The sequence below is a fragment of the Humulus lupulus genome, chromosome 2, assembly GCF_963169125.1.
Source record: "Humulus lupulus chromosome 2, drHumLupu1.1, whole genome shotgun sequence".
Lineage (NCBI taxonomy): Eukaryota > Viridiplantae > Streptophyta > Magnoliopsida > Rosales > Cannabaceae > Humulus > Humulus lupulus.
The window spans coordinates 288,071,044-288,126,979 of NC_084794.1; the positions used below are offsets into that span (position 1 = coordinate 288,071,044).

The following is a 55,936-nucleotide window of genomic DNA, read 5'->3' on the forward strand; positions in this document are numbered from 1 at the left end:
GTCCTTTTCTTTTGCTACCATCGGGCTGGCTATTCTGCGCGACGTCGGGAGTCGCCACTACGATCTCCGTCTTCGTCCCAGCGGTCTTCTCGGGGACCTGGCTGGTCCCGGCGGCCGAAGCTTCAGCTTCTTCCAAGTTTATCCACTCTTGGGCTCTGTTAAGGAATTCGCTAACCGAGCTGACTCCCCTCCTTTGAATATCTTTCCACAGGTCTCCGCCGACTAGGATCCCGGTCCTCATGGCCATTAGTTTGGAGCTATCGTCAGCATCCCTTGCTCGAGCAGCGACATTTGCAAATCTGCTCAAGTAGGCTTTCAACGTCTCACCGGGCTTCTACCTCACGTTAGCTAAAGAATCGGCCTGGACCCGGGCGGCCTGAGAGGCGCGGAATGCCCTCTTGAAGTCCGCCGAGAAGGTCTTCCAGGAGCTGATTGACTGCCTTTTACTCTGCTTGAACCACTGCCTGGCAGGTCCAATCAGGGTGGAGGGAAAGATCAAGCAACGCAGCTCCGGGCCGATGTTATGGGCCATCATTAGGGTGTTGAACATCCCTAAGTGGTCAGACGGGTCTCCATCCCCGTTGAACTTTGACAGGTGGGGCATACGAAAACCAGAAGGGTATGCCGTTGCTGCTATATTGGGAGCGAAGAGTTCCATCTCGTCCCCTGAATCATATTCGTCTTTTTCTTTTTCCGATAGGAGCTTCTTCATCAGCTCCTCCATCTGAGTTAGGCGCTCTAGGGTTTTGTCCAGAGATCAAGGGTTATTCCGGGGCTGTTCAACAGCTCCGGTCCCGTTGTACATATTAGGTGGGTTGTTGCCCCTCCTATCTTGAGATAGGTTATTTGGGGCATTTCCACCGTTACGTACTTCGGATCGGACCCCCACTGAGCGGGCCTGGCTACCATCCCTAACTCGATCCTCTCTGTGAGAATTGAGGCGATCTCGAAGGTCGCCTCCCTGGGTAGTATGGTGACTTTGTGCCGAACTTAGTCGCTGGCGCAGGTCTCCTCCCGAGAGATCACTCCGTCCACTACCGGTCCAGTGACTCCTGTTGGACAGGCTCGGGGTGTGTTTTGGCGGTTATGACCTGATCCTTCCTCCGGCACCCTGCCGCGCCAGGAGAATCCAGCTGACGGCGGGTCTCTCCTGCTATTTCCGTAAGTCGGGATGTCTCGGACGGGCTGAGGATACGGATATCTGATGGGAGAAGGAGGATGCCTGACCGGGGAGGCGATCCTAGTGCCGTCCGGACGGACTAAATTTGGTGGGGGCCTCTCGGCCCTGCCAGCTTGCTGGTCCTGCGCTGGGCGAGCTGGATGAGGAACTGGACGTCCTTCGGGGACGGGCTGACGTCTCTGGCCTTCCTCGGCCCTTCTTCGGGAATTTCCTCAATCTCTTCTGGGCGTTCTCGAGGAAGGCTGAGAGCTAGGGGTTGACGTCCTAACCGAATGGCTGTACTGCTGCTGTCCGGTCCGAGGCATTTCCCTGAGGTTTGCCTCCTGATGGTGTGATGAAGGGGTGGAGTTGGCTGCAGGAAGTCTACCCGAACGGCTATGCCTGGACCGATTACTCCGGCGAGACTTAGGAGCCTCGCCTTGCCTCTCTCCAACGTTACCGTTGGTTGTGAGAGGGGGTAGTCGGCTCAGAATATCCTGGATTTGCTGACCAGCTGCTGCTAACTGGCTCCTCAGCTGAACATTCTCCATCTCCACCGCAGAATAATAACATGGATTCGGATTAGGCGGCCGAGGCGCTGAACTACCAGTGTCGTCTTGGCCCGCCGGCTGCTTTCCCGGCCTCTGCTGGACTTCAGGAGCTTGCTCATCAGGGATGGCAACCTGGTGGGCCTCCTGCCCATCATGCTGTTCTGTCTCGTTGCCATGCCTGGATCAAGTGGTCACCATAGTTGGATGTCTGTGGTAGTACTAATCGAACTTGCTCTCAATGAAAGCACCAAACTGTTGACGCGGTTCTTCGGCAACAGGTAATTAAGAGAAGAAGAGAAAGAGATTAGCACTCAAGGTAGAACCGTCACAGATATGAAATCTTATATAATGAACTAGGTGACTCAAGACACGTTTTTAAGTGGTTCAAAGGTTAAAATCCTTCTACTCCACTAGTCAATATTATTCATCCTCTCTGGGTATTTGATTTACAAAGTATATAGTCCTTCAAAGACTATTTTTTCCAACCCCTATCAACTCCCAGGGTCTCCCTATTTATAGGAGAAGGCACCTGGAAGTTAGTAGGGAGGTCATCCCGTGACCTTACCATTTGTCATATCCACTCTGTGGCATTCATGATTAATTCCTAAACCTGACACATAAGTGTGGTCTAATCAGCATGGAAGGATATAATGGGCCGCACGGCCCAACCCATCCGTGGGTGTCTGACACGCACGTTCCTACTGCGTGTCCGAGAAGCCAAGGGGATATCAGACACGTGATGTCAGATATATGCACGTTTATCTTGCGTGCGTTGACTTCATAAAGGCTCAGAGCTTCCTGGGCTCCTCGCGACACGAACAGCTCGTATTCCGAGCTGTTCTCCTGGCGTGGCCTTCAGAGGCCCCTCTCGAGCTAAGAAGATCTGCCCTGGAAATAGGATCTTCGTCCTGTGGGCACCTCGGACTAAACCTGATTAGTCCGAGGCTCGTCCTGCTAATCAGCCCGTGGGAAAATCAGGGCGTACAGACCCCATAATCATTTATTTAAACTTATTTGCATGCATGATGAAAGTTATTATCGCTAGGCATGCATATTATGTTTCGATGACTTGTTATTACTGTTCATGAGCATGTTGAGTTTTCTTGCTGGGCTTCGGCTCACGAGTGCTATGTGGTGCAGGTAAAGGCAAAAGAAAGCTATACCATCCTTGAGTTGGAGAGCTTAGGTGACGACGTGTACATATGCGGCTGCTCGACCGCCACGGCCGAGGGTTGAAAGAGGAACTAGGGTTAAACCCTATTTGCCGCTTAGATCGGCCTGTTGTAAATATTTTCTTGTAATAGACCTTCAAATTATATTTTTGGGATCCCAACGTATACAGTAAATGTTCTAATGAAACGTTACATCTTAACCAAAATTTTTAATCCCTAAACTGCTAATCATACTTAGTTACACGATTTTGGCCAAATGACTCGATTAGTGAGTTTAGCACTGTTTACAAGGCACACTGTAACGGTCCCTGGAGTTTAGGGTGTTACACTAAACGTATACTTATTTATAATGGCAGTTCAGCTAACATTTTTATTTTTAAGTGCTCTCGGGTAAATGGGGATAGATGAATCAAAGATCATAAAGAAGAAGACTACAATCCTCATCGGTTTTAGTGGAGAGCAAAATAACACACTAAGAGAGATCGAGCTACCTGTCTATGCCGAAGGAGTCAATCTGTGCACAAGATTCCTGGTAGTAGACCCTCCATCTGCTTACAACGTGATACTAGGTCGACCATGGATACATGAAATGGAGGAAGTCCCTTCAACATACCACCAAGTTCTAAGGTTCCCAACTAAATGGGGAGTAAATCAAAGGCCAACGGAAAGACTAAGAGCATGTTACCAGACTACCATGAAGGCCAAACCCGCTCAGTTATAACAATTACAAGAAAACAAACTGACTGACTCCTAGATGAACCAACCAGACATGGAGGAGTTGGACGAAGTTCAGATACATCCAGACTTCCTAGATCACAAAATCCAAATCGGATCACGATTGGACCCTAACATCAGAACTAAACTCATTGATTTTCTATCTGTCCATTATGATTGTTTTGCTTGGTCCCATGCGGACATGACTGGAATTGACCCCGAAGTAATTTTCCATAAATTGTAGGTTGATCCAGACTACCCACCAAGGAAGCAAAAAAGAAGAAAATTTTCCCTTGAAAGGAACAAAGCCATTAACGAAGAAGTTCAAAAGCTCATTGATAATGGGTTCGTGAGGGAGGTGCATTATCCTGACTGGTTGGCCAATGTAGTCATTGTGAAGAAGAAGAATGGCAAACGACGAGTCTGCATCGACTTCACAGACCTCAATAAGGCGTGTCCAAAGGACTCATTCCCATTACCACACATAGACATGCTAGTAGACGCCACAGCCGGTCATGAACTCCTAAGCTTCATGGATGCATACTCAGTATACAACCAGATCTTGATGCATCCAGACGACCAGGAAAAGATAGCCTTCATGACCAACTTGGGCATATTCTGCTACAAGGTCATGCCATTCGGATTGAAGAACTCAAGAGCAACTTACCAGAGATTAGTCAACAAGATGTTTGTCTACTTGCTGGGGAAGACGATGGAAGTCTACATTGACGACATGCTCGTCAAATCCCTCATTTCAGAGGACCATATCAGCCATTTAAAACAATCTTTTGACATTCTTAGGAAATATAACATGAAACTAAACCAACTAAATGTTCTTTTGGTGTGACAATTCCTTTTCCAATGACCGTCAACTCCATAATGAAAGCATGCTCCTTTCAATGCCTTCTTTTTTTTATTTTTTTGTAGAATTATTCTTCTTGGAAGACTTGTTGGTCTTCTCTGGTTGTTTGTCATTTTTCTTGTCCTTTGCATGGCCACCCTTCCTCTTCTTTGAATTACCATTTGAAGTGGACGGCTTGGATTCAACAACATTTGCCTCCTCAACTTTAGAGGAATTTTTGTTTAGAGATTCAAAAGTTTGCAACTCATTCAACAGTTGGGTCATGTTGTACTCCAACTTGTTTATAACATAGTTGGTAGGAAATGCTACAAAAGCTAGTGTGAAAGATTCAAGTATCACACTTACTTAAGTTCTCTCATCAATGGTCGCACCATGAATTTCTGCATCGTGCAATATGTTGATCATGTCTAGGACATGTTCTCTGACAGAAACATTTTTCTTCATTTTCATATTCATGAAGCTTCTAGTAGCATCATGTTTGCACTTATCAGATTGCTGGCCAAACATGTCTTGTAGAGATTCCCAAATCTCATAGGCTGTTTCAACAGTTTCAAACTTCTTTCTGAGCACATCGCTCCTACTAGCAAGCATATAACATTTGTCCTTATAGTTAGATAAGATCTAATTGTCATACTTCTCTCTAGCATTTTTGGCAATAGTGAGAGCAGGAACCTCATGATATTCCTCATTAACGACAAACATGTGGTTTTTACATATCAAAACAATGTTCATGTTTGATTTCCATTTTATATAGTTATCACCAATCAATTTTTCATTAGCAAGTAAAGCAGTACATGGTTTGGATTGGACATATTGTTGAAAATTAAATAAATAAAATATAATGAATTAATGCATATAATAAATATCAGTTTTTATTTGGAATAGTAAATATGATGAATGAATGCAACACATAAAATAACACACACAAAATAGTTACTAGTCCACGATAGATTAATTTGAAAATTATTGGACCGCCTTAGGGTAGGTCAGACTAATCACAAATTAATCTTGAGACAAGATCTCAACTCCATAAGTGAAAACTTAAAAACTCATTTTTCTCTTTTGACTTATGAATTACCGTTAGTTTGGTCAAGATGCACTAGTCGTGCTCAAAAGCCTATTGTTGACGCGGTTCTTCGGCAACAGGTAATTAAGAGAAGAAGAGAAAGAGATTAGTACTTAAGAGTAGAACCGCCGCAGATATGAAATCTTTGTGAAAAGAACTAGGTGACCTTAAACACGTTTTTAAGTGGTTCGAAGGTTAAAATCCTTCTACTCCACTAGTCAATATTATTGATCTTTTCTGGGTAATTGGTTTACAAAATATATAGTTCTTACAAGACTATTTTTTCCAACCCCTATCAATTCCCAGGGTCTCCATATTTATAGGAGAAGGCACCTGGAAATTGGTAGGGAGGTCATCCCGTGACCTTTCCATTTGTCATATCAAGTCTGTGATATTCATGATTAATTCCTAAACCTGACACACAAGTGTGGTCTAATCAGTATGGAAGGAAACAATGGGCCGCACGGCCCAACCCGTCCGTGGGTGTCTGAATACGCACGTTCCTGCTGCGTGTCCGAGAAGTCAGGGGGATATCGGACACGTGATGGCAGGATTATGCACGTTTATCTTGCGTGTTGACTTCCCATAGGGTCAGAGCTTCCTGAGAAGCTCGCTGCCGGAACAATCCATAACCCGAGCTGATCCGTCAGTGGTCGCCGGATGTTGTTCCCAGCTCCTGGAACAACAAGAGGGAGCAGGCAACTCCATCCCCTCGAGCTAGAAAGGGCCCGTCCTGAAGATAAAGCCTCTGGCCTGTGGGAGCCTCGGGCTAAATCATGTTTAGTCCGAGGATCGTCCTGCTAAATAGCCCGTGGGAAAGCCAGGGCGTACATCTGCCCCCCAAGCTCCTGCTCGTGGTCCATGACGTCAGATATGGGAGACCACAGTAGGAGCTTTTAGACTTCTCCCACAACCCTTCGCATTCCATGCTTTTCGCATGCGTCTGATACGTGGAACGCCGTGGGTGGCGACGGTACACTCTACGAGAACCGCATTAAATGGCCTAGCCTACTGTCCAGCCGTCGTTTCACATTTCGAGTGGAGGGTCTCCCAGGAGCCTTTTACACGTGATCCCCCCTTGTATAAAAAGGGGGTGGTCATCCCACGCACGGGCCACCTTACCATTCAGAACCTCTCAAATTTCCTTCTTTTCTCTCTGACCTTCCGAAGAACAAAACCCTCATTTCCACTACTTTCATCTTCTCCGTTCACGAAGCTTAAGCGTGCGAGTTCCTTCAAGGCCTTGGAGACTACTGTGCCAACGAAGCTCCTACCAGCACAGCAACCTCGCTCACCATCCAACCATATACTGTAAGTCTTCTGTCCCTGTTTATTTTTGACAGCATGCCACTGTAGCCTAGGTAAATTTTTTTACTGTAGCCACATGCAGAGGTTTTCTGGGTCGCGCGGATATGGAGGGTGATGGCCCTTCTTAGATTAGGGCACACTTGCCATGGGACATCGCCTTAGAACATGGGTTCCATGATTCTCTCTTAGGAACAATTTCTGGGCAGGATCCTTAAGAATTTTGGGTGCAAAAACCGGGTAGCTTAGGGAATACGCCTTAAAAGCGGTTTTGCCACGCCTTGCCTGTTGAAACTTTCCCCCCAAGGCAATTTTTTTACTCTGAGCCTTCTGACACACGAATTCCAAGTAATCTGGGATCTGTTGAGGGCATAGGCGCGTGTTCCTTGGAACGCGTGGCACCACTCTCCACGGGGTGGGCTTACCCCAGCTCGTGTACTTAATACTTGCTTCACTCTCCTGCTTGGGTCGCCTTTTCTAAAGTGTTTTCTTTTGTTCGATAGGCGACCAGATGGTTCCAAAGAGAAATCTGCCACAGAAGAATGTGGGAAGTTCGGCCTCCCAGAAGGATAAAGGAAAGGCGGTGGTGACCAGCTCGCCAATTCCTCACTTTGGGCCGGCGGTGGAGAAGCAGGCCGAGGTGGCTCCTGACGTGTTTTTCGAGGCGGAGAGAATCGTCTCGAAGATAACCAGCCAGGCAAAGATCACCAAAATCTTCCTTAACCACAACATTCCTCTGGGGAAGACCTCCGTGATCGCCCGACCTGCTGCGGATGGGGAGAGGAGCTGCACGCCGCTCGACGAGTCGTTCGCGGCCTGGAGCGGGGAACACTTCAAGGCAGGGGCCTTCCTCCCCCTGGACCAGTATTTTGCTGATTTTCTGAACTATGTGGGGTTGGCCCCATTTCAGCTCCCCCCCAATTCCTACCGTCTGCTGGCGGGACTGAGGTATTTGTTCCAAAAGCATGAGTGGGAGGTCCCCACTCCTGCTGATATCCTATATTTCTTCTGCCTCAAAGCCAGCCCGGACCAACGGGGGCGAGGCGACAGGTTCTATTACTTAACCCGCTTCCCTAACACAGCAGCAGTGATCGAGCTGCCGAGCCATCCAAACGACTTCAAAGACCAGTTTTTTATGTCTACTGGGTTCCGAAACTGCAATCATCATTATTTCAACCGCCCTCGTAAGTAATACTCCATTTAGCTCGCCTTTTAACGGTTATCTTATTTTAGCTCGTCCCTTATTCCAATTCTGATTTCAACCAACTTTGCAGCCATCTACTCGAGGACCGAAAAGTCCGTGACCCTCGGGGGTCAATACGATACACTGGCGAACCTGCCCCCCAGTGAGAAAGACTACCGCGTGCTCGTGACGGACGAGGCGATGGTATTCTGCAAGCTGATTTTCCCAAATCAGACTTTGAATTTGAAAAGGCCCCGGGGTCCTCCCCCAGCCCGCGACAACAGGCCGATCGTCGCGGAGGAGGTCGCAGATGACGAAGGCGAGGAAGAAGGTGAGGAAGTTCCTCTGGTGAGGAACAGGAAGAGGAGCTTGGAGGTTGCCCAAGGGATGAGCGAGGAGAGGGCCCAATCCGGAGCAGCCGCGGGTCCTTCCGGTCAAGGTAACTCTTACTTATTTAAGAACGTAGATAGGGCCACTGCAGACCCCCGGCTGGTTAGGTTCAACCCTAGGCAGCTCGTCCATCGTCACCCAAGGAATCCGAACCTGGACACGCTTCTGCTCCACTGCGTTGACCAGCTCGTGCTGGACAACCAAGAGAGTCGGCCCAAGGGTACCGTAGTAGTAGATAATACCCTAGCCTTTAGGTCGGCCATTTTTGAGGAGTACGGGACCAATTTACGCACGTGGCCTGCGCTCCAGAGGGGCGTCTATGCTCCGGGGATTAGGCAGTACGTAGAAGAGTCCAGCCTCGATTCAGAACCGGACCTAGGACCTTCGCCAGTTCGTGAGATAATCGTCCTAGGCTCTTCCAGCTCGGGGGGTAGGGCTCCCTTAGTATTTGCTTTCTTATTGCCTTTATTTCTGTATGATTGCTAATAACCGTGTTTTTTGCTCTTTGGCAGAAGAGATGTCTCAGCCCGGGAATAGTCTGCGGGGCGTTGTGTTCGGTGGGAATCCCCCAGCGGGGCCGAGGTTAAAGAGGCTTCGCGAGTCCAAGAGCTCGACCGGGGTCTCCACCAAATCCCCAGCTACGGAGAAGGAGAGAGACCCGCCATCCCAGGTCGCGGGGGCGAACCTCCCTATCGCCAGGACAGGACTCATGCATCCGCCACCCCAACAATCTCCACTGGCCGCCCAGGACGGGGTAATAGAGGTCGGGAATCTGGCCGCGGCAGCCCCGGACGTGCGTATCCCGGTCGACCCCCGGGCTCTGGAGAAGATGCCCGAAGCATTCCGGGGTACGGTGTACGAGTCGGCCAGCTACGCCGTCAGCCACTATTACAATATCAGGGAGAAGGAGCTCCGGGCCATCGAAACAACGAGCCCGATCCGAGTTATAGAATCTGCTATGGACATGACTTTAACGGTAAAGTGCCCCCTTCTTCTAAGGCTTTGACACTCACGCGCCGCCTTTCTCCTTCCAGTTTGCTAATTTATCATTCTTTTCTTGCAGGGCATGGCTGCCGCCTATAGAGGCATCGTTAGGACCAAGGCCCAGCTCGAGGGTTTGGAAGCAGATCGCCAGACTGCCCTCCAGGAGTCTCAGGAGGCGAGAGACGCCCTGGCGGCCTCCAAAGCCGAGCTAGAGAAGGTCTGCTCGGAGAACCAAGAGCTTAAATGCTCCCTGGCCGCATCCGAGCTAGAGAAGCTTCGCGCCGAGAACCTAGAGCTTAAAAACTCCCTGGCCGCATCGCGGGCAGACCTTGAGGTGGCGAAGGCCGAAGTCCAGACCTCCCAGGCCGCCCTGAAAGATGAGCGGGTCGTGTCGGAGCAGTCCTTACAGGACCTATTCTATCACTGCTGGTCCCACAATCCGGACGCGGACTTCTCCTTCATGCCGCCGGACCTCTGGGCATTCCTGTTGCCGCGGCTTCAAGCCCGCCTGAATAAGGAGGCTCCTCCGTCGGAGACTGGAGAGGCCTCTGCCGCGGCGGAGCAGGGTGAGACCGCGACCTCCAAAGGGCCAGCTGATGGGGCTTAGGACGCTTCTCGTTTACGTATTTTGAACACTCTTCTTTATTGTAATTCTCTTTTTTATGTGAGGCGTTTCCGCCTCGAGACAATTTGCTCAACCAGTTTTACATATATATTTTTATGCATTTGGTCACAATTTATCTCTTTATTTTTATGAACGTAGTTCGAGTTAACTTTATCCGTATCCCGGGCTCTTTAAATAAGATCCGCGTTCAACAAATTTTAGTTCACTCCTAAGTTTTCTGACCTGGTTAAGACCAGGAACTTATTTTGAAAAAACTTAGTTCGCGTCAACTTTTATTCGTATCCCGGGCTCTCTAAAGAAGAACCTCGGTCAACAAATTTTAGCTAACTTCTAAGTTTTATGACCTGGTTAAGACCAGGAACTTATTTTGAAAAAACTCAGATCGCGTCAACTTTTATCCGTATCCCGGGCTCTTTAAAGAAGAACCACGGTCAACAAATTTTAGCTAACTTCTAAGTTTTATGACCTGGTTAAGACCAGGAACTTATTTTGAAAAAACTCAGATCGGGTCAACTTTTATCCGTATCCCGGGCTCTTTAAAGAAGAACCACGGTCAACAAATTTTAGCTAACTTCTAAGTTTTATGACCTGGTTAAGACCAGGAACTTATTTTGAAAAAAACTCAGATCGGGTCAACTTTTATCCGTATCCCGGGCTCTTTAAAGAAGAACCACGGTCAACAAATTTTAGCTAACTTCTAAGTTTTATGACCCGGTTAAGACCAGGAACTTATTTTGAAAAAACTCAGATCGGGTCAACTTTTATCCGTATCCCGGGCTCTTTAAAGAAGAACCTCGGTCAACAAATTTTAGCTAACTTCTAAGTTTTATGACCCGGTTAAGGCCAGGAACTTATTTTGAAAAAACTCAGATCGCGTCAACTTTTATCCGTATCCCGGGCTCTTTAAAGAAGAACCTCGGTCAACAAATTTTAGCTAACTTCTAAGTTTTATGACCCGGTTAAGACCAGGATAGGACTTAGTTTGTGATAACTCTTATCCATAGATAAAAATTAACACCTAAGTCGTTAAGGAGACCTGGATATATCCAGGTACCATATGCCCCCCAAGTAACTGGGAAAGGGTCTTTCGTTGTTACTTTAAAATTACCCTTGCAAATAACGAGAAACATTTGATTTTTATTTATACATGGAAGGTGACCTTCTAGGTCTTAAAAATGTTTATTGATAATATTTCTTTAGGTGGATTGCATTCCAAGTCCGCGGGACCGCCCCTCCACCAAGTCGAGCTAATTTATACGTCCCTTCTTTGATGACTTCGATGACCTGGTATGGTCCTTCCCAGCTTGGTCCCAAAACCCCATCTTTGGGATCTTTCTCGGCCAGGAAAACTCTCCTCAAGACCAAATCACCGACGCTAAAGGCACGTCTTTTGACCTTAGTGTTGAAGTAGCGAGTGATTTTCTGTTGATAATGGGCGAGCTGGAGTTGTGAATCCTCTCGCCTCTCATCCATCAAGTCTAAGGAGTGGCATAAGAGCTCGTGGTTCTTGTCTTGTTCGTAGGACCGGACCCTGTGCGACAGGACCTTCACCTCCACGGGGAGGACCGCTTCACTTCCAAAGGTTAGGGAGAAAGGAGTGTGACCCGTGGGAGTCCGATGTGAGGTCCTATAGGCCCACAGAACTTGGGGGAGCTGTTCTGGCCAGATCCCCTTTGTCTCATCTAACCTCTTCTTGAGGCTTGCCTTCAGAGTTTTATTGACAGCTTCGACCTGGCCGTTCGCCTGGGGATAGACCACGGATGAGAAACTTTTCACAATTCCGTGCTTTTCGCAAAATTCGGTGAACAGGTCGCTGTCAAATTGAGTGCCATTGTCGGAAACGATCTTTTTGGGTAGGCCGAATCGACAAACGATGCTTTTAACCACGAAGTCTAGCACCTTTTTCGATGTTATTGTCGCCAACGGCTCTGCTTCGGCCCACTTTGTGAAGTAGTCAATGGCTACCACGGCGTAACGGACCCCGCCCTTTCCGGTGGGCAGGGCGCCTATTAGATCTATGCCCCAAATGGCGAAGGGCCAGGGAGACGATATCATTTTTAGCTCGGTCGGGGGTGCTCGTGCAACCGCGGCGAACCGCTGACATTTGTCGCACTTTTTTACATATGAGATCGAGTCTTTGGACAGAGTCGGCCAGTAAAAACCCTGCCGAAGGATCTTCAAGGCCAGGCTTTGCCCCCCAGTGTGATCTCCGCAGAATCCGTCATGAACTTCCTGCAGGATGGCCTTCGCTTCACTTGGAAGAACACACCGGAGGAGAGGTAATGAATGCCCACGTCGGTACAACACCCCCTCGACTAGCGTATATCTCGGAGCTTGATAAAGGACTCGCCGTACGTCGTTGCGCCCTTCGGGTAACTTGCCCTCGACGAGGTACTCAACAATGGGAGTCATCCAGGTCGGCCTGATGTCAATCATCTCAATATCTGCTCGATCTCCGTCTATGCTTGGTTTGTCCAAGAACTCAATTGGCACCAACCCCAGGGTTTCTGCCTCCCCCGAGGTGGCGAGCTTGGCGAGAGCGTCTGCATTGGCGTTCTGCTCCCGAGGTATCTGCTCGATCGACCCTTGCCCAAACGTAGACAATTCAGATTTTACCTTAGCCAAATAAGAGGCCATCTTGGGACCCTGCGCCTGATACTCGCCTAAGACCTGATTCACCACGAGCTGGGAGTCGCTGAAGCATTGGACAGAGCTTGCCTTTAGCTCGCTAGCTATCCTAAGTCCGGCTAACAAGGCCTCGTACTCTGCCTCGTTGTTGGACGCCTTGAACCCGAACCTCAGCGCCGAATGGAATCTATGTCCTTCTGGGGATATCAGAATGATTCCGGCCCCGGAGCCGTTCTCGTTAGATGAGCCATCAACGAAGATCCTCCACGATGAACCTGAGGAGGTGAGCTGCTGTGAATCTTCCGATGGGATTTCACGGAATCCCGCGCATTCTGCCACGAAGTCGGCCAAGGCTTGACTTTTTATGGTAGTTCGGGGAGTATAGAAAATCTCGAACTGACTGAGTTCGACCGCCCACTTTAGCAAGCGTCCCGAGGCTTCAGGCTTTTGCAAAACCTGCCTTAGAGGCTGATCAGTCATGACGTGTACAGAGTGGGACTGGAAGTATGGCCTGAGTTTTCGCGAGGCCGTGATTAGGCAGAACGCCAGCTTTTCCATCAACGGGTACCTTGACTCAGCTCCGAGGAGTCTCTTGCTGATGTAATAAACCGGTTTCTGAGCCTGGTCCTCTTCTCGCACCAGAACGGCACTAGCTGCGTCCTCAGTCACGGCCATGTAGAGGAAAAGAGGTTCTCCTACCCTGGGCTTTGATAGCACAGGTGGCTCAGCTAGGTGCGTTTTTAGGTTGAGGAATGCGCCCTCGCATTCTACTGTCCATTCGAACTTCTTGTTTCCGCGGAGCAGGTTGTAGAAAGGCAGGCACTTGTCGGTCGATTTGGAAATGAACCGGTTCAGTGCTGCCACCCTTCCTGTGAGGCCTTGGACATCTTTCCGCGACCTGGGGGATGGAAGCTCAAGCAGTGACCTGATCTTGTCGGGATTTGCCTCGATTCCTCGGGTATTGACTATGAAACCCAAGAACTTCCCCGATGCGACACCGAAAGTGCATTTCTGAGGATTGAGCCTCATGCCATATTCTCGCAGTATGTTAAAACATTCTTCCAGGTCGGCGACGTGGTTGGTGGCGGTCTTTGACTTGACAAGCATATCATCGACGCACACTTCCATGTTTTTCCCGATCTGATCCGCGAACATTCTATTTACCAGCCTTTGGTAGGTTGCCCCGGCATTCTTAAGACCGAAATGCATGACCTTATAACAATAGACATTAGTCGGGGTCATAAAGCTGGTATGATCCTGGTCTGCTGGATTCATCGCGATCTGATTGTAGCCTGAGTACGCGTCCATGAAGGACATGAGCTCGTGCCCCGCCGTGGCATCCACCAGTTGATCGATCCTCGGCAACGGAAAGCAATCCTTGGGGCAGGCTTTATTCAGGTCGGAAAAATCGATACAGGTCCGCCACTTGCCATTGGGCTTTGGAACTAACACGGGATTGGCAACCCAAATGGGAAATCTGGCTTCGCTGATAAAGCCACATTTTTTGAGCCGGGCCACTTCTTCTTCAAGGGCCTCGGCTCGGGTTGTCCCTAAACGCCTCTGCTTTTGAGACTTTGCAGGGACGCTTTTGTCTAGGTGGAGCGTGTGCATGATTACGCTCGGACTGATCCCTATCATGTCCTCGTGCGACCATGCGAATACGTCTAGGTTCTTTTTCAGAAACGCAGTCAGATCCGCCTTTCTCTTATCGCAGAGGTTCTTTCCGAGCTTCACCGTCCGTGAAGGATTTTGTTCATCGATGCCTACCTCCTCGAGATCTTCAATAGCTTGGAGCTCGGACCTATCCTCGCCTACTCGGGGGTCAATGTCCTCGCTTAAGGCGAGCTTTTCGTCTTCGGAAACCCGAGGTTTTTCAATCTCAGGGGCCGCCTTGGGTCCCTGCGATTCCTCTTCATTCTGAATGGCCATCGCCACCTGCCCGGGTTTAGATTTTCCCTTCATGGAAATGCTGTAGCATTCCCTGGCAGCGAGCTGATCGCCCTTGATAGTGCAGACCCCTGTCGAAGTAGGGAACTTCATGGCGAGGTGCCGGACGGATGTGATAGCTTCGAAAGCAACGAGCGTTGGTCGGCCCAAAATTGCATTGTAGGCAGCGGAGCAGTCAATGACTACGAATTCGAGCAGTTTGGACACTGTTCGGGACTCGTCGCCTAGGGTGATCACCAGCTCGATCGTTCCTATCGCTGCTGACCCTTCGCCTGAAAAACCATATAGCATCATCGAGGTTGCCTTTAGCTCGGAGACGGTCAGACCCATTTTTTCTAAGGTTGAACGGAATAGGAGATTCACCGAGCTCCCATTGTCCACTAACACCCTCCTTACTCTCCGGTTGGCGAGCTGGACTGCTACGACCAAGGGATCGTTATGAGGGAATTGGACATGGCCCGCGTCCTCCTCCGTGAAAGTGACTGGTTGTTTCTCTAATCTTTGTTGTTTTGATTGACGCTGTTCCGGGACGAACTCCCCTCCATTGTGGGCCTTCAATTCATTTATGTACCTCTTCTGGGCGCCTCTGCTCGTGCCAGCCATGTGTGGCCCTCCAGAGATGGTGGAAATCTCTCCCTCGACCACGGGGGGAGGGACGTCCTGATCTACTCGAGGTCCAGGTTGACTGGCTGGGATCTCCGGAGCGGGTCGACCTGTCGGGACCCTGTTCCGCGAGTATTGCGCCAACGGACCTACTCGGATGAGAGTCTCGATTTCATCTTTGAGGTGCCTGCAGTCGTCGGTATTGTGCCCGACGTCATTATGAAAACGGCAGAATTTGGAAGCGTCTCTCTTTCCCTTAGGGTGCTTTATTGGCTCCGGTCTTTTCCAGGGGACTCGCGTAGCGTTGGCCAGGAAAATATTCTCTCTGGTTTGGGTGAGCTCGGTATACGTTGTGAACACGGGCTTGAATTTATCCACGGACTTATTCTTCTTTTGACCGTGCTGGACGTTTTCACCATTCCCTTTTCTTTTGCCGCCACCGGGCTGGTTGCTTTGCGTGACGTCGGGAGTCGCTACTACGATCTCTGTTCCCGCCTCAGCGGGCTTCTCGAGGGCCTGGCTGGTCCCCGCGGCTGAAGCTTCAGCTTCCTCCAAGTTTATCCATTCTTGGGCTCTGTTAAGGAATTCACTAATTGAGCTGACCCCCCTCCTTTGAATATCCTTCCACAGATCTCCGCCTACTAGGATCCCGGTCCTCATAGCCATGAGTTTGGAGCTGTCGTCGGCGTCTCTGGCTCGAGCAGCGACATTTGCAAATCTGCTCAAGTAGGCTTTTAGCGTTTCTCCAGGTTGCTGTCTCACGTTAGCTAGGGAGTCGGCCTGGACCCTGGCGGCCTGAGAGGCGCGGAATGCCCTCTTGAAGTCAGCCGAAAAGGTCTTCCAGGAGCTGATTGACTGCCTTTTACTTTGTTTGAACCACTGCCTGGTAGGTCCAGTTAGGGTGGAAGGAAAGATCAAGCAACGAAGCTCTGGCCCGATGTTATGAGCCATCATTAGGGTGTTGAACATCCCTAAGTGGTCAGATGGGTCTCCATCCCCGTTGAACTTTGACAAGTGAGGCATACGAAAGCCAGAAGGGTATGCTGTTGTTGCTATGTTGGGGGCGAAGAGCTCCATCTCATCCCCTGAATCATATTCGTCTTTTTCTTTCTCCGACAGGAGCTTCTTCATCAGCTCCTCCATTTGAGTTAAGCGCTCTAGGGTTTTGTCCTGAGATCCTGGGTTATTCCGGGGCTGTTCAACAGCTCCGGACCCGTTATACATATTAGGCGGGTTATTGCCCCTCCTATCTGGAGATAGGTCATTTGGGGAATTCCCGCCATTACGTACTTCGGATCGGACCCCAACTGAGCGGGCCTGGCTACCATCCCTAACTGGACCCTCTCTGTGAGAGTTGAGGCGATCTCGAAGGTCGCCTCCATGGGAATTATGGTGACTTTGTGCTGAACTTAGTCGCTGTCGCAGGTCCCCTCCCGAAAGATCACTCCGTGCACTACCGGTCCAGTGACTCCTGCTGGACAGGCTCGATGTGCGGCTTTGGCGGCTCCGACCTGCTCCTCCTCCCGGCGCCCTGCTGCGGCGGGAAGGCCCGGCCGATGGCGGGTCTCTCCTATTATTTCCATAGGTCGGGATGTCTCGGACGGTCTGAGGAGACGGATATCTGATGGGAGAAGGAGGATGCCTGACCGGAGAGGCGATCCTAGTGCCGTCTGGATGGACTAAATTTGGTGGGGGCCTCTCGGCCCTGCCAGCTTGATGGTTTCGCGCTGGGCGATCTGGACGAGGAACTGGACGTTCTTCGGGGACGGGCTGACGTCTCCGGATCTCCTCGGCCCTCCTTTGGGAATTTCCCCTATCTCTTCTGGGCGTCCTCGAGGAAGGCTGAGAGCTAGGGGTTGATGTCCTAACCGAACGGCTGTACTGCTGCGGTTCGGTCTGAGGCATTTCCCTGAAGTTCGCCTCTTGATGGCGTGATGCAGGGGTGGAGTTGGCTGCAGGGAGTCTACCCGAACGGCTATGCTTGGATCTATTACTCCGGCGAGACTTAGGAGCCTCGCCTTGCCTCTCTCCAACGTTACCGTTGGTTGTGAGAGGGGGTAGTCGACTCAGAATATCCTGGATTTGCTGACCAGCTGCTGCTAGCTGGCTCCTCAGCTGAGCATTCTCCATCTCCACCGCAGTATAATAACATGGATTCGGATTAGGCGGCCGGGGCACCGAACTACCAGTGTCGTCTTGGCCGGCCGGCTGCTTTCCTGGCCTTTGCTGGACTTCAGGAACTTGCTCCTCGGGGAGGGCAACATGGCGGGCCTCCTGCCCATCATGCTGTTCTGTCTCGTTGCCATGTTTGGATCGAGTGGTCACCATAGTTGTATGTTTGTGGTAGTACTAATTGGACTTGCTCTCAATGAAAGCACCAAACTGTTGACGCGGTTCTTCGGCAACAGGTAATTAAGAGAAGAAGAGAAAGAGATTAGTACTTAAGAGTAGAACCGCCGCAGATATGAAATCTTTGTGAAAAGAACTAGGTGACCTTAAACACGTTTTTAAGTGGTTCGAAGGTTAAAATCCTTCTACTCCACTAGTCAATATTATTGATCTTTTCTGGGTAATTGGTTTACAAAATATATAGTTCTTACAAGACTATTTTTTCCAACCCCTATCAATTCCCAGGGTCTCCATATTTATAGGAGAAGGCACCTGGAAATTGGTAGGGAGGTCATCCCGTGACCTTTCCATTTGTCATATCAAGTCTGTGATATTCATGATTAATTCCTAAACCTGACACACAAGTGTGGTCTAATCAGTATGGAAGGAAACAATGGGCCGCACGGCCCAACCCGTCCGTGGGTGTCTGAATACGCACGTTCCTGCTGCGTGTTCGAGAAGTCAGGGGGATATCGGACACGTGATGGCAGGATTATGCACGTTTATCTTGCGTGTTGACTTCCCATAGGGTCAGAGCTTCCTGAGAAGCTCGCTGCCGGAACAATCCATAACCCGAGCTGATCCGTCAGTGGTCGCCGGATGTTGTTCCCAGCTCCTGGAACAACAAGAGGGAGCAGGCAACTCCATCCCCTCGAGCTAGAAAGGGCCCGTCCTGAAGATAAAGCCTCTGGCCTGTGGGAGCCTCGGGCTAAATCATGTTTAGTCCGAGGATCGTCCTGCTAAACAGCCCGTGGGAAAGCCAGGGCGTACACCTATATACATCTTCGGAGTGTAACCCATTATTTTTCGATCAATGACTTAACTCAAGAGTGTCCTTAGGGTCAGTCAAACTTGAAATACATCAATAATCTTATTCTCTTATGAAAAGTTAACCTTGAGATAAAATAAACATATTTGAAAGTCTTTCCTTAGAGAGGCCGCAAACGGAGGCGACACGAGGCCCTTCCTATGCCTCTCGGTGTTCAACCAATAATGGAGACCATGTGACTTATTGTCATAATTCCCTCTCCCACTCACTATTTTGAAATTGTGTTTTTATCAAAATCAATATTTTTCAATTTGGTTGTAAAACTAATTAAATTAATCTTACCAAATGATATTATAATAAATACTAATCTAATAATGCAAAAAAAATAGTCGTCCCCTAGATTTTATTTTTCTTATTAAATATAATACCATTTTATTTAATAAAATAATTTTATTAAATAAGAAAATAAACAATTTTAAATTCTTTTTACCATTTTAACTAATTAAGACTAAATTAATTATATGAGTTATCAAATAAAAACATATAATCAATCATAAGCATGTTTCTAAAAAAATGCATGCTTAATATGTAATATGTGGGTAATATGTATGGCATGTTATTATAGATAATAAAGTATTAAACAATTTAATCATGTTCAAACAAATAAATAAATAAATGCATGTTGAGTGCTTTGGGTATTTCTAAAAAATTACAACACTTACAAAAAAAATACACAAAAATAATTAAACTAACTAAGGCCTAATAAAGAGCAACTCCTTTGATCTTGGACCTTCTCTTTTAATTTTTGGGTCATTACCATTTAATTATCCATTATGAATTAAGGCCCAATTAAGAAGTTTATAAATTATTTCAATTTCATACAAATTTCGATTAACACGTGATACTCCTATCAACCAAAAAGCCCAAAGCCCTTCTTGCAACCATTTCCAAGTGTCATTATCTATAATCTTCCACTGATCGTACTACTCCATACAAATAATAACATAATATATACCTGTAATAAATTTAAATATTTAATTTAACAAGTAAAAAATAAAAATAGCATATCAATTAACTTATGGTCACTATAAAATTATTCAAGTTCATTTTGAACACACAAGCGATCATATGCATTAAATATTTTCGTCTGAAAATTTCACTCAGCAACCATGTGCGACCCTCAACAACCCTATATGCGACCCAGAAGTTCGTTTAGTGTAATTTTTCAGTAATGAAAAAATTACACTGACGACTCAGTTAGGTCGCATAGGGTCGCTTATTTACAAGTCGTCTTCAACCTTGAACTTAATCGATTTTTATACCAATTTTTTTATTTTTTTGCAAATTTTTTAAATTTATACTTCACATAGTTATATAATCCCATATGCTCAATTATTAAATATGAGTTTGAAGTTGATTACTAACCTTTACAATTATTAGATGGAAATTCTTCTTTTTCTTCAATGGTTTCTTATTTTTTTTAAGTAAATGTTGACGGAAATTTATAAGTGTAGATGTAAAGATGAGTGATATCTTAAGACCCCAAGAAAAATATGTATATCTTTGAAGAAGATAGTTAAGATGGAGTTGAAGAGAATGTGAGGAGAGGTTAAGGAGAATAAGACATTAAAATTTGTTTGGACCTTAGAATTTAGTGAAAAAAATATATGAGAGAAAATAAAAGAGAAAAAATGCAGGAAAATATTTTTCTACAAATTTGATTTGACTCTTTTTAATATATTTTTTTTTTGGATATTTATAATTGTTATAAATTTTAAAAAATTATACTACATTTAAATTATAATTTTTCTAGAATTTATTGATTGAATCCAAACATAGCAAAAATAGAATTATTTGGATTTCATTTTTTCCCTAAGAGATGTTGGGTTTTCTCTAGTATTTTTTTTTGATTGATTATTATTTTATAAGTTAATTTATTGTTTAAACGTTAATTGAATGCATAATCATGAATTTTTAAAATTTTAATAAATGAAAAAAGAAAAGAAAAAGAGAAAGAGAAAGGTTAGTTTGGTTTCTGGTGTGTTCATTTCCACCAATTCCTCTCTCACAATATATATTGCAGATTTTCATGTTAGTTTATTTGCCCTTTGTATTCCTAAGTCCAACAAATTCTGTTCATTTATAGACTGTCAGAGAAATTTTATGAAAGAATTCATAAACACTTCGTTCGAACTCTTGCTGCCTTATAGCTCAGATTCAGAGTGAGACGTGGTTGTGAGTGGTGACGGTAACCAAAATTGGACTGGGAGAAGCAATGGACATTGTAGAAGAGGAGGTCGAGAAGGCCAAGAAGGAGTGGGATGAGACGTTCGCTAAGTTGGTGAACCAGATTAAGGCCATCGAGAACTATGGAAAATCTACATCGACTGAACAAGACGAGATTAGGACCAGCGACTCTCTTCCCAGGATGAATGGGGTTGCTCAAGATTGCTTGGCTGTGCTTAATTCCCTCCAATTCAAGCTTGATCTACTTGCTCCTCAGTTGCCCACGGATGACCAGGTTCAATCGGCTAAGACCTTGCTCGAGTCATGGACGAATCGATCTCAGAGGTACAATTTCTTAACCCGCCTAGGAAATCAAAGATGAAAAGATGGTTGCCAACCAAGAAAAATTAAATCTTTGTCAAATTTTGATTGGGTTTTGTTGTTAATGACATCTTTCATCGTCTTTGATTATCAGCTTGAGATCGAGTTTGAGAAATGCTAATATGAAAGCCAAGGACAATATAAGAAAAGCTGCTCAGGAACAGGTAATGATCATTGTTCTTTTTATCCCTTTTGCCAAATCTTTTGTTTTGGCCTTACTTTTTCATAATGGAATAATGAAGTTTTACCAAACCATACTCTCATAGAGCAAATTTTTATGGCTGCTGTTACTTTTGAATTTAACGCTCTTGATTTTCCAAAAGCTTAGGAATTGTATGATGTTGCTATAGCTATTTATGTATGATGCCTTTTGAAATATAAATTTTGGATTGAAAAAATGATTCAATGTGATGTTGCAGAGAGAATTACTTCTGGGTGGTGGAGAAGAGTCTACAATTCGCAGACGCAACCTACAGTATGTCTATGCTTATGTTATATGAAATAGACATAGCTCTCCTGAAATGGCGTTCATGTATCCTTCGTTTTTTTTCATATGCATTCTCTATAATTATGATGTAAAACTTGTTTTCTACTTGTCTTCCAGAACTAAAGCTGGTATGACGTCTGCTGCAGAAGGCATCACAGAGAGCCTTCGCCGAACTCGTCAACTGATGGTTCAGGTCTAGTAAATGTTTCTTCTTTTTTTCTTTTTTCATTGTTAGTGTTCCATTATTCTATGTCATAAGATATTGGGTGGGAATGGGATGTATTGATCCGGATTTTCTGATTTAATTTTTCTGTTTTTATAGGAGGTTGATAGAACTGCTAATATACTGACGACGACTGGTGAGTTTGTCTAATTCCAAGATAAGGAGTAAATTTCTTCACCAGCAAGCATTCAGACTATCTGTTTGGATATTTTTGGTTTGTATTTTGTCTGGCATTCAAGATTTCAATAAACTCAGGGGAACAAGAGTCTATATCAACCACTATTGAGACATTTACATAGTTACAGAAAATAAGGAAAAGAACCATGGAATCCTTCCTGAAAATTGTATTGTGATTAGCTTTTCCGTCTCACCACCTCTTTTATGATTAACGGGCTTGTACTTGTATAGTCTAGAATTGGCCGCTCAACAACCACATCTGAGCGTAGTAGCCTTTCATATTCAGTCCAAGAGATTTTACCTGATACATAGTATCATCTGTGTTATAGAATTCTCAGTTTGAGTGATTTCCGTGCTTTTATTCTGAATCACAACTCACCACAGATTTACACAAAATATTACAGCCAAACGATTTCATTTAATTGCAATGCATTTTTAACTATGAATATGGTGGTGGTTTGTGCAGATGAATCAACTGGAGTACTACGGAAGGCTGAAAGTGAGTACAAGGGCCAGCGGTCATTGTTAATGAGAACCAGAAACTTACTCTCTACAATGCAGAGGCAAGATGTCTTGGACAGGTATAGAGATAGGAAAGTCTCAAATTCCTAATAACTACTATCTATGTTATCAAAACTCATGATGAATTCTATCTGAACAGGATGATAATTGCTTTGGGATTTTTCTTGTTCTCTTGTGCTGTTCTGTATGTTGTCTCAAAGCGTATTGGGTTACTGAAGTTGCAAAGGACAGTCACCGCTGCTATTAAGGCTGGTATGGTTCGACAAGCAGTGAACGGACCAAGAGCTGTTGTAGATGATATAAATCAAGCCCGTGTCCACGATAATGATGTTAATATATTGGATGTTCCGTTAGAAAGAGTTATTCGTGATGAGCTCTGAAATTCAATACGTTTCCCCTCTAATAGTTTCAATGTTCTATACGCGGTGTTGCAAGTTTTCTTGAGGCTCGAGCCTTTATACTGTGATAACAATAGGCACAATCTTATTTTTCTTGTGTCATTCATTTTCTTTTGGGCTCTGAGTGACCTCAGTTTTGTATTTAAAAATGATAAAAGTCGGAAAAAAGAAGAAGGAAGTACTCAATTCTACTGCTAGCATATATTTTGAGTTTGCTAATGACATTTTCTTGTTAAAAGCCAATTGTGTTCAAATATGTACTTGGAAACTAGAAATATCATCATATGGTTCACTCTATGATCCGACAAAGTAGTAGACTTGATCAATCTCATACGATCAGTGAACCAGCTTGAGCAGATTCAAGGTGTTGATTTTGACCTACCTCAGTAGTCTAAAGAAGATTGACAAGCTAGAGAACAAACCAAAGGCTTCTACAGCAGAATGCAAAGGAGTTCGAGTTAGATTGGTGTTTCAGGCTAATAGCCAGAAGTTCTTCTGAGTTTTGGAACTGAGAAGATAGCCTCCATTTTGGCCCTTCTTCTGCACTCCAACACAGGTGCACTTGCTGTTCTCAATCAAGTATTCTGTTGTGTCTATACCTCTCATTGACCCTCCTGGTCGCTTATATCTGCATACACAGAATTATTGGAAATAAGCAATAAATATTAATCATGTTTCGTTGTAGCATGAGTAGATTTAGTTAGTGTTTACTTGACTTGATGCTTTTCATGGACTGCGTTCCGGAACAAAATCATGCTATCAAAAAGAAGGAAAATGATTAAAGCGGGGAAAAACAAATGAAAATAAGGGAAATTGTTGTCAAAATGGCATTGCAAAATTTGACATTGAAGCCTATTCAGGTTTACCGGTTCAGTATCTGAATTTCTAATGTTTACAGGCCTTTTTACACAAAATACTTGGCTTACAATCTTAGGCTCATTTTTGTGTGTTCAATGGTTGAGCTCTCTCTAGTTTCTGGATTGTTTAAGTATCCTTGTATCATTAAAAATCGTGCAATGAAAAGTTCATATAAAGAGTCAAATTCATAAACTATAGCCATTGATAATCAATAATTTCTCCATGTACTATCCTTGAGAAAAAACTCATTTCTCTAGGGAAAGAAAGTTGCAATGCAATGAACTTGAAGCTGCGTTTTAGACAAAACTCACCCCAAAATGGCTGAGGAGAAACTCCTGCGCTGCCCTACGACAAGAATGTCAACCCCAAGAGCTTTGGCTTGTGAAAGAATAGTTGATGCCTTCTCTTTCCCTTCAATTGGTAGCCTCTCTACACGCACACGCATTTTAGGCTGTGCAAGTTTGCATGCATACCTCATTTCGTCGAGGAAATCAACCTCGCCTGAGCCACCTTCCATGCCTGCAGTAAAGGCAGAAATGGAGCTCACCGGTAGGTTAGGCCACTTAAGGAATGTTGAGAATGTGTTCCGCCATGAACCTGGATTTTCCACATGGAGAAGGATCAACTCATCCTCCTCAAGAACTGCATGAGAAAGGGCATATTGGAGTGCTCCTGCAGACTCTCTGGTTGGATCAGCCACCACCATTACCCTGCGTGGCCGCTCGTTCCCATCTCCCATGGCGACCATCAACACCTAGAAACCCGCCCCCGCCTCTAGCGTTGCCCCCAAGAACACCAGGAGGATTTTGGAATGGAAGATGGAAAGGGACATAAAATGTGAGTCGGTCATTATTTGTTTGTGTTTATCCATAATAGGCAACTGCATCAACAGCTAGGCTTTAATTTGTGATTCACAAGTATATGCTTTTTGGGGTTCAATGCTATATTTAGGGGAAGATGTTGTTCCGGAGCATTCCTTGAGATTCGGTCAATTGCCAGTGGAACTCGCAAAGACATAAGTTAGCTTCTTTTTAGGACAACCCCTCCAGGACAATTTAACACTTATATGGTAATTTAATCCAAAACATCTAACAAATTTTTTGAATTTTTAAGTAACCTCAGCCAAAAGCTCCATCACCTGGAAAATTTTCACCTTGTTTATGTCGGCATCTCCGACCAGAAGAACTCCATTATCAAATTGGTGTCAATGGAAGAATCAACAATAAATTAATGATACCTGTTCCACAGTTTTTGTTCTTGAAGAGAATGAACGTTAAGCCTAAGCCTGACTCTTTTAATAACTTGAAATATTGGCGCTCATATAAATATGAATGAAGCAACTCTTTTATTACAACTCATCTCACTGGTTAACAATGAGAACTATCAATCAATCTACAGAAATAGCTAAGCTTACAAGCAATAACACTGTTAAATCCTCCAAAACAAATCATTCACGAGTGGCGATCATTAGGTTTCCAGTCTCAGCCAGTTCATGTGGAGGCCTTGGTGAAGTCAATTATCACTTAGCTTAGAAAATATCCATGAAAAGACATGCAACTAAACTTGGGAAGAAGTTCATGATTGCGCCGACACGAGAAAAATACAAGATTTGTCTTTATCATGTAAACTACCTTCATGTTGATCAACTCTTGGCATTTAATTTCTCAAGCAGGATCCTGTTCAAAATCCCAGGATTTGCTTTACCTTTGGACATTTTCATGATCTGCACATGAGCAAGGTGTTCCTAACTGTAACTCTTAAATGTATTAAAGATTGTAAACACTACTATGCTGTGAAAAGGCAAAAGGAAACTATGAAAAGATTAAGCCAAACTTGAAATCTACAGTACCTGGCCAGCAAAAAATCCTTGTAACTTGGTCTTCCCGCCACGATATTGCTCCAGCTGTTTTGGATTTTCTGAAAGCACCTTGTCTACCATTGTTTCAATCTCCGCAGGATCTACAATCTGTAATTTAATTTAAACTCTGAGAAACCCTTTCGAATGTTTAATTATAGCAAATAAACTTTCATTGAAAAACAAATGGATACGATCATATTTGGCCTCCTCTGTTGAACTATACTTGTTTAATTCTTATACCTTTTAATTAAAAAGTGACACAAATGCACAGGTGTCCCTAGCACTCCATTATTAACCAGCTTCCATTCAGATTCATAACAAAAGAAAATCATAAATTTTTACTTTCCCTTTTCATGCTGTATGATTTGCAGAGTTGAAATCAGCTTGGTTAACTAAAATTTCACCATGAAGAATCATACATTCCTTAAATTTGAGCATCCAATGCATAAGTTAGTCATAGTTAACCATATTATCTTCAAAAGCAAAGTGAATAACTTACCTGAACTAAATCCTTTTCTTTTATAATTCCCTTCACGGTCCCACCTTTTGCCAGAAGCTCAAACAATATCTGCAAATTATAAAAAGTCAGAAAAACAGTAATATAGTGCAAATACAACTCTTAAGGTCTTCTTCCTTTTGGTTTGGTTGGGAAAATTAATTTGGTGCTGTTCTGCAACAGGACAGCTTTCAGACCAACCCCAACGCACTCCACTCAGACAAAATGGCTCAACGGCCCAATGGATACATGACTGGTATTAGGTAGACCTGCCATTTTTTCTTACCTCATACACTATGCCATTACGTGCTTTATATGGAACCGTTATCATCAGCGTGAGAGGAGGTAAGGAGAGAAGAAATATTTATATACAATTGAAATTGTTGGATGAAGCTATTAGTCCGAAAAGGTAAACTTTACCTCTTTTCCAATCTTCCCACTGATTGTCCCACTTTTTATTGAAGCAATCAACTCAGACAACTCTTGGGGAGTAATTTTAATCTCATTAATTGTTAACTTCTCATTTTTCATGTAGGCAGCAATATCACCCATAATCCAGTTAGCAGCAAGCTTCACATCAGAACCCTTTGCAATTGTAGCATCAAAAAAATCTGCAACCTAAACACATAATCAGTACTTAGACCCCTCTCAGAATAATTACTCCAATGTACAACTGAATAGATGATATAAAGCAACTTAAAAACTGGTGGTAATGCAAATGCCAACAGAACAATCACATCAAATATGGAAACTCAGCATATTTTTAGGAGGACTCACATTTATGTCATTTGCGAGGAAAAGAAGATCTTGCATGCTTAGGCCCATCTTTTCATACCTCCGACGTTTCATTTCTGGAAGTTCAGGCAAAGAATTGTGAATACTATCAACAAATTCTTGAGTGAGACTAACTCCTGGAAGGTCTGGTTCTGGGAAATATCGGTAATCAGCAAGTCCTTCCTTTTTCCTCATTGTAACAGTTTTCTGAAATACAGAAGAAAGGTTAGAGGAGCACATACATCAACACAACACAATAAACCATGAGAGCTACATATCTAGTACTGGTTGAAGTAGCAAGAATTAGCAATAACCTGTCCACCTTCTTCCCAGAGACGAGTTTCCTGTACAATTTCATCACCCTGTCCTTGACTGAGAAGAAGTGCCTGCCTCGCAATTTCAAAATCAATTGCCCTACCCATTGAAGAGAACGAGTTCAAATTTTTTATCTCAACCTGCCAATACAAAGTGCAGTCAGATATTCAAATCCAAAAAATGTACAACAAAATTTCATTATATATTTCCACATAAACCTCAGAACTTTGCAGTGGCTATCTCTAAGGCAGAAGGCTAATGCAAACTAAACACAGGAACAATCTATGTCATACATGTCTTTTTCAAATTTGCACAATATATTCTCATGAAAAAAATGATATTATAACTCATAATCAAGATAACGAGCAATAAAAAAAATATGCGTCATTTCCAGCTTTTTCAATGATTCTTGAGTTGGCATAGTAGTATCATTTGGCATTATGTTTCTCTAATTTTTATTCATGCTGCCTAGAAAATTAAGAAACAAAAACCAAAATGTTGTATTACATGAAGGAAACAACAACACCAAATTGTTTTTTCATACATGGAAAAATAGTTCCAACAGCAGAAACAGCAATTCAACAATGTAGAATAGTAACATCAGATTGTTGAGCAGTGAGCACACTGGAAAACTAGTCAAGTCATTAAAAAAAGATAGTGTACCTATTTTATAGAAAAATTATCTTATATCTAAATATCACTGGGGATCATTAGCAGTGGTTTTTTCAACCAGTAAAAAAAATTCCATGTAAAACTGTTTTGGCCCCTATTTCATGATCGGCATGTTTGGAAATAGACATGTTAAATATGTGATTGGGTAGAAACTTCTGGTAATACAAAGCATTCCTCCAAGCTGAATGTTAATTACTTCCCTTTGGTAACATTAGATTACAAATATCATGAAGCAATGACTAGCTTTGATGACCATATGACAACATAAACTTAGCAGAAAGTATCTAGCACCTTCCACTATGAAGAAAATTATAGTGATGGATCATTCACATTTCACCTATTAACTTACTTTCTAAGTTTTAATTAGGTTCCAAGTTTTCTAATTCTCAAGAAAGAAATGTTACCTTTGTCCCAAATTCTAATTGCCCTATTGGTCTAATTGAAACGTTCACATCACAACGAAGTGACCCTTCTTGCATATTTCCATTACTAACTCCCAGATATCGAACCAAACGCTGTAATTCTGCAGCATATTCTGCAGCCTCAATACCAGTTCTCATATCAGGTTCGGAAACAATCTCAAGCAATGGAACCCCAGCTCTGTTCAAATCAACCTGCAGGTAGAAACAATCGTGAGAAAAAGTCAACAAATATGGAAATATATTTGGAAGAAAAAAGATTATTGCTCACTATTCGTTATCTAACCATATGATAGAACAAAAGTGATTCACTGTAAACTTTTGGCTCATCTGGTTTCATGTAAATTTACTAGCTCACAATAAAAATGATCAACTTCCTGACAAAGCAGAAAAATTGCATTCATTTATTTGATGCCCTAAATTAGTTTCCAATCAGTTCAAATAAACATGAAGTGAAACCAAGTTCCACAATGAAGGGCAATTTTTATTCCCTCCCCTCTTCTCTAGAGTGCCTATTGCCAAACTGCTTCTTGGGTTTATAAATACTAAACATATAAAAATAGGCTAGGGAAAAGCTGTTTCTTCTACAGCTAGATAAACTTAAACTACACCATGGGAGTATACATATAGGTCACCAATAGAACAGTCCGTGAGGGGAAAAACAGGAAATAATTCAGAAGTGAACAGTTCAGTTTTCAGTAAATAATATCAAAATATCTAGTTCAAGAGGGGAATAGTAATTTCCTGGGAGTAGCTTCCACTTTCTGAATGAAGCAGCTTCCCTGCATCTTCTTCCATGTGAACTCTTGTAATGCCAAACTTCCTATGTCCACCACCATACTCCAATGGAAGATCCAAATCAATGTATCCTCCAGTTGCAATTGGTATATCAAACTGAGATATTTGGTACCCTTTTGGCAGGTCTGGATAGAAGTACTGTTTCCTGTCAAACTTGGAGTTTAAAGACAACTTACAATTAAGGGCAAGGCCAACTTTCAATGCACACTCAATGACCTTTGAGTTCAGAACCGGCAAAGCGCCAGGCAGCCCCATGCAAACTGGGCAGACACTGGTGTTTGGTGGAGAACCATAGTTGTACGGACAACTGCAAAAGGCTTTGGTGAGAGTGGAGAGCTGGACATGGGTTTCTATCCCTATAACTGCTTCATAGTCCTTGGAGATTTTATCAATGGGTCTGGCGTTAGGATGAGATGAAACTTTGACTTGAGCAGGCTTCTCTTGTGTGGCTGATTGGGCTTGTGTGCTTTTCATTATGCAAAACAAGATCCTATTTTTTCTTCTGAACAATGCAGTTGTTGTATGGTAACAAAAAGGGAGCGTTTGAATGCTCCTGAAAATAGTGGAAGCCATCCCACAATACTATTTCTTTATTCAATTGTTTATATATTAAGCTTTAGAAGTCGGTCTCTGCAAAGCCATTAACACAAGGCTTAAGAAAACGCGGTTTAAGACATTTAAGGCTGAATTAAACACGAACAACTAAAAATACGAAAGCCCAGATAATACAATCAAGCACAAAACTTGAAACCACTTGGTAACAAAGAAATAACAAATTTCTTAAAAAAGAAAACAGGAGGAGAAAAGCTTCAAGGACTGATTCTGAAGAATGCCCAGTAAGTGTTTTTATTGTAATAAGAAGGAATGAAATAAATAAAGGTATAATATTTGCAGAGAAAGATGCTGCATAATTGAATGTCTTCAATAAACACAAATGCAGAACATACGTATACATACATATACATATATATATATATAGAGAGAGAGAGAGAGAGAGCAAATTTACGTAGTAGAAGAAGAGTGAGCGACCAGAAGTGAAGCTGTTGAGAAGAGGGACGAAGAAGGGGCTTTCGAGAGCCTATCACCGCTCATCCATATTTTCACTCATAAGCTCTAAACAATATCACTTCCACAAAACATGGCTATTATTTCCTTTCCTTAAAAAACAAACGAAGCAAACCCAGCTACACCAAAATCGGTAACTTCAACTTCCTTAAGTTGGTTCCCAATCCCATTGGTACATTGGGTAAATAATCAATATTTATACACGATCAACATTTAAGCATGCACTCTACATCCCATGTTTGTGGGCGTGCCGGAGTGGTTATCGGGCATGACTAGAAATCATGTGGGTTTTGCCCGCGCAGGTTCGAATCCTGCCGCTCACGGCTTTTCCATTTTTAAATAGAGCTATAGTCTTTTGTTATTTAAATTTAAAAATTCTACTACTCATAGTACTTTTTTTACTTTTTTTCCTTTTTGTGCAGTTTTTTGTAATGATTAACAAATATGTATTTAAATATAATTTTAGGAGATTGTGTGTAAGAGATTTTTTTTCACCTTATCCGTACAACATGCTCCTTATATGGTTACGTAAGGGTATCTTGACTGTAATTTTTTTTCATTATATAGCGAGTCTCGTACATGTTTTCGAGAAATTCTAAATAATTAAAGTGCCAAAAATAAAATTCAAATTACCTGTTGTATGTGTATTTTTATTTAATATTAGTATTATTTTATGCGTGTAGTGGCCAAAAATTGCACCAGGCCCAAATCAATTATGTCATCGGCCCAATCAGAAACTATAGCTCATTAAACACTAAAGAGACCATCAAGTTAAGTCCGTAAGAAACTACTCTGAACAACCAGGCCCAATCTTTGCCCCAAACAAACCTTAGCCCACTCATCAAGAGTAATGTTGAACTTTCACTACTCTGTAAGCCCAAAAAGCTTTATAGCGGCAAAACGACTCTAAAACGTGGGCAAGGGAGTTGGGTCAATCTATAACTCACCCAAGAGAATAGGTCTTCCTCCTTTTCAGGAGGAAGATCGCTTCTCACACTCACTCCTCAGTGGCTAAGCAACAGACTATTGAAAACTCTATAAAAGCAAGTTTCTAGACCTGAAAGTGGGAGGCATTTTTTTATTATTCAAAAACTCATTATCTCTTGAATATTGTCAGACCGATCACTTAGATCATCCTTCGCCACCACTTTACGGTGGATTTATTCACTAGTTGTTTACTTTCTTTACATTTTCTTTATTCTATATTTGAATTGCTTATTGACTTGACCGTCGAAGTCCCTTCGGCTGGCATCACCCCGGTGTCCCAAGGCTTTTACGGTCTTTCTTCCTTTGTTCTACAGGTTGTCAGTGCTCGCGATCCATCCTTTCCGATCATTGTAGATTTCAGCCTCTACAATACGCTTTGCGTTATTTTCTTTATTTATTATATAAATTTTTTAAGATTTATATATTTTTAGGGTAGAAAATTTATAAATCATGACTTTTTGCATAATCATTCATTTTTTAAAATAAATATTTTTACTAATTTAATTAATGATGTTCTTAATCAAATTAATATCACATGTATACATGTTAATATTTTTAATTGTTAAGATATTTTGGTTTAAAATTTGAAATATCAAAACAATAAATTTGGAAGATAAATGTCAATTATATATGATTCATTTATTATTGTAATTATTTAAAAAAATATAGTTATTTCTAAATATAAATAAAAATATTTTTATTTTAAATTTGAAATATCAAAACAATAAAAAGATAAATACATATAGAAAATTTTGAAATAAATATCAATTATATATGATTATTTATTATTATAATTATTAAAATTTTGATATTTATAAATAAATTAAGATATTTTAAATTTTGAATTTGAAATATGAAACAATAAAAAATTATCATGAATTGGGAAATTTTAAAAATAAATGTGAATTTATATATGGTTGATTTATTATAATAATAATTACAAAATTAGTTATTTATAAATATTAAAAAAAGTTACGAAAGAGTTATTCTCGTTATTGATGATTTTAGATATTTTGTTTTTTAATTATTTAACAATCATAAATTAAATAAAATACAAAATGTAGAAAAATAGAAATAGATTAGAGATTGTGATTTGAATTATCTTTTTATTTAAAAAAAAACGTGTGACATTTTCCAATTTTGACATTGTCATTTAAAATATATCTGACGACGAACTTTATATGAATTATTTATGTTTTTGTCAAATAAAATTGCTTCAATTGGCTTATCATATTATTGTTAAGGCAATGCCAGTAACTCATATTTTGATTTGTTGATTATTTGAGCTTATGAACAAATGGAACTTTAGTAGCTTAATTCTATAAAGCCAAGTTTTAATAATTTTTTTCTTCCTATTATTAAGTTCATTTAGGCATAGAGATTATTTACGGAAGAGACAATGTCTTTATTGATGATTTTAGATATTTTGTTTTTTAATTATTTAATAATCATAAATAAAATAAAATAAATGTAGAAAATTAGAATAGATTAGAGATTTTGACTTGAATTATTCTTTTATTTAAAAAAATGTGTGATATTTTCCAATTTTGACATTGTCCTTTAAAATATATCTGACGATGAACATTATAGGTATTATTTATGTTTTTCCAAAATAAAATTGCTTCAATTGGCTTATCACATTATTGTCAAGGCAACGGCAGTATCCAAAATTTTGATTTGTTGATTATTTGAGCTTAAGAACAAATGGAACTTGAGTAACTTAATTTTATAAAGTCAAGTTTTAAGGATTTTTTGCTTATTAAGTTCTTTTATGCATAGAAATCGTTTACTTCATTTAGATTTGATGAATTGGATCTGGACATGATTATTGTTTACCTTGTATGGTAACTTCCTAAATGTGTGAATATATTATTGATCAGTTGCATTATTCATATTTGTTAGTTTTAGAAGTTGACAGATGTGATAAGTTATTATACACTGTTGCTACTAAAAGATATTACAATACATATACATATATTAAATTTTTTGTGTAGCAACATATTTTGATGAGATGGTAAATTTAGATTTTTTCTATTTTATTTACTCGTATCTCTTTCGAAAAAATGAAAGAATTATTGAGAGAGATTATAGGTTTTTGTATCATAATTATATAAATTTAAAAAGTTATATTTATTATTATTATAATCAATAAAATGAATAAAAAATAGATTAAATGAGAAAATAGATAGAGTGGTTTGAATAGTTTTTAGAGTGTCACATCATCTCATTGGTGCTCTCATTTATATATATACTAGGTAGAAGTAACATGCAATACACGTTTGCTTAGTTTTAAAGTTATAAACATTGTTTATAATTTTAATAAAATTTGGTTCACTATTTTTTAAATATATATAATAGAATGAATTATAGTTCTATAGTATATATAAATATTTATATCAATAATCTCTACATATATGACGTCTAAATACAACATTAACATAGATATATATTTACATGGCTACATGACATATATATAAATTACAATAATATTTAAAAAGAAATTAATAATTGAAATAAAATAAGAATAGAAAAAGTCATAGTGTAGACAATAGTGTATATGCATAAACTATTTTTAGTTTCTAACGTATCTCGCAATGTCCCTTGGTGAATTTGATGAAAAAAAAGAGCTTCAATCACTTGATAAAAAACAAATTGTCACACAAATTTATAAGATAAAAAAATGATATGTATGCTTTTATTATTTTTAAATAAATATGATTTAATTCTTTAAATTATCATAAATTATCTTATTTTAATTAATTTTTGCTTAAATTTGTATTTGTTATAGTTTTTTAATTTGGCAGTAACAACAAGAGATTATATATTATTTGTTTAATATAATATTAATATTATAAGTAGATTTTAAATTCAAGTTTGCCACTAGTTGATAGTAGATTATATTATATTATATATTTAATATGATAGTATACTAATGTGTGAAGTTTAAGTTTAATTAAATTTTATTTAAGTTATAAAATATATGGTTTTATTATTTTTAAATAATTATCATTGTAAAATATCTAAAAAAATATCTTATTTTAATTTGTTTAATTATTTATTTATTTGATTTTATTTAAGTTTAAATCATGTTTACAATCTATAGTTAAATATAAGAATATTCTGTTAAATATAAGAATATTTCGTTAAAGTTAACGGAAAAAAATAAAAAACTGTTAAAACCAATAATTTATGTTATCTACATATTTATATAGAAGAGATGTTGATAGAAATTCTAATACTTTTATATACTTTCACTCTAAGAGATTCATTCTTTTATTCTTTTTGGTTTTAAAATGAAAAAAATAAAAAATCTTCTCTTTTTAAATAAAGATATAATCTTTGTGTTGACGCCGTTTTTCGTCAAACAGTGAAAGAAGAGCACAAAAACAATAATTGATAATGGCCAAATACAATAAAACAAATCAAACACACGATTTTTACGTGGTTCAGCAGTTAAATCTGTCTAGTCCACGAGTCTCTGTTATTAATCTCAAGATTATCTCTGAAAATTCTTAAGCATGAATTCTTCAGAGTTTTCTCTCCAGGATCAGAATTTCGGTCCCTTTACAATGGTGCATGGCCTCTCTATTTATAGAGAAGGCTGCAGAATACTATCCCACATATTTTGGGTAGTTACTCTTTTTGTGTAAATAAAATAAATGGCTTTAAATGCCTATAATCAGATATAAAAGGAAACGTCCCTGAAGACCAGGAAACGCATAACTGATCAAATAATATCCCACGATTCCAGGGGATTTACATTAATAAATGAGGATTACATCTCATATTTATAAGATGGTTATCACGTATCTCTGAGGCTTTAGCTTCCCAGGTTTCCCGTCATCTGTCGAGCTGAAGATATCTTTCGAGTTCACGTGGCTTTCGAGATCGCACGTTCATCGAGCTCGCGACCCCTGATCCGAAGTCGTCCCTGAAGATGAGGGTGTTCTCGGAGCTACCTCCCGATATCGCGATCGTTTCGAGGTCACCATATTCGAGGTCATATATCGTACTTTGCAGGCTCGATATACAATCCTGGAGCATACTCTAATCCTTACGAGACCGTTTGTTGCGAATCCAACTTTCGAGGTCACATTTTCTATGGCTCGAAATCTGGGTATAACACTTTGATTATTTAAATTTAAAAAAAAATCAATTTTTTGAAAATGAAAAGAGAAAATTTAAATTTTAAAGTTTTTTCCTAATCATAGTATAAGTAGGAATTCTCATACTCTTATATACTTCCACTCAAAGAGATCTATTCTTTTATTCTTTTTAATTGACCACTTTGAAGCTTTATATCAAATTTTTGAGAGGTGAGTTCTTGATTGTCTTTTTGATGAATAATTGATGCTTGAATGGCTTGAGTGTAGTTGAACATGAGGGAAGAAATATCTAGTAATTCTTGAGAGGTAATTTAGTTGAAATGTCTTTAGGGAAGAAATCCACTTATTTTTTTGTGATTTGAAACTATTTTTCTAGGTTTTGATGAGAAAAGAAATTCTCTAGTGAAACAAAAAAATATCCTTTGATTTTCTTGGAGAAAAAATAGCTTAGAGCTTGAAAAAAAATTAAGAAAAGCTCAAAAATTGGCGTTTTCGTAATTCTTGTCCAAAAAATAACTAGCTTTGTGTACTTAGGGAACCTATCCATGTAGTCATAAGGCCCAACCCATTTCAAAGGAGAGAAGCCCACCCACCAACTTAGGAAGGAGTTCGACTTGCTAAACAGGAGCTAGCCCGCCTCGATTCTGCCTGGGTCGAATCTGCCCACCTCACGCCTGAAACCCCGCAAGCCAACCCGCCCATTCACATCAGCCTGCCCGTTTGGGCAACCCACCTATGGAGCCCTTGCTCTATTGGGCGAGTTGGGTTGGGCTTCAATATTTTTTAGGGAAAATTACATAAAATACTAATTTTCGCTAAAAAATTATATTTTTTCGGCCAAACATATTTTTTTTCAATTTTACGGTTTTAAATAAATTTTACATTTTTACGGTTTTTTTTTTGTGTTGTTTTCACGTTGTTTTTAAGTTTTTTTTTTGTGTTTTCACATTGTTTTTATGTTTTTTTGGTGTTGATATTTAGTTAGTCTAGTGAATTGTTTTCAAGTTGATTTTTAGTTGTTTTTCCTAAAAACTATATTTTCGTAAATATGAAACTTTGAAAATCGTATTTTTTAAAACTTTATTGCGTATTTTTTAAGAAAAAAAATAGAAACCGTAAAAAAGTAAAAAAATGTGTATTTAAGATTTTTTTTTATTTTTTTATATATGGAATAGGTTGAATGTCCTTTTCCCTTTTTCTGGGCTATTATCTAGTGTCAAAACCTCCTTTTTTTTCTCTCTCTTTTTGTAATGGCCCAACTACTCTAGACTTTTGGACTATTAATGAAACTATACATACAAATCCTTACTAAAGCTTACATTGCGAAAATACCATAATTTTTATTAGGAAACTTTGTAAAAATAAGAGTTACTTACAAAAATATCAAGAAGGATATGGGATCCCATTGTCTTAAAAACAAAACATAATTTAAAATAAAGGAGTTACATAGAAAGTGCGGAAAAATTACACATAAACCCATTAATAAAAGACTACATCCTCGAAATCGAACTCTCGACTCCTTGAATCCATTCACCATCGATACACAATCTCCAAGCATCCACGAACCTTACCGCCACTAATAGCTATTTTCCTGCACATATAAACAAAAAGGAATGAGCCTAATGCCCAGCAAGGAAAATCTAACACATACTTCATATACATAAATTTCATATGAAACATAAAGACATAACATAACACTTTATCATACACATACTATAATGGCCATTATTACTTGGGGTCCCATAGACTAAACAAGTCATATGCCCATCAGATTAGTGGGGTCCTACTAGCTAAGTAGGTCATATGCCCATAATCTATTTGGGGCTTGTTAGTCAAATGGGTCATATGCCCAAGCCTACAAACATACATATCATAACACATATCATAACATAAGAAACATAAGATAACATATAAGACATATAACATATGCATTTCTATCCTATTTTCCTTACCAAAGTTACCGGGATGTGAGGACAGAGTTGAGACTTTTGGAACACTCCTAAAACCATATATAACAGGGTGAGTAGATTTGAAGAAAAAGAAATGAAAGGAATGGAAGGACTAAACCTTGAGAAAAATACTTACCAAAACCTTTTTGCTCAAGAACTTAGATTTCCTAACCAAAATAAAGATTAAGGTTAGAGGCTGAGTATAAGACTATGAGAACTTAAAAGAAAAGTACAGAATTGAACTAGAGTTTTGGGTTACCTTGAAGACTTGTAAGACCAATCTACACCTCAAACCGAAATACTATAAAACCTTACTTCCCAAAGTGTTTGATAAGCTTATGATGATCAAGCTTATGATTCCCCAACCCAGGTGTTTACACTCTCACACTCACTTAGCACTTGCAGCCTCTGAACTTAGAGCAAAAGATGAATAATGGCTGGGTACTAGGTCCTATTTATAGAGTTTAGGAATGAAAGGATCTTAATTTCACTTGAATAAAAATAATGGCTTTTTAGGTGAAAATAATTTGAATAATCGTTCAGCAGAGGCTGAAGACTCGTTCAAAAAGGTGCTGGACTTATCAAGAGGTTGAATGGCTGAATGGAAAAATAATTCAAAACTTTTCAAAATATACTGAAGGAGGCGATATATCGCCCCCTGTAGGCGATATATCGCCTGGGCCAGTATGCCCGAGGCTGTCGTGCATCGTCTCGTGTTTTCCGTATCTACGTGCTGCGATATATCGCCCCCTATAGCTGCGATATATCGGCACACGCTGATTATTTAAACACGAAATTACACATTTTTAGCTAAGTTTGAATGGAGTAAACAGCCTTGACTAAGCCCTCAACGTATTCAAAGCTGCTGACTGACCTTTTAGCATTCAAACTTTACCCCTTATTAAATTTAATCCTCAAAATACTTAATCCTTAATCACCCATTCATAACATGTGCTTAAAATCCTATTGGTTCTTATCTAAACCTTATAGTATAATAAATATTATCCTTAATATCAGTCATATTAATCAAACCTTAGGTTAAAATTAATATTCTTAAACTATAGGTTAAACTTAGAAAATCTATAAGTACTACTATGAGTGTCCAAATTATTCCCGGTCTGAACCAAAAATCCACAGTGTCAAAGATAATGCTATAAATATTATAATACTACTATTTATCTTAGCTAAGTAAAGTTCTTGGACTCTACACTTTTATACACACTCACATATATATATACTAGATACAAGCAACGTACATAGCACATTTTTGCTTAGTTTTATTTATAGGACTTATTAATTATATTTATTAAATTTATATCATTGTCATATAAATTTTAAATAAATAAATAATATTATATATAAAAGAATTACATAAATATATTAAATGAAAAATTAAACCAAAATATTGTTTATGATTTTTTTATGTATATATAATATGATAAATTTTTAAAACTTAAATGATAATTTTTTTAATAAAAATTAAGATTATGTATTTGTTATCCAAAAAACAGGCATGGATGACGTGGCAAGTGATTTCTAACACGTGATTGACACCTGGCAGAATTCTGTTCGACTATCGACCAATAAGAAGTTGCATGCATAACAGTTGAGTTTTCCTACGACCAGCCTGGTCGTACACTCCGCATATTTCAAGATAATTTTATAAGGATCTTAGTCAATCTCGAGATTATCTCCCATGATTTCCTGAGTATCCGATTATTTAGGAAAGAATATCTGTAACAAATTAATGTAATCTTCCTTGACCCTATAAATAGAGAAAGATAGCTCAAGGAATGGACTTTTGGCTTTCTAATTATCTGAGATTGGAGTTTTACAAGTGTATTAGAGCTATCACATTCGATATATTCTTTTGTTCTTCAGAGGTTTGTGAAACTCATTGAACCCTAGTTCTTTGATCACTCATTTGAATCTTATATCAATAACAGCTTAAGTGGACGTAGGTTATTACCAGATTCTGGGGCCGAACCACACTAATTTCCTGTGTGTTTTATTGTTTTTGTCATCATTCTCATTTCAACATATCTGTCCACATCAAGCATTTCTGACTCCGTGTCAGTTGACCAAAATCAGGGTCAACAGTATTATATATTATTATTATTATAATATATAGTATTGTAATAAATATTATTATAATAATAATATTTTATAATATTTAAATTCATATTAATATAACTAGTAAAAATTTAGGATTATATATTATTATCATAATAATATTGTATAACATTTAAATTTTTATTAATATAATTATTAAATATCTAGTCTTGTATTATATATTATTATAATAATGACATTTTATAACATTTGAATTTATATTAATATTGTTAACCGAGATTTTCGGCAACTATCATAAAGAAGGATATTTACTGATTATAATAAAGAGAATAGAGGATCGACACAAGGTTTTTACGTGGTTGGGGCGTTAACTAGCCTTAGTCCACGAGTCTGTATATAAGTCTGTATTAGAGCTAGAATAAGCTTTTACAATGGAGTTGTTTAACTGTATTTCAGCAGAGTTTCTGCCTTCTCCCCCTTTTCTATGGAGCATTACAACTTATATTTATAGAATGAGGGGGACATCAGGTTTGGGCCGGGCCTGACCCGGGCCCATTTGGAATATGTGTACAGGGGGCCTTCCTAGTAGAGGTCCGAGCTAAAAAGATATATAGTACATCAAACCCAAACCAGCTCAGGCCCAATTAGTTACCCTGAGATGCAAGGATTCTCCCGACAAAACGGCACTTTGGCTCTGACCACTTCGAATCACGAGGCAGATTCAGGGGACAAGACCGGTCAGAGTACTTGGCTGCGCAGTCCTGACACGCCAGCAGACAATCCCAAGGAGACCCTTTCTGCAGGTGAAAAGTGGGGGGACAAGACCCACGCGAAATGAGGCGGCTTCAGTGTCCTGGACGCCTGGCCCATAGCCTGGGGATGAAGCGGTCCAGGTTAGTTTACCTTGGGCCCGCTGCGTTTACTTCGGGCCCGGACCATTCTGGGCCCGGGAGCGGGACGCGATGGCCGCGATGATCCGGGGCACTCCGGACAATGCCGGGACCGTTCGAGCCGAATCATGAACCCGGAGGCACTTCCCGGACCTTTCTACACAGGCCCAGTCCATAGTCCGCGGGTTGGGCCCAAATACCGAACCGACCCCTCTGACCGTGGGCTGGGGCGAGGGCCCAAAACCCTGAGAGGAAATGGGGATAACATTTACCCCCCAAGCCTTCATCCCGGTTATCCGGATGGAGGGTTGCACCACCCTCGCGGTTCTTGCCAAGTTGCCTCCACAATTTCTGCCAGGGCCAGGAGGCTCGCGGGAAGGCAGTGGCTGGGCCAGGTTACCCAGCCCGGACCATTTGATGTATCCCGGGGACGTTTACCCTTGGCCTGCTTCAAGAATAGCGGCACGTGTCGCCATGTGATTGTTGCGAGGGCCTCGAAGAGTCGCCTAGGCCTCTTAAAGTCTGCTAGGCCTGGGCTAAGGTGTCAGCGCACGTCATGAGGCGTCTCATCCGCACGGGGAGAGTCATCATTGATTTCCTTGGAAAGGGGCGGACCGTTGGATGGGGCGTCCTTTGAAATCCACCACTCCTGGACCGTCGGATCGGAGGTGCTGAGGATCCAGACCACAAAAGAGCTCATAAATGTCCTCTGCGCGATCCTCGGCCGTCGGATGAAGAGGCATCTGACCGTTGGATCGGGGGCCAGCATTTGAGGGCTGATATAAAGACTCAGACTACAGGCATTCGACATTTTTCCATTTCCGACCCAACTTAAGAGAAAGAAAAACCAGAACGCTCGCAGAGCTTTGCATGTCCAACCTCGTCGACGAAATACTTCGCCGTTTACTAGTTCTGCGCCACCGCCTGTTTCCCAGGGCCTCAACTTTCGTTCTGCAACCCGACGGCGCTTCTCGGACTTGCCCCGCCGACGAACTGCTCTACCGGCTGTGCCACTTCAAGAACGAGGTTTTGCCGTCCTTACGATCGGACAACCGCCAGCTTCAGCCGTCGACACCACACAGTAAGTATTTTCTGATTCTGTTGTCAATTTTGTGAACCTAGGCTCTCTAGACGCATGCACCTAGGCTCCGTGCTTTAGAATTTGCTAGGAAGGCTGCCCAGTTTGGGCGGCACCGTTTCGGATGATCCCTGGATAAGGGATGGACCATAGTAGCCTTTCCTCCCGATCAGGGACCCGGGGCTTTTCGGGGTCCCGGGCCTGATCCGTCGGGACTCCGAGCAGTCCTTAGGAGACTCTCTGTACCTCGACCGACTCTATTGGGTTCAGGTACTGACTGCTTAGCCTTTCTTTCTTTGTTCCCAGATCGTTACTCATGGCCACGGGCGTCACACTTCACTCCGAAGAGGAGGTTAATAGGGCCCCTGTAGTCGTTCCTGGCTCCAAGTCGCCCAAAGGCAACAGGTGGGAGATGGACGTAACGCCCAACCTGTTCCGGAACTACCGGATGATGCTGCTCCTGGAGACGAGGCTGGGCATCGAATCGACTCCGGGCCTGTTTCACAATCGTATGGCCAGGTTAGAGGAGCGGGCGCATACGTCCGTGGATGGATTCGGGGCTTGGAGTGCCGGCCACATCAGCGCGGGAGCTACGCTTCCGCTTCATGATTACTTCGTGCGGTTCCTGACGTATGTGGGGATCGCACCATTCCAACTGCTGCCACAAGCATACCGTCTGCTTGCTGGGTGGAAGGTGTTCTGTGTCGCGAAAGAGATCGCGGATCCTACCCCGGCGGAAGTCCTGTACTTCTACAAGCTGGTGCCGCAGGTCAACGTCAAAGACAAGAGCCAGGACGGCTTTTACAGGCTGCAGCCGCGGAGTGGCTATCCGGCTCCTACCAGTACCTAGAAGCACCCCCCGGATGTCAGGCATTACTGGTTTATGACATCCGGGTTCCTTATTGACGAGAATCCCACGCTGCTGCTAGACTTCCAGCGAGTGGGTAAGTACTTCCCCGGACCCTCTATTTCACTCCCCTTTCGTTTTTCATCTCTCATCGTATCTTCCGGGTCGCAGGTCCCTTCATCCAAACCCCCCTCACCGCCTTTCTCCTGGAAAGGAGGAGGTTCTACGCCAAGCTGACCGCGGAGGATCTGGACGTAGGGGGCTATGTCAACGACAAAAACCTCCGGCTAGTAGGGTTACTCGCGGCCACCCAGACCATTGTAGTCCCTAGCTTCCGGGGCATCCCATTTGAGAAGAACGTCGAGGTCCGGGAGCAGCTAGCCCTTGACCACATCGCCGAGGTGGTGAGAGCGGCGCGGGCCACCGCAGCCCAGCGTATGAAGAATCAGCCCCCGGTGGAAGAGGCCACCTCGGAAGAGCTGGAAGAGCTTTTCGAAGATGCCCTACCAAACGTTGGGACTCCTGGGGCTAGCGTATCGGGGCGAGGTAACTCCCCTTTAGTCTTAATTTATGCCCCTCAAGTTGGGGATTTGGCTAGGGATAGGCTAGAGCCGCCGGGCCCCGCGTTTGGGGCTGATGGGGAGATGAGGCCCTCGTCTCCCATCCCTGTAGGATCAGAAACCCTAATGTTCCTGTCCGGGTTCCTCCAGTATGGGGGGTTTCTAATCCCGGACGACGTAGGAGACCGGATACACTCATTTGCTTTAAGGGAATTGAGTCTCGCCCGGGGCCTAGACGAGGGTTTGTCCCGGGCTTATACTTTCTTCTTACTGTTGCGCTTTCCCGTTCGGCTTATCATACTAACTTTGTTTTTCTGTATTTTTGCAGAGGATTCCAACATGTCTGACCCGGCCAGCGAGATGAGGAGGCTTATTAAGGAAAGATCAGCCTTGAAGGCGGCCAGGAGGTCAAATGTCGTGGCCGGCGCCGAGCTCCCCCCAACCAGTGAAAAACCCGGCACAACGCCCGGCCGAGACGAGGTACTGGCCATTGTACCACTCCGGGCCATGGAGCCGGCCGCAGACAGTCTCCCGGACCAGCCCCCGGTAATCGATTTGGAAGCGGGCGAAGCCACAAGCCGGAGCTCTGGGAAGAGGGGCCCCGGAGATGATGCCCGGGAGGGCAACCTCGGGAAGAGGCCTCGGACGACGTTGTCAGAGACAGCCGAGGAGTCTCACGGGGAGAGCAGGCTAACCGCGAAGGAGATCCCTGCTTCGCCTGTCCTTCCACTCCGCCCAACCCTTCTCGAAGAGGGGGAGTCCGCCCTGCGGGACGAGCAGTTCCGGTTGGTCAACCGGACCTGGGAGAGCCGCCGATGCTGGAGAGACGACGCTTACAAGGCCCTGATGATCCGTCGCCAGGTCGAGTTTTCAGATCGTCCCGCCGAGTTCAGCGCTCCTCAGCCGATCGTGGATCGGCTAGCTGCTGAGGTGGGCTTCCGCCCCAAGCTGGGCCAGGACATTGCCCCCATGGCCGCTGATCTGCTCGATCAGGTCGGGAGCACTATGTCTAACCTCCAGCTGAAGAGGTACGCCACGATAGCCAATCCGGACGGGCTGTTCATTTCTCAGGCTCTCCGCCACCAAGCTACCGCGGTAATTTTCAACTCATGTTCTTCAGTCATTCGTTGGTGGTGACTCTTTTTTCTAACTTTCGTTTGTTCCAGGTTGCCTTGTTATCTCAAAGGAGTGCCGATTTGATGGCCGAGCTTGCCCTCAAGATGGAGACGGCCAGGCTGGAATTAGAGGCGGCCGAGAACCAGAGGGAGATCATCAAGGAAAATCTCAGCAAGGAAACGGCCCGCCTCCAAGAAGAGCTGGCCCGTGCGAAGGCGGAGCGCGAGGAAATTTGCCGTGCCAAGACCGGGGTGGAAGAGGAGTTGTCCCGGATGACGAAGGTGGCTGACGAAAGGGCGACTCTCTTGGAGACGGCTGCGGCACAGTCCGTCCAGGACAAGGAGGAGATCCGGGTCTTGAAAGCCCGTGTTCTTGAGCTGGGTGACTCCCTTCTTCAGGAGAAAGCGGCACACGACACCACCCGTCGGGAGAAGGAGGAGGCCGACAACTTAGTGGATGTCACCTTTAACGAGGCCATTTTTATGGCCTGGTGCAAGGACAAGAACATGAACCTCCTTATCTTCCCCGATCCCGACTCGAAGCGTGCCGAGTACGAGGCCAAGGAGAGGGAGGATGCGGATCTCCGGGCGGACGCGATGTAGGCCCTTGTCTCGGCCTCGTTTTTTTTTTGTTAATTAGTTTAGCTTGTAATTTAATTTCGAACACTGCTTCTTCCTTTGGTTTTTAAAAGATTTCTCCTTTCACCATTCAGTAAGAAGTGGATGTCGCGACTAACTGATTGCAGGGGGTTTTGTCCCGGTTCCAACGGCCGGGACTAAACCCAACGACTAGTCTTTGCTCTATTCGGGGCCCTTGGGGCTTTGTTTAACCTGGAGTGTGCTTTCCCTGGAATTTTAGGTCCTGGGTCTGTTCCGGGGTTGACCTGGTGCTTCTGTGCTCCGAGGACCAACACGTCCGGGTCGGACGGACTTTATACCCCCGGACGGTGCTCGTCCGGGTGGGACCGGCCTTGGGCTCGGTTCCCTTTATTTATACCCCCGGACGTCGTTCGTCCGGGGTGGGCCGGCCTTGGGCTCGGTCCTCTTATTTTTATACTCCCGGACATCATTCGTCCGGGGTGGGACCTGCCTTGGGTTCGGTCCCCTTTGTTTATACCCCCGGACATCGTTCGTCCGGGGTGGGACCGGCCTTGGGCTCGGTCCTCTTTATTTATACTCCCGGACATCGTTCGTCCGGGGTGGGACCGGCCTTGGGCTCGGTCCTCTTTATTTATACCCCCGGACATCGCTCGTCCGGGGTGGGACCGGCCTTGGACTCGGTTCCCTTTATTTATACCCCCGGACATCGTTCGTCCGGGGTGGGACCGGCCTTGGGCTCGGTCCTCTTTATTTATACTCCCGGACATCGCTCGTCCGGGGTGGGACCGGCCTTGGGCTCGGTCCTATTTATTTATACTCCCGGACATCGTTCGTCCGGGGTGGGACCGGCCTTGGGCTCGGTTCCCTTTATTTATACCCCCGGACATCGCTCGTCCGGGGTGGGACCGGCCTTGGGCCCGGTTCCCTTTATTTATACCCCCGGACATCGTTCGTCCGGGGTGGGACCGGCCTTGGGCTCGGTCCTCTTTATTTATACTCCCGGACATCGCTCGTCCGGGGTGGGACTGGCCTTGGGCTCGGTCCTCTTTATTTATACTCCCGGACATCGTTCGTCCGGGGTGGGACCGGCCTTGGGCTCGGTTCCCTTTATTTATACCCCCGGACATCGCTCGTCCGGGGTGGGACCGGCCTTGGGCCCGGTTCCCTTTATTTATACCCCCGGACATCGTTCGTCCGGGGTGGGACCGGCCTTGGGCTCGGTCCTCTTTATTTATACTCCCAGACATCGTTCGTCCGGGGTGGGACTGGCCTTGGGCTCGGTTCCCTTTATTTATACCCCCGGACATCGTTCGTCCGGGGTGGGACCGGCCTTGGGCTCGGTCCTCTTTATTTATACCCCCGAACATCGCTCGTCCGGGGTGGGACCGGTCTTGGACTCGGTTCCCTTTATTTATACCCCCGGACATCGTTCGTCCGGGGTGGGACCGGCCTTGGGCTTGGTCCTCTTTATTTATACTCCCGGACATCGCTCGTCCGGGGTGGGACCGGCCTTGGGCTCGGTCCTCTTTATTTATACTCCCGGACATCGCTCGTCCGGGGTGGGACCGGCCTTGGGCTCGGTCCTCTTTATTTATACTCCTGGACATCGCTCGTCCGGGGTGGGACCGGCCTTGGGGTCGGTCCTCTTTATTTATACTCCCGGACATCGTTCGTCCGGGGTGGGACCGGCCTTGGGCTCGGTTCCCTTTATTTATACCCCCGGACATCGCTCGTCCGGGGTGGGACCGGCCTTGGGCCCGGTCTTATTTTTATTTTTATGCCTGGGATGACACCCCCCGCAAGTGAGCAGAGACTGGTCTATGGTCACTTGAGATAATAGCCCTGACGCACACATTTTCATGGAAATAATAGCCCTCTATGACGTTTTGCACACGTCATTTTCATTGTTCTACAAAAGGGAATTAGCCCTGAGGCGTACATGTTATAGCGTAAACATTAAACTCGGACGAGCCCTTAGGCTACTGGTAGTATTTACGGAGGTGTTCTGCGTTCCAGGCTCGCGGAACCTCGGAACCATCGAGCCGCTTCAAGCGGTATGTCCCGGGGCAGATCTCTTGCTGGATCTCATACGGCCCTTCCTAATTGGGGCCCAGAACCCCTACCCCCGGATCCTGAGTGGCCGGGAAGACTCTCCGCAGGACCAGATCGCCGGTTTCGAACTTGCGGCTCTTGACTCTAGAGTTGAAGTGCCGAGCGATCTTGCCCTGGTACATCTTTAACTACACTTGCGACTCTTCCCGGATTTCCTCGATAAGGTCCAGAGATTCTTGGAGTAAGGCATGGTTCTGGGTGGGATCATACGTGTCGCGACGATGGGACGGGATGGTCGTTTCGATTGGGATGACGGCTTCGCATCCGTACGTCATTGAGTATGGGGTGTGCCCGGTTGATGTCCGTTCGGTTGTCCGATAGGCCCACAACACGCGGGGGAGCTCTTCGGGCCACTTGCTCTTACAGGCCTGAAGCTTTTTCTTTAGTGTCCCTTTCAGGATTTTGTTCACGGCTTCGGCCTGTCCGTTCGCCTGGGGCCTGGCCACGGCGGAGAAACTCTTCACTATACCGTGCCTCTCGCAGAAATCCGTGAAGTGATGGCTGTCAAATTGTTTCCCGTTGTCAGACACGATTTTGTAGGGGAGGCCATACCGACACACTATGTTGTTAACGACGAAATCTAAGGCCTTCTTGGACGTGATCGTGTTCATAGGCTCCGCCTCAACCCATTTCGTGAAATAGTCTACCGCCACAATGGCATACTTCACCCCTCCTCTCCCGGTTGGGAGAGATCCCACAAGATCGATCCCCCACACTGCAAAGGGCCAGGGACTGTTCATCAAGGTTATCTCTGTTGGGGGGGCCCGAGGGATCTTCGCGTACCTCTGGCATTGTTCGCACCTGCGGATGTAGTCTATGCAGTCCCTTTTCATGGTGGGCCAGAAGTATCCTTGGCGCAGAATCTTCTTGGACAAACTGGGTCCGGCTGTGTGGTCTCCGCAAAAGCCTCCGTGGACCTCATGCATGATGGCGCCCAGCTCAGTCCCGGACACGCACCTGAGGTAAGGCATGGACAGTCCCCGGCGATAAAGTTTCCCGTCCATCATGACGTATCGGTGGGCCTGGTACAAAAGCTTCCTGGCCGCGGTTCGCTCGTTCGGAACCTCCCCGGTGGACAGGTAGTGGATCAGCGACCCCATCCATGAATTGGAGTGATCGACGGCATGGACGGTCGGAGTCCCTATGCTTGGGACGGGGAGATGGTTGACGGGGACCAGCCCGGTCAACTCGGCCTCTGCGTCGGTTGCCAACTTTGCTAATGTGTCCGCAAAGACGTTCTTCTCCCGAGGGATCTGGCGGATGGAATGCGCTGCGAACGCTTGGAGCATCTCCCTCGCTTGGGTTACGTACGCCGCCATTCGCTCTCCCTTGGTCTGATATTCCCCCGAAATCTGTCTGACTACCAGCTGAGAATCGTTGTATATTTCGAGGTTCGCCGCCCCTACTTCTCGGGCCAGACGCAAACCGGCTATGACGGCCTCATGCTCCGCCTCGTTGTTCGACGCTTTGAACTGGAAACGGAGAGCGTTTTGTAGCTGATGCCCCTGCGGGGATACCAGGATGATCCCGGCGCCGGCCCCGTTCTCGTTCGATGCTCCGTCCACGAAGACCTTCCAAACGGGAGAAATGCAGGCCGCGGGGGCACTCTCTTCTGGGGTGATCCCGGAACATTCGACGATGAAGTCGGCCAGGGCCTGTCCCTTAATGGCTACCCGGGGCATGTAAGATATATCAAATTGGCTCAACTCCATGGCCCATTTCAGGAGTCTCCCCGACCCCTCAGGTTTCTGCAACACCTGCCGCAGGGGGTGGTTGGTTAAGACCTTTATCGTGTGGGCCTGGAAATAAGGCCAAAGCTTCCGGGATGCCGTCAGCAGACAGAAAGTCAGCTTCTCGATTAGTGGGTATCTAGATTCGGCGTCTAGTAATCGCTTGCTCACGTAGTACACCGGGAGTTGAGTCCTCTCCTCTTCGCGTACCAACGCGGCGCTGATGGCGTGTTCGGTTACGGCCAGGTATAAGTACAAAAGTTCTCCTTCGACTGGCTTCGCCAGGATGGGGGCCTTGGCCAAGTGCTCTTTCAGCTTCTGGAAGGCTTCTTCGCACTCGGGTGACCATTCGAACCGCTGGCTTCCCCGGAGGACGTTGAAAAAAGGGACGCACTTGTCCGTGGCCTTGGAGACAAAACGGCTTAGGGCGGCCACTCGCCCCGTCAGGCTTTGAACGTCCTTGTGCTTCCGGGGAGAGGCCATGTTGATCAGGGCCTTGATCTTCTCGGGGTTGGCTTCAATTCCTCGGAAACTCACAATAAAGCCCAGGAACTTCCCGGATGCGACGCCGAAGGTGCACTTCTTAGGGTTCAGCTTCATCCCGTACTTCCGGATAACCGCGAAGGCCTCCGCCAAATCGCTCGAATGTTCCCGCGACGTCTTGGATTTGACCAGCATATCGTCAATGTATACCTCCATGTTTCGACCCAGCTGGGCCCTAAACATTCGATTGACGAGCCTCTGGTAGGTTGCCCCGGAATTCTTGAGTCCGAAAGGCATGACGACATAGCAGTAGATGCCCTTGTCAGTTTGGAAACTGGTGTGCTCCTGATCTGCCACGTGCATGGAGATCTGGTTGTAGCCTGAGTAGGCGTCCATGAAACTCAAGATCTTGTAACCGGACGTAGCATCCACCATCTGGTCTATTCGGGGGAGCGGGAAACAGTCCTTCGGACATGCTTTGTTGAGGTCCGTGAAGTCGATGCAGGTCCTCCACGTCCCGTTAGGCTTTGGTACTAAGACCGGGTTGGCCAGCCATACGGGGTACACGGCTTCGCGGATGAAGTTAATGGAGGACAGCTTCTCTACCTCCAGCTTGAGGGCCTCGGCCCTCTCCGTCCCCAAAGGTCTGCGCTTCTGGCGGACCGGGGTTGCGTTTGGGTCAATACTCAGCGCGTGGCATATGATGTTACGGTCGATCCCGGTCATATCGGAGTGGGACCATGCCAGAAGATCCTGGTTTTTCTTGTCTTGGGCGATAATGGCGGCCCGAATGTCTTCCGGCAGGCTTTTTCCCACTTGGATGACCCTGGCAGGGTCGGACTCGCTGATGCATACCTCTTCGATTTCGTCCATTGGCTCAAGAGTTCTTTCCTCTCCCAACCGTGGGTCCAGATCGTCTTCGTCCTGGATAGCTTGCTCGGGCTGGCGGAGTGCCGGCCCGACGGGCTCATCCCGGACCATACAAACAGGACGGGCAGAGATATGGTAACACTTCCGCGCGCTTTTCTGATCTCTGCGGACCGTCCCAATCCCTCCGCTGCTGCACGGGAACTTCATGCATAGATGGCGGATGGAGGTGATGGCCCCGAACTCGACCAGGGCGGGCCGGCCAAAGGTGGCGTTGTAAGCGGTTGGGCAATCCACCACCACAAAGGTGCAGAACTTGAACGATTGCTGCAACGCGTCTCCCAGAGTAACAGGCAGCTGGACCTTTCCCATGGGGAGGAGTGCGTCTCTGTTGAAGCCGTAGATTTGGGTCGGGCACGACGCCAGATCAGCCTCCGTCAGGCCAATGGCGGCAAAGGCGGATTTGAACAACAAGTTGACGGAGCTTCCGTCATCCACCAACACTCGGGACACCATCTTGTTGGCAATTTGAGCATCTATGACCAGTGGGTCGTGGTGCGGGAAATGGACGTTACGGGCGTCGTCTTCCGTGAACGTGATGGGGAGGTTCATCAGTTTGGGGCGCTGAGCAGGGGCCTGGACGAGGGCGCAGACTTCTTGGTCATGGTCCAGCTCGCTCAGATAGCGCTTTTGATCATTCTTCGAAGGGCCCCCTAGGTGGGGTCCGCCTGAAATGGTCGACACGTGCCCGTCCACTCGAGGGGGCGCTGCCCCGGAAGGATAGGGCATCCCAGGACCGGGGGCCTGCGTGGCGACAGCCCCCTGAGGGGTCTGTGCCGGGAACCCTTGCGCGTACCCTCCCTGGGGCGGGTATGCACGGGTTGTCGCCGGCGCCGCGGACTGCGCGGGATTTGCTGCCATGCCCGGGACGCCTATGGGCATCCTTACCCACTGATGGAGGTGTCCCAGCTTGATGAGGTTTTCAATTTCATCTTTGAGCTGCCGACACTCGTCGGTGGTGTGGCCCACATCTTTGTGGTAGGCGCACCATTTGCTGGTGTCTCTGGGGTTCCTCCCCCCCTAAACATGGGGCTAGGTTTCCGGTAATGGACCGCTCTTTCCGTAGCCAAGTAGATGTTTTCCCGGGTATCCACCAAGTTAGTGTATTCCGAGTATTGGGGCTCATAGCCCTTCTTCCCTTTTTTGGCCGATTCCGGCCGGTTCTAGCCTTTGCCGGCCCGCTTACTCCGGGAGGGATTCACGCTTGCCTCGGTCACCCCGGTCTGCGATTGCTGGGCCACGACGGGGGCCATGCTGTGCCCCGCCGGCGCGACACCATACCCGGAGAAGGGCGTTGACTGGGCCGGGGCGTACCCTGAAACGGCAGGACCGTACACCGTAGGCGTGTAACTAATGCCGGGCGCGACTACCCCCCCCCCCGGGACGATGGGGGGCGATGTGTAGGACTGCGCGGGGAAATGTCCCGCACCTCCCGGAATCGTCTGAGCGACTGGGTGAGGGGCCGAGGGCCACCCGAAGGCCTGGATCTGGGCCTCCTCCCAGTTGATGAATCCTTGGGCCCTCCTAATAAATTCTTCTAGGGTGGCGGCTTTACTGCGCTGCATGTCATCCCAGAGCGGGGAACCGGCCCGGATCCCAGACTGTAGTGCCACCAGGCGCTGTCCGTCGTCGACCTTCGTCTTGGAGGCTTCTTCAGTGAAGCGCTGGATGTAGGCCCTCAATGTTTCTGCGGGCATTTGCTTAATATTGGCGAGGGCACTGATTTGCATATCCATCCTCATGGCGGCCACGAATTGCTTCCGAAAAGCCGACTGTAGCCTGGACCATGTTTGGATGGACCCCGGTTTGAGCCTTTTCCACCACTCTTCGGCGGGACCGCCCAACGTGATGGAGAAGCAGAGGCATTTGCCGCTGTCGCTGACGTGAGCCACGGTCATGAGTCGGTTGTACCGGGACAGATGATCCCTAGGGTCCGTGCTTCCAGTGTAGGCGGTGAGATTTGGCATCTTGAACCCCTTGGGCAACACGGTGTCTAAGATATGTCTCGCGCACGGCTCCTTGTCCTCTTCGTCGGAGTCAGTGTCCGCGCCCTCTTGCTTGCGGACCAAGCGGTCGGTGACCTTTTTTAATGCTGCCATTTGCTCCATGAGCTGCCTGGCTGCGCTGTCCTCCAGGGGGATTCTCTCGTTCCGCCTGTCGTTTATGTCGTTCCTGAGATCTCCGTTTCGAGGAAGGATTTTTTGCTTGCGGGCCCGCTCTTTCCGGGCATTCAGTCCGTCACGTAAATCTACCCGGGAAGTGTCGTCCCCGGAGCTGAGAATGTCACGATCCTCGCGGCGGGGTCGTTCCCGATGGTTCTTGTTGACCGAGGCACTCGGGTGCAAAGACTTTTCCCTCCCGTTCGCCCTTGGGGCGGGCCGGGGCTGATCGTCCTGCGGCCGTACCCCCTGCGGATCGATTGGGTGGCCTCGTCCTGGGACGGGGCACACCTTCTCTTTCCTAGGTAACGGTCGTGAACGTGCCCCGGCTTTACTGACGGGGGTAGTCTTTTTCCGAGCCGTCCGTCGCTCCTTGTCCGGGACTTTCGGAGCCGTGTCGGGGGGAGGCTCTGGGAAACGGATCGGGCTGGCCCCCCTGGGGCCCTCGGTTTGCGCTTGGGGAGCGGGATGTTGCGTTTCTGGGTGCGGGCCACCTGCGGGGTTGGCCGCCGGGCCCTGCGCGGCCATCAGCGCTTGCAGGGCATGGAGAGACTCTTACACCCGGCGGTGCGCCCTCGCCTGCTTAGCCATCCTGGCTTCCTGATCCTGGATCTGCTGCCTCAGTCTAGTCACCTCCGGGTCTTGCTGATCGTCGCGAGGGACCTCGGGATCCGCGGCTTCATCATGATACTCCCCCTCGTTCTCCTCCTCATAGTACTCTTCTTCGTTTCCTACTTCGTACTCCGTCTCATCCTCGTAGTCTTGCGACTCGTCTTGGTGAGATGTCTGAGGAGGCACGTCTTCAGGCAGGTTCTGAGGGATGCGCTGAGAAGGCACTGGGTCTTCGTTGCCCTGCTCCGGGTTGGCAGGGTCGAAGGTGGTGTTACGAGTGTTCACCATCGTAGTAAAGGCCTGACGTTGGCGCTAGCTTCCTTCAGCTCTCAATTAAAGCACCAAACTGTTAACCGAGATTTTCGGCAACTATCATAAAGAAGGATATTTACTGATTATAATAAAGAGAATAGAGGATCGACACAAGGTTTTTACGTGGTTGGGGCGTTGATTAGTGCTCAAAAGATGTCATTTTATCAAGTTTAAGTTCAAATTAAATTAAGTTTTGAATAATATTTTCTTGAATTTATTATGATATATTCTTTAAATGGAAAATATTAGTTTTAATTTAATTTAAAAATATTTTATATGAATTATAATGCATTTGAGTCTAATTAAAAGAAAAAAATATAGAAAAGAATTAAACTTGAAAAATGAGTGCTAAAAATGATATTATTGTAGTAACTTCCTTTTCTTTGTTCCATTTGAGGCCCAATGGAGGCCCACGGTCCAGCAGCCCGCAGCCAAGCCTCAACCGAGCCGAGCCGCGCCGCCACGCCACCGAGCCGAGCCGCCTGCCACCCTGACCTCTGCGCCTGCCGCCTGACCTCTGCGCTTGCCGTCTGACGCCTGCAGCGCCTGCCACCTGACAGCGCCGCCTGCCACGCTGCTGCGCCTGACGCGTGTGTCAGCAGCTCCCTCTCCCAACAAATTTCGGCCCAAATTCCCCCCAGCTGCTACAGTGCTCCCAGCCCAATATTTCAAGCACTTTGGGCCTTGCAAAACTCCTATTTTGTGCTTAAAACTCATCTTTTTGTGGTATTTTAGAAAAAGAACATTTTGACCATACACCAAAATAGCTAGGGTAATGTTAATAATAAGATTTGATTTTTCAAAATCATATTTTATTATTAATATTGCATATTTATTTTGTAAACCCCATTTTGTTGTTTAATTTATTTTTAGTCCTTTTCCCCATCTATAAATAGGGACACTTTCTTCACATTTGGTATGTAATTTTGAGAGTAGTGAAACTATAGCAAAATTTCCTCTCACTTTCTTCTCATATTTTCTTCTTAGAATTTTGTGAGAATCATGAGCATAATGGCCTAATCTTCCTAGGAAGGTTAGGGATGATTCCATATGCAAGTGATGTTATTTTGCTACTTTGATTTACTATGTTCTTAATGTAATATATTTGAGTTATTTATGTTCTTTCATCTCTATCTTTATTTACTTATGCTAATAGTATATAGGATTAGTCATGCTCTTTCTATGTGCTTCTAATTAGTAAAAGTAATATTGATACATAATTTTATGTCTAATCTTCTATTACATTATTGCCCTTGGGTATTTTGTCATTTTTAGATTTTTCATAAGATTAACATTGTGCTTTTAAAGTAAAGAACTTTATAACTCAAATGAACTTTTGTTAGAAAAACTATGGACTTTAATGTTAGATTTTCCAAGTAAATGTTGGGATATGAACTATTTACTTGTGTATTTTTAAATCAAGTAACCAAGTAACTAAGCAAGCATATGGATGATTCTTGAAACCCTTCCATTTCTCAAACTCTTGATTACATCTTACATTTATCTCACCTATCTCACTTTATCATTTCATCAAAAATACAATACCAAAATCTCAAACCTCTTTCCATTTACAATTTTATTTACTTCTTGTTACTAACTTTTTGTGCTATTTTCTACTAACCTTTTGATTTTAGGTTACCTCCTTGTGGATCGACCGCCCGATCTTACTACAACTACCGCTTAGTGTAGTCACATTTTGGGCGTTAAACAAATTTTGTAATTCCTACTCACTTTCTTCACATTTGGTATGTAATTTTTAGAGTAATGAAACTATAGCAAAATTTCTACTCACTTTCTTCTCATATTTTCTTCTTAGAATTTTGTGAGAATCATGAGCATAATGGCCTAATCTTCCTAGGAAGGTTAGGGATGATTCCATATGCAAGTGATGTTATTTTGCTACTTTGATTTACTATGTTCTTAATGTAATATATTTGAGTTATTTATGTTCTTTCATCTCTATCTTTATTTTGCTATCTTTATTTACTTATGCTAATAGTATATAGGATTAGTCATGCTCTTTCTATGTGCTTCTAATTAGTAAAAGTAATATTGATACATAATTTTATGTCTAATCTTCTATTACATTATTGCCTTTGGGTATTTTGTCATTTTTAGATTTTTCATAAGATTAACATTGTACTTTTAAAGTAAAGAACTTTATAACTCAAATGAACTTTTGTTAGAAAAACTATGGACTTTAATGTTAGATTTTCCAAGTAAATGTTGGGATGTGAACTATTTACTTGTGTATTTTTAAATCAAGTAACCAAGTAACTAAGCAAGCATATGGATGATTCTTGAAACCTTTCCATTTCTCAAACTCTTGATTACATCTTACATTTATCTCACCTATCTCACTTTATCATTTCATCAAAAAAATACAATATCAAAATCTCAAACCTCTTTCCATTTACAATTTTATTTATTTCTTGTTACTAACTTTTTGTGTTATTTTCTACTAATATTTTGATTTAGGTTACCTCCTTGTGGATCGACCGCCCGATTATACTACAACCACCGCTTAGTGGTTGTCACATTTTGGGCGTTAAACAAATTTTGGCGCCGTTGCCGGGGAGGTAATTTTCAAAGGTTTAGTGAAATTTTTAAAAAAATATTAGTAACTTTATTTGTGTTTTTTTGAATAAATATTGTGTTAGTATAGCTTTTTTTCTATTTACTAATTTTTAATTAATTATATTACTACTATAAGAAAAATACAAAGAAAAAAAAAACTAAAAAAAAATATCTTTATTTATTCTCTTCTTTTACACTTTTTTTCTTTTTCTTTTTTCGTTAACAAAATATAAAGATATTTATATTTATATTCATTTATATATATATATATACATATCTATAAAAAGAAAAAAAAACTAAAAAAAAAAAAAAAGCAAAAACTAAAAAAAAATTATTCTTATTTCTATTTCTTTTTTCTTCTTTTCCATTTTCTTCCCTTTTTATTTAAAAAAAAAAAAAAGACTATATGTATTTATATATATATATATATTTTTTTTTTACCTAATTCTTACTCTATTTTTCTTTCTTAATTTCTATTCTTTTTTTTTTTGTTTTTGTTTAATACATATTTGAAAAAAAAAAAATAGATTAAACTTGCTATTTTCTCTTCACTTTAATTTTATTTTCTTTATTTTATTGTGTTTTGTGTTTTTATTTTTTTTTATTTTGTTACTTAGTTTAGGTTTCTCTTCTCCTTTGCCTTAGTTTTCCTTAGAATTTAGTTTTTTTTTTTTTTTTAAAAAAAAATTGCATAAAATTGTTCATAAAATTTCAATCATAAAACGCTTAGTATTGGGAACAATTGTGTAATATTACAAATGGTAGAAACCGATATTGTTCTGTCTAGAAAGATTGGTTGTTAAA

The 55,936-nt window shown here is 43.8% G+C and overlaps 3 protein-coding genes and 1 non-coding gene across 4 annotated transcripts; 2 read left to right on the plus strand and 2 right to left on the minus strand.

The window, feature by feature from the left end:
• Positions 1-20,353: 20,353 nt before the first annotated feature.
• Positions 20,354-22,960, plus strand: LOC133819684 (uncharacterized). The gene is made up of 7 exons (XM_062252987.1): positions 20,354-20,917; positions 21,048-21,117; positions 21,373-21,428; positions 21,558-21,633; positions 21,763-21,799; positions 22,307-22,421; positions 22,502-22,960. The coding sequence occupies exons 1-7, from the start codon at positions 20,622-20,624 to the stop codon at positions 22,740-22,742; spliced, it is 891 nt and encodes a 296-aa protein (XP_062108971.1). The 5' UTR covers positions 20,354-20,621; the 3' UTR covers positions 22,743-22,960.
• A 271-nt stretch (positions 22,961-23,231) lies between these two features.
• Positions 23,232-24,765, minus strand: LOC133819685 (uncharacterized). Its single transcript, XM_062252988.1, has 2 exons — positions 23,930-24,765; positions 23,232-23,388 (listed from the first exon to the last, which is right to left on the minus strand). The coding sequence occupies exons 1-2, from the start codon at positions 24,364-24,366 to the stop codon at positions 23,232-23,234; spliced, it is 594 nt and encodes a 197-aa protein (XP_062108972.1). The 5' UTR covers positions 24,367-24,765.
• A 145-nt stretch (positions 24,766-24,910) lies between these two features.
• Positions 24,911-30,141, minus strand: LOC133819683 (glutamyl-tRNA(Gln) amidotransferase subunit B, chloroplastic/mitochondrial). The gene is made up of 9 exons (XM_062252986.1): positions 29,957-30,141; positions 28,896-29,580; positions 28,138-28,346; positions 27,061-27,201; positions 26,750-26,953; positions 26,393-26,590; positions 25,976-26,044; positions 25,468-25,584; positions 24,911-25,341 (listed from the first exon to the last, which is right to left on the minus strand). The coding sequence occupies exons 2-9, from the start codon at positions 29,521-29,523 to the stop codon at positions 25,261-25,263; spliced, it is 1,647 nt and encodes a 548-aa protein (XP_062108970.1). The 5' UTR covers positions 29,524-29,580; positions 29,957-30,141; the 3' UTR covers positions 24,911-25,260.
• A 115-nt stretch (positions 30,142-30,256) lies between these two features.
• Positions 30,257-30,338, plus strand: TRNAS-AGA (transfer RNA serine (anticodon AGA)). Its single transcript has one exon. It is a non-coding gene; the product is annotated as a tRNA-Ser (tRNA).
• Positions 30,339-55,936: the final 25,598 nt, after the last annotated feature.

Coding starts and splice junctions, on each gene's coding strand:
- LOC133819684 (XM_062252987.1), top strand. CDS start 20,622: ATGGACATTGTAGAAGAGGAGGTCGAGAAGGCCAAGAAGGAGTGGGAT. Junction 20,918..21,047: donor TGGACGAATCGATCTCAGAG/GTACAATTTCTT, acceptor TTTGATTATCAG/CTTGAGATCGAGTTTGAGAA. Junction 21,118..21,372: donor GAAAAGCTGCTCAGGAACAG/GTAATGATCATT, acceptor GTGATGTTGCAG/AGAGAATTACTTCTGGGTGG.
- LOC133819685 (XM_062252988.1), bottom strand. CDS start 24,366: ATGGTCGCCATGGGAGATGGGAACGAGCGGCCACGCAGGGTAATGGTG. Junction 23,389..23,929: donor TTCTCCTCAGCCATTTTGGG/GTGAGTTTTGTC, acceptor CTGTGTATGCAG/ATATAAGCGACCAGGAGGGT.
- LOC133819683 (XM_062252986.1), bottom strand. CDS start 29,523: ATGGCTTCCACTATTTTCAGGAGCATTCAAACGCTCCCTTTTTGTTAC. Junction 28,347..28,895: donor AAGTGGAAGCTACTCCCAGG/AAATTACTATTC, acceptor TCTACCTGCAGG/TTGATTTGAACAGAGCTGGG. Junction 26,591..26,749: donor TCCTCGCAAATGACATAAAT/GTGAGTCCTCCT, acceptor TTATGTGTTTAG/GTTGCAGATTTTTTTGATGC.